The sequence below is a fragment of the Solanum dulcamara genome, chromosome 9, assembly GCF_947179165.1.
Source record: "Solanum dulcamara chromosome 9, daSolDulc1.2, whole genome shotgun sequence".
Lineage (NCBI taxonomy): Eukaryota > Viridiplantae > Streptophyta > Magnoliopsida > Solanales > Solanaceae > Solanum > Solanum dulcamara.
In genome coordinates, this window is record NC_077245.1 from 33,595,043 (window position 1) to 33,667,131 (window position 72,089).

Genomic DNA, 72,089 nt, shown 5'->3' on the forward strand with positions numbered 1-72,089 from the left:
AGATAACTTCACATACTTACTACTCTTCATTATATAGAAGCCTTGAGAGGCAATAACTCAACTAGTATAGGAATTCTACCATCGAGAAGTGAATAAGACTTATGAGTCATACTTGGAGTTCTATGAATGGAATTATCCCCACATTTCATATATCAATCACTTAAAGCTAAGACATGCCAAAAGAAAAGAAGGATAGCTTCACATACCTCTTACGGATTACTCTTACACGTTCGCCTCATTGTCTCTTGAACCTATTTAACATGAAAGTAATACTAAGGTTAATGAACTTTCACTTTCCAATTTCCAACTCTACACCCAAGTATTCATAGGAGTTATTTCCTTATCCATTACCCTCGACTAGTTTGTTACTAGTTCCCAACCTACCAAAAATTGGATAGCATGTCCCTTATAACTTCAACATCCCCGAGATTTCAACTCGGCCACAATGTCAAAACCATACCAACAACAACAACCAACAGCATATTTACAAGTAAATAACTTCAACCTTACACAATACAGGCTCCAAACAACTAGATCCAAACTATGATACAAAAATAGAGTTTTTAATCTTTGTTTCGCAAAATCTTTAACCATACCAAACGGAGGGTCGTGTGGCTGCAACCAGTAGAACCCACACCCTTGTTAAAACACTTTGAATCCCTGCAACATGCAACCCAACAAGATGCACCCACAGCACCACAACGACAACCCACTACTCGACTTCGATTTAACGCTAGCGACATCAATTTAGTTTGTTTCTAACGTCAAGCATCCTTATGTAATTATTACACTTCCAGCCTCATTTAAGACATGTAATATACTCCATAAAAAATCATAAACTTCAATTTAAAAGAGAAAGCCTTACCTTATCCGAAACTCGCCAAAACTTGCCTCGGAAGTTCCTTTAGCGCGCCTAAAACTTCGTGGTTGTTTGATAATGTTTAGGGCTGCTCCAAATCATAAATTTTCATTATTAAAACCTTCATAACATTGTGGTTCACCCTAGGTAATTAATTAGTGGAACAAAATCGGAGAATTACCTTTTTTTCTCCTCCAAAACCGAAGCTCTCTCTTCTCTCTAGCTCAAGTTTCTCTTCTTTTTTTTCTAGATTTTTCTTGAATTTTTTTGGATAAAAAGAAACTTAAAGGATAAGGATGACTTAAAAGTCTTCAAAAACATCTATATCCTTAAGGGGTGACATGTGTTAACCCCTATGTGGTGACACGTGTCAAGCTCTTATAGGGCCAACGCATCACCCTCTCCACTTAGGGGATGCCACATGGCATATGGGGGCCCACCTCCCTTGCTGCAGCTGCTTCCACATGGCACTCTCTCATGTTTCCATGTGGCATTCTCTCATGGGATGCCACGTGTCGCTTTTTTTCCTCTTTGTGCGGTCGTAATCTCGTCTTACTTTACGAACCTATGTAATCCTTACTACGTAACCTTGGTATGTACTCAAGCAGCTTAAGTATGTAAGATTTTCAAATTGGTAGCTTACATAAGTAAGTCGAGTCTTATGACTCATTACTTGGCCTCCAATTCCTTCCTGATTCTCATAACCACATTTCCAATCTTCCTTTCTATGGGGTGCCACATTCTCCCTTCCTTAGAGTTGTTTGATAGCGTCATAGATTATCCAGCTCACATGACAACTTATAAGAAGCTTACGATCCTTTCAAGAAACTTAAGAAGCTTAAGAGGTTCAAGAAACTTAAGAAGCTTGAGAACCTTCCAAGAAACTCAAAAACCTCTCAAGATACAAGTCTTTCAAGGTACAAAAGTATGGGGTGTAACACTTTACGAATAAGAGTTTATACATCCAACTACTATTCAACATATAGAAGGCTCAAGGGAAGTAGCTCAGCTACTTTACGAGTTTTAACATCAAGAGGTGAATAAGAGTCATGAATCATACTCGAAACTTATGAATGGAATTACCCCAAAGCTCATATCATATATCACTTATAGCTAAGACATGCCAAAAGAAAGAAATGATAGTTTTACATACCTTTAGCGCTTATCCGTAACACAATGCATGTACATTGCCCGTAGTGCCTCTACCTATATTAAGACGTCAAGAACTATGGTTAAGCTATGGGGAGATTCAAAATGTATTCTAATGTTAGTAACTCCTTTCTAGAAACTAGACGACGTTTTCCTTATATTCAAACCAACTACACAATGACTAAGCCAACATCAATAACCACACGTTCAAGTACCATATCAAGTCTATTCAAGACAATACTTGAGAACCCTCCGAACAGCCTACACAACATCCCAAATAGTCCACACTTACAACATTCGATAATAATCTACATGTGACTATGACATGTTCAAGTTATTCTTAAGGATCCATAATCATAAATTTTTCATCTAAATAACCTTATAACATCCCAACCCACATACAACACAATGTATAATCTTAATTATCATTAATCTTCCAAGCTCAAAAAGAACAACAACAACATATCAAAACAGCCCCTTACCACAACATAGAGAGATGCATGAAAGTCTTATGAACACCTATGAATATACCAAGCAAACCACATATGCTTCTCATAGTTTATCTCATATCATATTCTCATCCAAATTTGTGACTTATACCAGCCCACATGTGACCACAACATTATTCATTCACGTGTATGAAAACCATGTTAATATCACCACAAGTTCTGAACCAGCCCACAAAAAAAATTCAACCTCAACTTTAACCATTTCATTCCTTCACTCTCATCACATAATTCATGATAACAACAACCAAAATACTACTTAAAATTAATTCATCAATTCCAACTACAACAACCCCCTTATATGGTTCAGCAATACTTTAACATCAACCTTCATAATTTCATGGATTCAATTTAGTTTTACACATTTACAATACGTCTAAACCCTTACTAAAATATGTAAAATGATGATTAGACCTTACCTTAACAATTTGATTCCTCAACTTGGCTAAAACTTGATGACTTCAATTAACTCAATTTTGCTGCTGCTAGGATCACCTCATGTTGTTATAGACTTTCTAAAGGGGGGGATTACCTTGTAAAAATTAGTTTTGGATCACTAATTAGGGCTTCAAGTTCAACTAGTCATGGCTGAAGCTCCAAGTCTCTCTATCTCTCTATTTCTCAAAATATAGAAGATGAAAGAAATGAGATCTTAGTCATTACTAGGCTTATATATGCTGTCCATGTGGGGTTGACATGTGTCCCTATTTTGTCCATATTGTTGACATATGTCCATTGTGGAAATGTGTCCCACTATCCTTCATACACCAATTGGGTTCTGCCACGTGTCTTTGTGGGGCCCACTTAGTGATCTAATTAACTTAATTCATCTCCATTAATTTCTAATTCCCACTTAATAATCTAGACTAATTAAAATTTATAATCAATTCGTGTATTAATTAAAATCGGGAATAAAAGTCTCTATCTCGTATCTCGGAATAATCTTGTCCACTACTTTAAGAAAGTAGGTGCATCACCTCCATAATTCTTGCCACAAGTTCATAAGTAGTTGCATCACCTACTTGCCCTTTTCATTTAAATGCAATCCACACATTCTAAGTTGGTGCATCACCTACTCATCACCTACTTGCCCTTTTCATTTAAATGCAGTCCACACATTCTAAGTAGGTGCGTCACCTACTTGAAGTAGGTGACGCACCAACTTATTCTTTTTAGTAGGTACCTTAAGAAGCTGTGTAATTCTTGTTACTTAAGCTAGAGTTCTCAAGTAGCTTAATTATGTAAGACATCCAAACCAATAGCTTAAGCAAGTAGGTCGATTATTGTGACAAATTATTTGGCCTCGAACCCCTTTCAAATCCTTCCAAAACTATTTCAAGCCATCACTACTCACATAGAACTAGTTTATACAAGATATGGGGTGTTACATCCTCCCTCCCTTAGGATCATTTGATAACTTCATGGATCACATGGCAGCTTTAGAGGCTTAAAAATATTTCAATGTACAAAAGTACGAGATATAACACTATCAATCAATATTAGCCCATACTTTGAAGATTTAATGAAATCGCATATCTCAACTTATCATTAATCACCTCTCTATCGACTTTACTATATCCTTCATCATAAATCCAAACCATACCAGTTACCGAACTCGAAATCACAAAAGAACTTATCACAACGCTCGAGTCAAAAATTTGTAGTCTTCTTTCTTAAATCTACCCAGCATTTTTTAACCCATTTGATGAACACGTGACCTTATTACCATAATATGAACAAGACAAACAAAGCCATGTCACCCCATAAAGCCGATGTCTAGTGAATTCTCCTAATCTTGGCAACTATCCATAACATACAGACAGTTTGTACCTCGACGTGCTTCTGAAGTAGTACCTCTTTTGGGCATTTCTACCTGATGGTGTTGTTGATGAAGATTGGGTCTTATTGCCCCCATTACTCTACTTCGACATCGAACAACCCTTCAAGAAGTGACCCATCTAACCACACTTGTAGCAACCATTAGTGTTAATAAGACACTTTCATAGATGGGGCCTACCACACTTACCACAAAGTGGGTGTCGAGAAGACCTTTATGCCAGCTATCTTGGGACAGAGAACTCTGAGTTCTGAAGATTTTGCTGTTCTAGTACCTCCGAACATTTCTATTATTCGGCATCAGTGCACTTGTTGATGATGATTTATGACTAGAAAACCTCTTCTGGAAGAACGACCTGTTGTCGTTACCATTTTTCTGGTGATTAGGCTCGTGTCCTGTCGATTTTGCCTTCTTGTTCTGATATTCCTCCCTATCCTTCTTTTTATCGTCCTTAACTTGTTGTGCATAAACCATAAGCCTGGAGATATCCATGTTAGTAATCAGCAAAGTGGCTTTGCACTCTTTCTTCATATGTTTGTTATTATGTTGGAAAAAGACGGTTTAAAATTAATTTCAACTTTTTAGAGAAAAAATAAATCTTGTAAAAGAAGAGTCGCCACTTAATTTTTTAAAGAAATTAAGAAAACTTAATTTAAAAGACCCTAACAGATTTAAGTCTTAAAAATTTAGAGAAAAAGGTACGAGGTTCATATTACTATTTTAAGAAGGTTTTAGCACTTAAAATAGCCGCTAACATGCAGTTGTCCGACGATTTAAAAATTATTTGACTAACTTTGGGAAAATATATTTTTTTAACAATAATCGAAGCATTAAATATTTTGAAATAAGTATAAATTTTAAAACATTTAAGATAATTTATAAGAGTGATAGACTTGGTATAAAAATGATGAAATAAAAGAGAGATAAATAATTTAAATGAAACAAACGATCATTACAAAAATGGTTTCTCTTCAAGGGATTTAATTAAGCTAAACTAAACTATTAATGTTAGAATTAGGATAAAATTAACTAATTAAATAATAGTAAAGGCAATAGAAATTAGTGGCGCCTAAAAGGAAACATTTTAGTTTTTAACATTAAACTACCCCTAAATATGTATAAACAAAATACTTTAAAATAGACGGAAAAAAAATATTTATGTATTTATATTTTTCGGATCAGCGTCGGCTTATTAATCGGAAGAAAAAAATATAGTATTTTGTCATTTTTCTGCTCGGGTCGACTTCCATCATTTTCGAAGGGCCTATCTACCCCTACCCCTCCTAAGTTTATTTATTGCTATAATCCTAAAATGATCTAAAAGAAATAATAAAATCTAACGTCCTAAAAGATGTCTAACATCCCAACTTAATATCCAAGAGGCATTGAACGTACTATTAGGGTAGGTTGGATGACTAAAGAAAATATAGTCATCCAAATTAGACACATCGCCAAACAAAACAGATGGGATGAGCAGTTAGCACATAAAATTTCAAGTAAGCCTCTAGATTAATTATTTAGCATGCTTGAAAATACAGATAAATAGTGAAAGTTATAATAATTATATGTGTGTGCATACAATCAGATATACGAGATTTAATGCAAAAAATTCAAACATGATAAAATAAAGACATTCTTGATAATTTTTAATTATTAACTAATAATATTTATACAATCCTATTAACATGATTTTTAGTTAATAGCATGCTGAAAATTTATTAAAATACTATAAATATGATTTCTAAATGTTGTATTGAAAATTTATTAAAATGTCACAAGCATAATCTCTTTATAAAATAATATTATGAAAACTTACTTAAATTTCTATAAGCATGATTTCTAACAATATATTGAAAATTTATGAAAAATAGTAAGCATATTTTTAATACATTATATGTTGAAATATTTATTAAAATGTTATAGACACGATTTCAATATAATATGATAAATAATTATTAAAATCCTATTGGCATGATTTCTAAATAAAATATCAAAAACTCTTTTAATTCTATAGATATGATTTCTATCATGCTAAATAAATTCTTCGGACATGATATCTAAACAATTAATATGTTAGAAAATATTAATTAAAATATATATAGACATGATATATTTAAATTATAAAATTATATGGGCATGATGTCTATACAAAATGGTATGTTAAAAATATTAATTAAAATAAATATAGACATGCTATATTAAAATTATAAAATTCTATGGGCATGATGTCTATATGAAATGACATTCAAATCTAAATACTATTAAACCATCATATTCAAAATTATTTAATAGATCCTACACATATAATGTCTAAATAGTTAATATGGCAAAGTTATTGTTTTGAAACTGTAAGCATGATTTTAAGTGTAAAAGACATGTTATAATGTAGAAATATCATCAAAGTAATTATTCTAATAAGATTTAAAATTTATAAACAAAGGTAAAAATAGATAAATTATTTTGAAACATATATGATGATAAACTATATTTAACAAACTATCCTTGGATCATTTTATTTTATGTTTTTATTTTTTGAGTGAAGCAAACATTTTGTAAAAATAAAATATTTATATCATGAATAAATAAACCTTTGTAAAAATAAAATATTTATATCGTGAATAAATAAACCTAAGCATGTGGATATGAGTATTATAACTAGATCACATGTATCCTTAACACACATAAATTTATGATAAACGGAAAAAAAAAATAAGCAAGTAGCAAGTATATTCCCTCCCCGTGTATTTTCCCCTTTTTATTATATACAGAGTTTATTATTACATGCCAAAATAATTAAGAGAGAATAATATACAAATAAAAATAATAAAACAGGAAACTAAAACTATTTGAATCTTGTTCCAAATGAACTCTTCATGTCTTGAACTTTGAAATTCAAACCCTGCTAAACCATGAAGAAAATACAAGCAATATATAAATAATATAGAGGGATAACATGATCATATGATTTTACTTCAATAATGCAAACAAGCAAGGCAAGAATATTTTTAAAATAATAAGCTAACATATAAAGAAAGGTTGGAACTAACCTGGATACTTTAGTTAGGAGAAATAAGTATATAAAAATCTGAACCGTGAAGACAAGCTAGAAACAGAATATTTTAGTATGCTAGAAACTCTTTTATTTTTATTGGAGGTGTTAAAATATGAAGTAAAAAATATTTTCTTTTCTTTTCTTTCTTTTTTTTCCTCTTTGTTTTTGCTCTTGTGTTTCTGTCTGTTTGTCTCCAAATCTTTTGTCAAATGAGGATGGGTCTTATAGTGGTGAAAGCAATCAAGAAAAATAAAAAGATCTGAAAAAACGGTTAGGCAAAACTTTTGCAACATATTTCAAAGGAGGTGACCAAATTTCAACATTTATCAGCAAAATCTTCTTAATATCTTCTTTTGAAGATTTGGTCCAATTTTTCAAAAAAAAACCTCATGAGTCAAAAAGTTATGACAAGCGGGATTCACTATCAATAATGGTAAATAAATTATTACTTTAATTTACAAATCAGCTTATGCTATAATTAGGCTAAATACACATATTTTTAATAAGACCAAGACTTGTTATGAGAAGATAATACTAATGAAACTTTTTATAATAAAAACCCAACAATTAATCAAAATATATGGTCATACATGGATAATTAAACGTAGATATGTTCGAATCTCTCCAAAATAAGCAAATTATCTTAAAATGACAACGATTTATCTTATACATGAATCAGCGAACAAACAAACTAGAAAATAAAATTAACAGCTTTTGCAAGACTGATCATAAGCTATAATAGAAGATCATAAGCAATTTTATGCATATTGCAAATCTTTAAACTAAGTTAAAAGAGAGAGAAAAAAATGAAAAGTTTAAACAACCGACTTAAAGAAAAGGTGCCAAGATGAACATGGAATCTTGGAGTTACACCCAAAATCAAGCCAAACATTTGAGCATAATACCAATTACTGTAAAATCTCCATAGTTATATATACAAGCAATTTAAACACAATGAATATGGACATAACCACAACATAACCATTCCTAATAACCTTAATCTTAAACAGCGAAGAACAGACAAAATCTATAAATCTGTGAATTTAACAAAGAAAGAACTGAAAATATAAAATAGGAATACCTGAGACGGATCTTACAAATCCGCCTTACCGAAGACAGATCTTCGAATATACTTTAAAAAAATCGATTTTGAAAGAGTATTTGATCGCCGGTCAGAGATGAAGAGAGCATTGATGCTTTTTTTTGTTGTTGCTACATGTTTCGTTTGTCAACGTTGGTTGTTATCGTTGGAGTTGCTGTTGCAGGTATTGCTGGTGGAGAGATGAAGACGAGCTGTTGCATGTGTTGTTAGTGGCGAAGCTGCTGTCAGTGCTGCTGCCACTGCTGCATCGTTGCTGTCGGAGGCTGCCGTTGCTGCAGCTGGTGGTTGCCGTTGTTGGTGGCGCTGCTGCTGTTGTTCATGTTGCTACCGGTTGGTCTCACCAGCAGTGAGAAGAGACAGATGGAGATGATGGTATGCGTGTGTATACCTCTGCGAGACATAGATAGATCTATAGAGAGAGCGAGATGGTGATGATGATCGAAGATCTGAATCGCATAGAGAAATAGAGTGAGAAAAAGAAAGATGGAGGTGGGTGCTAGGAGACGATCTCGCCGGAGTTAGGGGTGTGCGGCGGCGGTTGTGTATTCTCTTCTCTTTGGAGAAGATGAAGAGTAGAGAGAGAGAGTCAAAATGATGAGGGAAAAAGAAAAAAAAATTAGTTTTAGGGTTTTTGGGTTTGGATAGTTTGAGATAGGAAACTAATAAGATCAAATTGTGGCCATTGATTAAAATGTAATGGATGGTTGAGATTAAACTTGGGATTTTAAAATTATACCACTGCTTAGATATATACTATGTATGTATATATATATATGACGTACGTATGTATATAATATGTACTAAAATAGATGCATAATTGACATAGTTAACAAAAATATATAAACTTAATTAAGCAATAACTTTATATGCACATGTATATAAAAACGTATTAAAATAGATATGTAATATGTATATATTAATATGAATAAGTAAATTATAAAATAAACTTAGTTAAGAAATATTTTTTTATATAAAGAAAATATACACACATACATAATATATACTAAATAGATACGTAAGAATATTTGAACGTATTAAGATTATTATCTAAAAAATAAAAATAATAAAGATAATAATCATAATATTAATAAATAGAAACAATATTATAAATTACGAATGTCAAAATATATGATTTATTGGGTAAAATTAAATATAAATTTATTTATTTAATAAAGAGATAATTTTGAAAAATGTTTATTTATTGAGATAGCAATTCAAAAAGTAGTTATGGGTTGGTCAAAATTGGGTGTCAACATTTGCCAGAGACAAACTTTCTCATCTTAAACCTCACATCTGGAACCATCTTTGGAGCATATATGGATAGCTGAATGAACTTGAGACTGTACTCTTTTACTGTTAACCCTTCATGCTTCAAATTTACAAACTTTTCCATCTTCGCCTCCCTTAGTTCTCCGGGGAAAGAAATGGTCTAAGAATGCCTGCTCAAAATCATCCCAAACAACTGGTTCGGCATCATCACCACTACTCTCTTCCTACTGATTATACCAAACTTTAGCTGCATCCTTGAGCTGGTAAGAGATGAGTTCAACTCTCTCGATCTTGGTAGCATGCATAACCTTAAGAATTTTCCATGTCTCATCAATGAAGTTTTGGGGATCCTCCTCTACCTTGAACCTATGAACACTAGTGGATTAATCCTCAAGAAATATCTGATTTACGTAGCAGCTGAAGATTCTTGGGTACTGGAACTAGGGACTGGTGCGCCCTAATGGTCTGAATAAGAAGCCATCAACTGAGTGAGCATCATAATTGCTCCCCTAAATTCTTCCCAGAGGTGGCGGAAGGCTAAGTAGCAGGCGTTTGTAGATCCCCTATAGTGCTAACATGCACCTCCTAATTTCCATTATCATTGCTTTGACCCATTACACGAGCTCCATTTCTAGCTACATCCTTAAAGGTGGAGACGTAGTAGTAGCTGGGACCTCGGTGCTAGCGATGTTCCTCTGAATGGCGGTATGCTTTAGAGGCATGATCTGTAAATGCATAAATGTAGGAGTTAAAAGAAATTTTTATAGAGTTAAACTCTATCTTACGAATTTGGGGTATGAAAGAAGTGAGAAAATTCGGAATGTCATGTAGTCTCCCCATTATAGATGTGGCACGCTTCACATTGATAAGAAGGATTCTACTAGACACGACTTCATAGACATCTTAGGACACTTGAACCTGGCTCTAATATCAAGTTTGTCACACCTTGAATCTACCCTTAGGTATGAACGACACTCGAAAGCCATTGTTAGTCCTATGCGAGCCCTTGGCCTGGCTGACTACTTAGCGAAAGACTAATTTTAATAGAAAAGTGTTAAAAATGGTGAGCATTTAAAATACTTAATTGTAAACTCATGCATTATCTGAAATATTCTCTGAATATAATGAAAACAATGTTTAAAACATAATCTGAAAAGACTGGACAACCTCAACTCAATCGATGAAGCCTCTAATAATAATGAATAGGTGTTGAGACAAGCCTATGACTACCGCAAAAAAAACTACTAATACTGAAAGAAATAACTATAAATGAGTCATGCGAAAGCAAGGAGGCCTCACCAAAAGCCGACAAAGTGTGATCTCAACTAAGAGCTTGTTGATGATTCTGAGTACTTACATTTGCATCATAAAATGATACAATGTCAAAAGACGTCAGTACATGGAATGTACAGTATGTAAAATGGTTGAATAAAACAATAACTGAAATGAAAAGAAACACTGATAATAACTTGACTAAAATGTAAAGCATGAATGTAAAGTAAAACTTCACAAGTGAGTCAATGCAATACATGTATAGAATCTGAAAAATATATGCTTTACTTTATGAGGAGTTTCTCTAACTGACAACCATTACTATAAGCCTCGTGATGATACAATGTTTTGGCCACGTTGCTAGAACCATCATGTACCTTGCAAGAGTATAGGACAACAACTTAACTTATTGATCCATCTAAATAAAAAGTCCTCTTTTTGGACTGAAAGAAGGAGTTGCTCGAACTAACAACACAATCTTATCTACACTTGTGGCGCAATTATGGGGTTCGAGTTATTTAAACTCTTATCCAAATCGGTGCTCAATACTTCTCCCAAAACATGCATTAATACTCATATAAACTGTGAGTAAAATACTCAAAATGTTTCTCAAAAGTCTCATTGAACCTTACTTTGACTGGACCAAACTCTTTCTCAAACTCTTTATACTGTTTTTACAAATAAACATATTTTTATCAAAATATGTAAATGCGTTCATTCAGAATTATTCATGTTCTTCAAACTCGCTTTCATGATAAAAGTAATGCATAATGCTTTTCACTTATCAAACTCTGAAAATCATGCAAACTTCTTAGTAATGCAAAGCTTCACAATTCAAATAATGCACTTGGGACGCTCGAATCCCCTCAAAAATCTTCTTTTACTCATGGCTTTGAAATACTCTTTCCTTAATTGAAATTATGCATAATATGAAGCAATGTAACAACTTAATCAGGGTCATTTGTGAATAAGCATAAACTACAATTCAAGCATCAGAAGTATATAATTAAACACAATCCCAATAAACATACACAAAACTCATTGAAAAGAAGCATGACTCATTCTAAAAACTCAATACAAATTGGGTTAAAATCCTAAATTAACATCTTACTGACTGAATTTAGATGTAAGGCATGAGAATGATCTTAATCCAACACTCTAAAGCCTTATATACCTGGGAGGACAATGTTCTTGAAGAAACTTGAAGAACTTGATGAATGCTCATGAAACCCTAGTTTTTCTCCTCTTGGAACCTTGCTCTGAGTCTTGAGAGTGATTTGAATAGGAAAGGGTTGAATGAAACTGATAATGGACTTAATTAGATCCCAATATGTCGAGGCTTAGACTGGAAAAGGTGAAAAAAAAACCTAAATACCCTTCATTAAAACTGCTAAAGTTATCTACGAGGGGTCATTTATGGTCCGTAGAAGCTTCTATGGGCCGTAGAAACCCTCTCGTGGGAGCTGATTGGAAGTTGTGGTTTATGAGGTTTGGGTCTACGGGTCATACACACTTCTATAGGTTGTCCTTCCAAGTCGTAGAAGAAGTTCTGAGCGTGGGGTTTCAAGACCTTGGGTCTATGAGACCTTCTACGGTCTGTAGACCCTTTTACGGGTCGTAGGAGGCCCTCGTCCTTCACACTTGGATTTTCAAGTCTGAGGATTTGGTATATCGGTCAGGTCTAAGGTCCATAAAAGCTCCTACAGTTCATGACTTGGTCCGTAGACTTCAACCCCTAAGACAGTGACTAAGGTTCAACTCTACGAGCCCACCTATGGTCCGTGGAAGTTTCTATAGGCCATAGATAGCATTTGTAGGAGGTCACCTAAAGCAAAACTTAACTTTTTCTCTAGGTTTTCTGGACTGGTCTAAGTTAGAATGTTTGGAGAGGTACATCAAGTCTTTGTTCATATATCCTTTATCATATAACATTTTCTTTAATAATAATAATAATAATAATAATAATAGAATTAGATACCTTGTTTGCCACGATCCCCACATAATTTACAAGATTCGGCTAGAACCCACATTTATGAACCTCGAAAGGTTCCTAACACATTCCTTTTGAGGTAATTTGAACTCTTACCTGATCTATGGTTTCACAGACCCCTTTAATTAATTTTATTTATTATTTAGTTTAGAATGATGCTGTAACGCGTTTTTAACTCGTTAGGTGGCGACTCTTCTCTCTTTAAAATCCTAAAAAGAGTTGTCACGTCATTAAATTCAATTTTGAGAAAAATGAGGCAGAACAATTATGAATTATTACTAGGAGTTAGGGATTACCATTAGAATATATAGTTTTCATCATTCTTATCTTTCTAGGGTTAGTTTCTACTTTCATAGAAAATTATTGTGGAATAAATAAGATATTCTTGAAATAGTTGCATTAATCAAAGTTTTGTTTATACTCTTTTATATTTATGTTCATTAGTTTTTTAAGTTGCTTTTGTTATTATTTGCATCTAATTATGAGTAGCTAAACTCATAACTAGAGTTATGGAACTTAGAGCTTGTTTGGATTGGCTTATTAATAGTGCTTTTAAGCAAAAATAACTTATAAGCACTTTTAGAGTGTTTGGGTAGATTTAAAGAAATCCTTATAAACACTTAATTTTAAGTTAAATGGTAAAAGTAAACCAAAAGCCACTCCAAACAGGCTCTTAGAGTAGGGATAAGAATAATGAATTATTTACATTAAAATCTTCTCATGAAGGGGTGATCATCGTATATTAGGATTCTTTTGTAAAGATTATTTTTTTAATGGTTGCAAATATTAAGAACTCACATGTATTCTGACTTGCTTGAAAGAAGAAGTTAAGATTAGAAAAACAATCATTAACATGGATTTAGAGCTACCAACCTCCATCTAATATCTTGAGTTAGAGATAGGATACCTAACCTGAGGTATGCAAGAAATGAACAATTAATTCGACACCCAAGTGCCAGCAAGGACTTAGGTTGATATTCTCTTATTTGGGCCAAAAGGCTTTAGAAGACTAATAGATTCGTCAATTTTGCACGATATAAACACACACGAATGAGTTGGTTAGTAAAATATCTATTTGAATTTTGATATCTAAGAACTATAACCCTAGTTCGTCTTTAATTCTTGATTACAAGTACAATAGTATAAATTAGTTAATAATTTCCTATTTAAATTCCCCAACTCCTATAGAAGTAATTAGTTTCAATTTCATTAGCAAATTATAATGTTCTCTCACCATGTTCTTTGTGGAATTCGACCCCTATCTTGTTAGATTATGATATTTTGACATCAACCACTTTAATTCCAATTGAGGGTATAGATTGAACTACACCAGAATATCAAAGAAGTGACTAAATATTCTCAAATTATGCATATGATGATATAGGTTTCAATGACACTGGCCAAGAACCTGCTCAAAGTAACAATGTTATTTCATCTTCTCGATCATTTGATCAGAAAATGTATGCTCCATGTAATGATGAGATTGTCCGTACATGTGTGGCAATTATATTAAAGAGTAAATACATAATAATTTTATTTTTTTTATTAAATTAAAGTTCGATTAATAAGTATTGTATTTATTCTAGATGACCTCTAGTAGCATATTATACTTTGTTATAAACTATGATTTACTCATTTGATAAGACTATAAGTAGGCGTTTAGACATGCGATTTTATCCCGTGTTTTTTAAAATTATGAGATAAAATTAGCGTTTGAACATGCCATTTCATCTCATGATTTCATGATTTTAAATAATGAGATGAAATTCCAAATTCTATAAAAAGTTTGATTTGAAAATTTTATATCATAATTTCACATTTTCATATACAAAAATTGACCACAAGTTTATATTTTATAAAAAGTAACCCACCATTTTATATCTACATATTTTTTTGTGAGAATACCAATGAAGTGATGAAATATTCACGGAATATGGACATAATGATATAGTTAGTAATGATATTGACCATGTTCAATTTTATTAAAGAGCAGTATAGTACAACTCATGTTCAAATTTATTTTTTTATTGAACTAAAATACGATTAATAAATGTTGTAGTTTTTTAGAATAACTTTATGATAGTGTATTATACTTTTATTGTGAATTTTTGCTTATTTGGTAGGATTATAGACAATTTTGATAATTTTCACAACTTATGAGGTTTTTATGTCTATGAGCAAAAACTACAATAAAAATTCAAATATCACATGTCCAAACAAAATTTCAACTTGATCTCATATGATTTAATATCATGATTTCATCTCACTAGGTCAAACGGATTAGAATTGAGAATTTTTTGATAGTTTTTATGAATTGAGGCATTTTTATTTTATGAGAAAAAAATACAAAACTTTTGAGATTCAAATTACATGTCTAAATAAAATTTTAACTTCAAGTCAGACTGATTTCAAATTATACAAGAGGAAATACGAAATTGTAAACATATTTTCTGTTCTATGAATGAGGCGTTCATTCATAGAAACTAAAGAGTCGTTTGGTGTAAAGGATTAACATAAATAGTCGTGGGATAAAAAAATAGTCTAGAGATAAAATTTTGGTGTTTTGTTTGGTTGACAAATTTGTGTTAACTTATCCATCATTTATACCATAGTGATGGAATAAGGTATCCCATATACATAGTAGTGTTAGAGTATGAAACTTTACACTCTGTGGAATCACAAATTCAGGATCACAAACTTACTTAGTATTCTGATAATGCAAATAATAAACAATGAAATTTCAGAAAACATACCTCTTGAAATTTCTGCACAATTCGTTTTCTACAAAGAGATCCAGGTTCATGGCCTTCTACTGCTTTCTGGTTATTCACTCAATTTTTCAACTTGTGTGGGCAATTTTTTAATTTTTTTTATATAAGGATGATCTCTCTTTCAACTTCCCCCTTATTTATTTGTACAAATTTTCAGAAGATGGGGAAGAAGATGAAGGAAAAAATATTTTTTGTCAATTATGACCAATTAATGACTATTAAAATCAGTCAAATCAATAGTCATTAATTCTAATAATAGTCAAACGTTTTTATTCCCTATTTAAGAGATAATATTCCGTTTTTACTCAAATAATATCTTTACTATTAAAACAACTTATATGGAAGGTCAGTATTTTAACTCCTTCCGAAATATTCTTTGTTTTCTCCAAAAATTGATTAATAAATCAGACATAGTATGGATTGTGGACTTATTAATAGAGGCTTCTTATTATGATAATAATTCGTAAATGAATGAATTATCATATCACAATAAATTACAAACTATTCCACTAAAAAATTATAATTGCACTCGTTGATTTAATTTTGAAATCCAACATCACACCTTATTTTAACTTTCCGTGTTAGAATTACCAATACCAATCAATTAATCAATTTTTTTTAATTTATTGACTAAATTAATCCTTTACTATTACTTAAATCATTTCACATGAAGGGTATTAAAATCCACTTGCAGGGTTATCACGTGAAAACTTATAAGTAATCATAAAGGGGTGTCTTCAACTTGGGACCGAGACACGGTTCAATCAACTAATTATTATTTCATTAATGTAATTTGTCATTATCCAATCTACTAGGATTTTATTGGCTCATTGAAAAAGTCTCACCTTTTAATAGATCAAAATAATAAATCAAATCACATAGATCATAATAATTATATCATGATTGAGAGTATAAGTATATATAATGGACTAGAGAATTTATTTAATAAATATTCAGAACATGAATAAATATTTCTAATTGGCCCATTCAATACATACAGAATTTACTATCACAAGAAGTTGAAATTTAATCATTCCCATAATTAAGATCAAATTAAATTTAATCTTGTGCTACGATCAACAAGAGTTTATCCTACTTCATCTTTGATAGTGAACATAAATTTATAACTTATATGAACCGATAATTTTAATCTTTCCTGTCTGAGTTAAAGTACTCCATACACAAAATTGTCTACTATGTAAGTAATGGACACACACATATACATAATGATCTATTTAAATATTTAAATCAAGACTTTATTATAACAACATAAATAGTCTTTACAAGAGATTAAATAAAAATACTACAACACAATTACATGGTTAATAGTATAGATAAGTTGTCCACCTTATCCCAAGATAACTAATCACAAAATAATTAATTCTGAAATAACTTATTCCCAACAAAATGACCTAGAGCCCGTTTGGATGGGCTTTAAGTTGGTCAAAACCAACTTAAAGTCCATTTTTAGCTTTTGAACGTGTTTGCCTAATGCTAACTTTAAGCCATAAAATTCTTAAAGTCAGTCAAAAATAAAAAGTTAGGATTCCTAACTTTTTTTTTCTAAATGCTTAAAGTCATTTTCTTTGATCATGAAAATTACTTTTATATCCCTTATATTTTAACTAAATTCCTAAACTACCCTTTTTATTCTTTTAACCCTAAAATTCACATCATTTTCCTCATTTAAGCATTTTTATCCAAATACTCAACTGCTTATTTATAAAAATAACTTTCAGCACTTCAAAGTTCTAAAAACACTTCATACATAAAAGTTATTTTTTTTAAGCCCATCCAAACGGGCTCCTATCAGTACAACAATGACAATGCATAAGAAATGATGATTGGTCAAGTGGTACAAATTCTTATACGGGGTTTAACCGAATTTCATTGGTCAGGTGGTACAAATTCTTATACGGGGTTTAACCGAATGCAGAAAAGAGTAGAAAGATGAACCGTAATACATAGAGCTCGTTTGGATGAGCTTAAAAAGTATCTTTTATGTATGAAGTGCTTTTAGAACTTTGAAGTGTTGAAAGTTATTTATATAAATAAGTAGTTGAGTGTTTGGATAAAAGTGCTTATGCCGAAGAAATAAGGAAAATAATGTGAATTTTAGGGTTAAAAGAATAAAAATGGTAGTTTGGAAATTTAGTTAAAATATAAGGGATATAAAAGTAATTTCCATAGTCAAAGAAAATGGCTTTAAGCATTTAGAAAAAAAAGGTTAGGAATCGTAACTTTTTATTTTTGGCTGACTTTAAAATTTTATGGCTTAAAATTAGCATTAATCAAACACTATAATAAACTAAAAAGGACTTATAAGTTGACCAACTTATAAACCCATTCAAACGGGCTCATACCGGTAAGTAGTAGCTTATCTAGAGCCCGTTTGGATGGACTTAAAAAAAGTAATTTTTATGTATAAAGTGTTTTTAGAACTTTGAAATGCTGAAAGTTAGTTTTATAAATAAGCAGTTGAGTGTTTGGATAAAAGTGCTTATCATGTGAATTTTAGGGTTAAAAGAATAAAAAAAATAGTTTGAGAATTTAATTAAAATATAAAGGATATAAAAGTAATTTCCATGGTCAAAGAAAATGACTTTAAGCACTTTGGAAAAAAAGTTAGAAATCCTAACTTTTCATTTTTGACTGACTTTAAGAACTTTATGGCTTAAAGTCAGCATTAGACAAATACGTCCAAAAGCTAAAAAGGGGCTTTAAGTTGATTTTGATCAACTTAAAGCCAATCCAAACGGGCTCCTAGATTCTCCGTCACGCAGGTAAAACAATTTGACAAAATTGTATTCTTTTGAACATATTTTTGCTACTATTACTGTTACACAGCACAGCTATTTCAGCAAACCTTTGGCATTTTGAAAATTTCTCACAATATATTATTATTTCTTTCTCATCAGAAAATACTTCAAAACTTTTCAAATCTCTCTTTCTCTCCGGCGTCTTCCCCAGTTCGTCACGCGTCAATCGGAGTAAAAACCCTAGCATTTCAACACATATTCTCACCGTTTTTGCTTCCTTTTGACTTAGATCTTCACTCATTCTTTCCTCGAATCTAGGGCTTTTCTCTTTTCAACTTCGATCTGTGAAGATCGGTGACGATCGCGTTGCGTGTTTTCTGTTGTTCAATCTGAGCCGCCGATTTAGTTTCTGAACTGTCGATTTAGTTTGGGTTGTTCAATTTGAACCGCCGATTTAGTTTGTGAACAAAGAAGATAGTAAAAATGGAGGCAATCGAGGAATTGGAACAGCTGTCAGATTCGATGAAGCAAGCTGCGTCTTTGCTTGCCGATGAAGATGTTGATGAAACTTCTTCGTCGTCTTCGAAACGCCGGTCCACTTTTCTTGATGTGGTTGCTATCGGTGGCACGGTAAGTTGGTTCCCTGATTTTCTTGTAGATACTTTTTTCGTTGATGAACATTTGTAGTCCAAGTGTTTGGATTTGCTAGCTGGTGCGTTCTGATTCGATCTGTGAAACTTGTCGTATTGTGATCCGTATTACTTTCCTACGATCTAGGATTTTAGGCTCCTCCTTGCGATTCTGATATATATGTGCTTAATTAAATAAGAAAAATTAGAATTCAGCTAGAGAAGAAACACTCTTGGATGCCTTTTTTCGTGATTTAACACATCATTTTCTTAGTTGAGATTGCAATTATGTTGTGGGATCTTTTAAGTATTAGTTGACTAGTGGAGGATCTATTTATCAAGTTGATATTCTCTTTCGTTTCTGTTGGTCTTTTTTTATTTGCTTTCAATCTATGTATGAAGTTGATAATCTCTTTCGGTTTGGTTTTGTAGCTGCTTGCTTCAGTTTATTTTCAACTAATGTTGCATCAAAATAGCTTAAATAAGTCGAGGTGAATGAATCCCCCTCCTTTTTTTTCCCTTTGTGAAGGCTGAGTTCTGTTTGGACTTGCCAATTTCTGCGACCTATTTTTAGACCTTTGTTTAATCTTTTATGGAACACAAAAAATAGACTACCTTCGGGGACACTTTCTTTTATGGTTATTGTATCATCAAAGATGTATAGCAGTATAGGTGTGTCCAGATGGCTTTCTAACTATTATGTATGTGAAGCAAAATTCCAAATTTAATTAGCTTGTGTAACTCACACAATTCAATAACAATAACAAATTGAAATAATAGATTCATCTCAGATGACAATGGCATACAATTAGCTTGAGCATAGATTTAGAAATCATTTGCTTGCACTTAATGAAATCTTAATCTTAATCAGATCTCAATCATTAAGTCCATTAGTTTCTTGGTTTGAATCTTTAATGATTCGGATCTTAATCATTAAGTGTTATTTTCTTTAATGTTGCAACCACTTAATGGGTTTGAATAGATCTGAGTGATTAAGATCTATAGCAAAGTCTTAATATCATTAAGATGTTTATCTAAAGATTTCTACAAAAATAGTGATTCACCAATTTTATTAATTCATTAACCGTTACCACCATCGTCCACCATTATCAACTACCACTATTGCCGCCCACAATTATCAACTATGTGCCTTCACCCACCATCCTCAATCGCAACCATCACTAATGTCAATAACTATAATTAGTTGTCACTACCTCGGACCATTATTTACAAAACCACTACCACAACAACCATCAGTCACCACGTTATATATCGCCAACTATCACCATAACTATTGCTATCATCTACCACAACTATCAACCACCATCACCACTAGCTACTACCCACACCCACCAATATTAGCCAACATCATCCCAATCATCCCAATCGGCATCCACAACTACCACCGCTAGCCATCACCACCACGAACCATTATATAATTTTTTTAAAAATATTTTGTTGATATATAGTATTAGATTCATTTTGAATTTTATATTCATTAATTTTTAAATAACGACAAACTTTATACATTGAGTGGTTAAAAAACAATCTTAATTATTACTCCCTCCGCTCCAATTTATATGAGTTAGTTTGACTTTGTGCGGAGTTTAAGAAAAAAAAGAAAGACTTTTGAAACTTGTTGTCTAAAATGAGTCATATATATTTGTGTGAGTAAAAATTATTTCATTAAGGGTAAAATAAGCATTTAAAAGTTAAATTGTTATTAAATATAGAAATATATCATTCTTTTTGGGAGTGATTGAAAAGGAAAGTAAGTCATATAAATTGGGACAGAGGGAGTAGTATTTAGATCATAATACATCATCTTAACAGTTCAAATGTCTTTTTTGATTTAGACATCTAAATCTTAGTGCACATCTTAATTTGCAGATGTGAATGCAGATTTAGACATCTTAATATTAATGAAAACAAATTAGGCCTTAGAGTAATTTTACTTTCTAATGTCTTAATTACCATTGTTGCTAAACAATTATTTTGTTGCATAAAGTGATGCTGTGATGCGAGGTAAGGGGTTATCTTTCTTTATGGGTTAAACGAAGTGAGCATGAAGAAATCCAAGATATGGTTTACTTATTTTAATCTGTCTATAAATGATTTTAAACAAAGAAAGAAAAAGGAGCACTAGGACTTTTTTGCTATCTGAGCTTCACTTCCTCTTCTTTTTTGGTCTGCGATGATTCTTCTTTTACTAATTCTATGTCACAAGATCTTTTGATTTACTTATTTCTTCTCCTTGTGTTTGAGTCCTTTCACTTCAACTATCTTCTGCTGTCATCAATTCCTTTTCTCTTCTTGTCTATTCGCTTATTCTTGAGATATTGATGATTATTTGGAAAGTAAATACTAACATTTTCTACTGGAACTAATTATCACTGCAGTTATCAAAGCAATTAAATATGAAAGATAATATTGCAAATTAATAGTTTTTATGTTTGATTAATTGAAACTAAAACTCAGTGGCTTGAAGTTATCTGGACATGCCAAAATTACAGTCTAATTACTTTTAATTTGATTTGTTGAGATAGTTGTTGTCATTATTAAATTTTGGAAATCTTTATTGCGAACTTTTTACAAGTCATAATTCTCACATTTTTGGTAATTATTGTATTTTTAAATAAATTACAGTATTTGTTGTGAAGAGCAGTTTGCTCCCGGCTTTTTTACAGGAGCCAATTTCTTTTGTACTCCTTGCTTTTAAAACACTCATTTATTGGTACTAAGAAGAATAAGAGAAATGAAAGTTGTCCAATCATTTCCCTTATGCACCCCAAGGGCTTTGGTTCAATGCCAAATGTAGCGTAACATGAAATGTGTAGTGGGCACACATTACTAGTTAGAGACTTAGCTGATGCACTAAGTTTGGTATTTAAGTAGATAAGTAAAAGTCTGCTTGGATGGTTGTTATATTTTGTTTCATAATATATCGTATTATATTGTATTATGTTGTATTGTATCATACTATATCGTTCTGATGAATACATTGTTTGGATAAATAATATCGTTTTTCATCGTTACATAATGTCACGCATTAGCAATTTGAAAGATAATTCTACAAGAAAAGTAGGGTACACGGTAGAGCTACTATAAAAAGGTAGACTAAAAGATTAAATAGGATTATTAATTAATAAGATAAAATGTGAAAAAATGTAGACGCGATCAGACCAAATCAGTTGTTACACGAAATGGGACTTTTCGTCGTTACTTAAAGATGAATTTAACGATACAATAAAATTTAAGTAACAATCAAAATAAACAACAACAACAACATACTCAGTGAAATTCCACAAGTGGGGTCTGGGGAGGGTAGGATGTGCGCAGACCTTAGCACTACCTCATAGAGATAGATAGACTGTTTTCAAAAGACCCTCGACTCAAAAGTCCCAGTTCCAAGTAAGAGAGGAAAAAGAAAATATATATAGCATAATGGCAAAAAAAATGAAGAGCGAAGTAAATTTTACAAGACAAGAGCAATAACGATAGCAAAGTAAAGTGATAATTAAAAGCAATAACAACACAACTATAATGACAAGCTTAGACCTACGACCAATCCTAAACCGACACAAGGCAAAACACCGTTCTATCCCTACTAGTCTTCTACCCTAATCCGCGACCTCCACTCCTTCCTATCTAAGATCATGTCCTCGGTGATATGAAGTAGCGCCATATCATGTCTAATCACCTTTCCCCAATACTTTTTCGGTCTACCCCTACCCGTTCTCATATCCCCCAAATCCAACCGCTCTCACCTCTTAACTGGGGCGTCGACACCCCTCCTTTGCACATGCCCAAACTACATCAATCTCGCTTCTTTCATCTTGTCTACCACAGAGGTCACTCCCACTTTCTCCCGAATGACCCCATTCGTAATCTTATCACTCTTAATGTGACCACACATCCATCTCAACATCCTCATCTCTACAACATGCATCTTTTGAATACAATAGGTAACAACCATCCAAACAAGTTGTAAAGGGGCAAACACACTATTTTCCAAGTTTTGAAACTAAACCATGTTTTCGGTTATAAAAAGAATCATTTCCATGTGATTTGGAAATTTTTGCTAGAAAGCTTTGGAAGATATTGAAATCCATTAGGTTGTCTTTTTTAACATAGGGAAGGAAACCATTCTAGAAAGATAAGGCATATAAATCTTTGGAATTGGATATATCGTATGGGAAAAGATAAGGAAGTATGCCATTATAAAGAAGAAAATGCCAATATGAGATTTTACTTGTGTGTGGTTGGCAAGGGCAGTCTTTAAGGAGAAAGTAGAAGAAGTCTTGTATAAGCATTCTTCTTTGCGTCTTGTACACAATATGGTTGGGAAGAACTCGAAGGTGCTTCAATGGAAGGGAGGAAAATGTTTCGATTGTTGAAAATAGATGTATTCAGAATTAAACATATGGTCTAATGCATTTTCTGATTTTGGAACAGATGTATTTCTGGATTTCATAGATTCTGCTAAGGTTTGATGAATCTATATCTAGCTACTTTATGTAATGCTGCAGTACCAGCTTGATTCTGCCTGATAGTTTATTTTATAATAAAAAATATTTTTATTGGTAAAAAACATGAGATTATACTTGTGCGATATGAGATAGATATTGAATTACTGGCTGGCAGTGGGGGAGCAAGTTGAGAATTTGAGAAATTGACAGATTGTGTATACCAGCTGGTGCTCATATGTAACTTATCAGGTGAAGATGTGTGACCTCCTCCTTGATTGTCAGTGGCAACTCCAACTCGCTTGTGGTGTGCGATTTTGAGATGGTTCGGTCTGTAATGGACGATGTCAGTCGCAATGAAGAGGTCACTCTCCATGTGGAAATTTAGAAGAGAAATTGAAGAGTTTGGGATGTTGAAACTTTAGCATTCACGTGGATGACGTGTAAGGAAAGAAATAAGTGAGCTTTTGATAGGAAATAAAACGACCTTGTATATTTGAGAAACAACTTTTCGTGCCTAGTTTCTCTGTGGTGCTCATGAGGTTCAGTTGTATGGAAGATCGGATGTTGTTCCTAAAGCGTCATATTATGTTGTAGCCTCTCTATATTTTGGTGTGATGTTGCTTGCTTGTATACTAGAGATTTTTCTGTTATTAATAAAGTTACTTATAAATAATTGAGATGTAGATTGAAAACTATTAAGGAAATTTAAGTGACTAGTCATGTTAATCTAAATATGTTCTTGGTAAGGAAACAACAAATCCACAAAAAGATGTTGCTAGAAGGAGAAAAGGTGTACATGTCAGAGGGCCGCCTAGGGTTATATGAAATAAAGGAGATGACATCCTTAAGATGACTGACAGTTCTCTTTATTTTTGCAATGGATAGTCTTTTTTAACTTAGCCCATAGCAATGTATAAATGTAAATGGTGGGTGGCTCAAGAGAATTACTTGAAGCGGTGCTTTTTACTTGATATCCAAAGGTCTCAATGCCAACATTTACTCGTAAGAATTTTGGAGTGATCAAACTTCTAAAGAAAATTGATCTTGGACCTAACGTGAAATCTAGTGTATGAGGTAAGCATTTCTTTTGTTTGTGATAGGGATATTACCGTCTGCATAGCTGCTTGATCTTCTAATATTATCAAGAACAAGTGTGCATGAGATGTCCATACACTAATTGCTCCCCTCAGTTGTTCTGAGGATATTGATAATGCATTTAAGCTGTGTAAAACTTTTTACAGGGTGCAGGTAAATCAGCTGTACTGAACAGTCTAATTGGCCATCCTGCTTTGGTATGGTTTTCTCTCCATGGAACTTAAATGTTATTTTCTACATCTCATTTTACCTTCTTAACTCTCAATCCCAAGTTTGAGAATCAAAGTCCTTTTGATGCCTAATATGATACTTATATTCACAGCCAACAGGTGAAGGCGGTGCTACTCGTGCCCCCATATGCATTGATCTAAAGCGAGATAGTTCGTTGAGCAGTAAATCGATCATTTTGCAGATCGACAGTAAATCACAGCCAGTGTCTGCAAGTAAGCTTCTTAAGTACCTATTGGGTTTATGAGGAATGGTAGTTCTTACACGAGTGAGGAGCTGACCCCTGAAGCAAGTGAAAGAAAATCTACCAGTTCTTATGTCTTTAAAGGGATTAACATTTCTCTGTTTCATCTGCGCAGGTGCTCTTCGACATTCCTTACAGGATAGACTAAGCAAAATTTCAAGCAAGAGTCGTGATGAAATATATTTGAAGCTAAGAACAAGCACGGGTGAGCATGCAAGACTGTTTTCATCTGCAAATGATATAATTACATTTGATTTTGTATGATGTATAAGTCACCTTTTTTATTTTTTTTTTATCTGGAGTCCTCTTTCTTGGATTAGGGATTATCAGAAATTTCAACTCTTCTTTCGCATTGGTGGAAGATTAAAGACAAATAGGAAATAATCTTGAAGCACAAAAACACGCTAATTTATCAAAATCGCATTTAGAACATGCTAATGATACTTGCCCCGATTTTGAGACAACCTCCAAATATGTCGATTCATAGGTGCAATACTACAATGAATGAAGGATTTAAAGAGAACGACGTAAATTTTTAATTGTTTGCAAGGAAGTTATCTTGAAAGGATCTCTTGATCATACTCAAGGGTGGGTGTTGGCATTGGTCCCCATATAAGCTGGAATATTTTAATTATTAGAAAAGGAATAGTGGGAATGTTGTCTTTCCTCTGACCAATATCAAATGTTTAAATGTCTAAATGTCATTACTGACACTGCTTGCAAGTCCCTCTATTTACGGTATGCCATTATATTATTATTGTGTATTCAATCTCTGCCAACATTGTCTCCTCTGCTAGTCCTATTCTTTTGGTACGTAATAGAGAATTTTATCATCCGTAGCACCCAAGGGCTTCCCAGGATGTGCAGTTTACAAAAATAAGCTCAGTTCATTTACTGCAACGTGAAATGGACTGAACAATTATACTCTCAACTTTCTGTACATTTCATTCTTGCACCAAAAAGCTAAAAGTGATGTACATTGATATTTTGAATTACAAATGCTCTTTTTTTTTTTGCTTTCAAAGTATCCATCCACCAAAGAATTCCTGGTACAGTGATTCAAAGTGTCATGGTAGTTATTTGGAGCACTGCCCTTTTCCGAACTCAGCAGTTCTTTCGAACTTTCTGTCATGGACCATTTTACTTCCAAATAAATTCAAAACACGCACCAAGCTGAGCTGTAAATTTGCACTGTATTAACAAGTTACTTGCATGCTCATAACCTTCTTCACGGAGGATACATCTGTACAAGATTATCATACCTCTTCTTTGTAAATTGTGTTAGTTGTCTCTAGTTTTCTTTGGTTAACTTCCTACCTGCAGATGTTTGCTAAATTGGGTCAACTGTCGTTTGCTAGTGTTTCATGTGACTTTTTCTTCTCCCCTGTATTCCTGGCTTTCCTTTGATTTACTTTTTCTTTTTACTGCATACAGCTCCACCATTGAAGCTGGTTGATTTGCCTGGCGTTGACAAGTCAAATCTTGATGATTCAATGGTGAGAATCTATACAAATATCATGCTCAAATTTGTCAGATAGATTAGACTTCATATTTACTGAGATACCTTTCTAAACAGACTCAATATGTTGAGCACAACGATGCCATATTGCTGGTTGTAATTTCTGCTGCTCAGGCACCTGAAGTTGCTTCATGTAAAGCTATCAGAATTGCAAAGGAGTATGATAGTGAATGTAGGTCTATCTCTCCCAGGTTGATTTGTGTCTTCCAGAAATAAGAGACTAAATGGATATTGTCTATTTGTAGATGCTCATCCATTATCTTTGCTCTGTCTGTTTTATATGTGAAACTCTTCACATGTTTGATTTATTTCTGTCCCGTTAGGTACTAGAACTGTCGGTGTTATTAGCAAGATAGATCAAGCAGCTTCCGAGCCGAAAGTGCTCGCAGCTGTTCAAGCACTTTTATCGAATCAAGGACCACGAAGTACAGCTGATATCCCCTGGGTTGCCTTGATTGGTCAATCTGTTTCTATAGCTTCTGCCCAGTCTGGAAGTGTTGGATCTGATAACTCATTGGAGACTGCATGGCGAGCTGAGAGTGAGAGTTTAAAATCAATTTTGACTGGAGCTCCTCAAAGTAAGCTTGGTAGGTTAGCTTTAGTCGAGACCCTTGCTCACCAGATACGCAGTAGAATGAAAATCAGACTTCCAAATCTGCTTTCCGGGTAATCTCACCTGCTTGAATGCTTCTATTGATAGTTTGTACGAAAATCTAACAATCCATTTCACTGTTTTTATTGGTCAGCATAAGCAATTGATTGTGGAAATTGGTGTTAATCTTTGTTTTAGAAGCACCGTAGTTTCGAATCTAACCAATTTTGTTTTAAAGTAGGGTTGTTTAATTTGGAGGTAAAATTATCTTATCATTTCCAGGTTCCCGCAAACCATACTTATATTATTATTTCTAAATTTGGGAAAAACTGTTTGTGCTAATGGAGAATTGCTTGAAAAGTTAATGAGCTTCTTAATTTTTGCACAATCAGGAGATGAGGAGATAGGGATGATCTGATAGTAGCATGGAATTTCGATTGTTCAGACAATAATATAGGTTCTTTTAAGCAAGATCCGGATAATTTACATTGTGAAATGAAATAGAGAATCATTGGTGATCCGGATAATCTAGTTCTTTGTTCTTGCCTTCCTTCCTGCTAGTAGTTGTTATCATTGGTGATGCGATGTTCTTTCTTAACTAATCTAAGACTAATAGTAATTTACAAGAATTTTAAAAATATAATTAGTCATACTATCAAAGTTATTGGATTTCTTTCTTTTGCTATACTTAAAAGAGTCTCTCATGGCTGAATCGGGGGATCAAAGATTGGAAGACTTTCCTAAGATGATGTGCTTTTTCCACAGTTGACTGTAGAGAAAGCCTTCGTTTTTGCTTCTCTCGATTCCTCCATCCATAGAATGTCCTTGTTAATCAAACTTTCTCTCTCAAGTCTGGAAAAATGTTGGTGTTTTTTGATTGTTAGGCTTAATTATTTCATCGATTGTCTCTTTCTTTTTCCTTGATTGATTGGTGTGCCATCTATTGACTCATTGTTGGGATTTTTCTACTATAGGCTTCAAGGGAAGTCTCAAGTTGTACAAGATGAGTTGGTAAGGCTTGGGGAGCAAATGGTTCATAGTGCTGAAGGTACCAAAGCCTTAGCACTTGAGCTTTGCCGTGAATTTGAGGATAAGTTTCTGCTGCATATCACTGGCGGCGAGGTGGGTGAAATATGATAGAACTCTTTATTTTCATATTCACTCTTTGCAATAGCAAATTCCCAATATTTTAATACGACTTTTGGGTTGTAGATTCCCGTTGTTTTCCTATTACTCCTTTGTCTCAATTTATGTGTCTTACTTTCCTTTTGTAGTCCGTTTCTAAAAAGATACCATTTTGTATATTTAATAACTCTTTAACTTCGACATCCCACATAACGTGTTTAAGACTAAAAGATTCAAAGGGCATTTTGGTACGTTACACACATCTCTATCCTTTTTTGATAATTGTGGTGTCCAGGCCTGCTTATGCACACCCCAACTAATTCCACGGGCTACTTGCTTCCTCCCACCGACAATGGTACTTGGTTACTTTGTAATTACACAGAGCAAGCAGTTGGAAAACTAACGACAATCAATTTTAAAAATCGAAGTATAAGATTTCAATCTTCTCCTCAAGATTTTCTTCTTTAAAACCCAAACTCTTTCTGCTGAAAGTCTTCCATTTTTCACGATTCCTGTCATAAATTTTTTTCTTCATGAAAAAGAACCCCAACAGTCAGCAAGGGTTAATGTTGTAGCTTTCCTACTTTCCTCCAATATTGGGCCCAAAGTTATAGTCTTCTTCATTTTTTTCTTTTTGTCCCTAAAATTTCTAAAACACACACAATCATAGCCTTCCTAAAACCGAAAGACAAAAGACCACTTTATTTGAAAGCTTTACAGGTTTGACTGAACAATAACCCAATTAGTGTCTTTAGAGGTTAGAACATGGTAGGGTGTAGTTCTAATGACAACATTTTCTTCATGTTGAGTGTATTCATTTATCTCTCAAAACTATATAACGAAATCAAGATTGTGTTATAAAAATAGAATTGGAAAGGCTTTCTGATCATGAACACACAAATTACAAAAAATTAAGGGTCTGTTTGGAAAGCCACTTGGTTATTGGAATTGGTGTAATTACTAGGTGGTAATTACACAATTCAGTAATTACAACAACCAGTTTGTTTGTCAGAGTGTAATTACAGTGTAATTCCCATTGTCCTGTTTGGTTGGACAAATATAATTACATAGTTAAATTTTAAAAATCAGATTTTAAATAAATAATATTATTACTTAAATTAATTAATGAAACCTAATAAGTCATTGTAGGAAATATGTATAACTGATTGTCAGAATTGATTTTTCTTATTTATTATTATTATAAAAAATTAAAGAAATTTTTTAATTCTCATATTTATTTTAATCTCAGGAACGAATACGAGAAAATACTAAGATCAAATACATAAATAATTTACCAAGGCATCAAAATATGAAAATAAAAAAATAAATCAAGAAAGAAATCTTACTTGAAAGAAGAAGTATAGGGTTTGTTGTTAGAAGTGAAAATGTCCAGACAAAAAAAAAGAAGAAAGAATGTCTTTTGGTATGCCAGATAAAAATATATTTAAAAAGGTAGTATTAAAGAAATATCATGTAATTATATGGTGTGATTGCATCAATTCCTTACCCTTCCCAAGGAATTGAGGAGTATAATTGCTCTCCCTCAATTACACCCAATTCCTCTCATGCCAAATAATTACTTGGCCTACCAAACATGTCAAAAGAGTGTAATTACACCAATTACACAAAATCCCAATTTCATTGTGGCTTTCCAAACAAGCCCTAAATGGAGAAGCAGCGGCTATCATTAATAAGCACACAAATTCAACCTGGTGCATATACACTGTTGAAACAAAAGCAAGATTGAGTTTCTGAAACAAAATTAAAAAGCCTTTGTGATCCTAAGAACAAAATACAAAAATTTAAATGAAACAGCAGCAACAGCTAACATAGAACCAAGATAAGCACACAAAAATTCAACTTAGTTCATTTACAAAATATTGGGAAAAAAAATCAAGATTGAGATTTTAAAACAGAAACTAAAGGCCTTTCTGATCTCTAAACACAGAAGACAGATCCACAAAATAGATAGGAGAGAGTACAACAAAAGTAAGCACACTACAGGCAACACAATATACAGATAATTGAATTTTTAAAACAGAATTAAAAGGCCTTTCAGATCCTAATACAGAGCAGAAATATATCAAACCATAAATCGAAAAAGATTTCTAGAAAATTCTTAAATCTGCAACTAAGTTTGAAAAAGAATCAAACTTCGTCAAGCAGAATTACCAAATCGGAATGAAAATTATAGTTCCACAGCAAATAAAAAGAGAAAATAAGCCAATTGATCTCAGTTCTTAACTTGAGAAGATAATCAATGGAAGGATGAATCCCAAATAAAATCAACTTTTCATCATCGTTCAGTTCTGGGCCTGGTACTACCTGCAGATGAAAGGTCTTCAGTTCTTTGTGATGTATTATGTTCAAACTTCTCTCTGCAAAAATCAAAAAAGGGAGAGAATCCTCCACAATGGTTACTGCAACAGAGTTGGAGAGGGTGGGCAAAAATAAGCTAAACTCTAATGAATTATGAAGCCGGACAGCTCTATTAACAATGAACTGATTCTCCCAAGATACCAACAAACCCTGAAATCTTTATTTTGTTGTGAATATACATACATACATACATACATACATACATAGAGTGTGTAGTAGGGTTTCAAAAGATTTACTTACATGGGTTTTGGTGACAACCTTGGAGACAAGGAAAAAAACCCCATTGTTGAAGAAGAGGAGCTTCTATTTTTCCAATTTCTTTTGTGAACTATTTCTCTATGGCGATTTGCTTACTTTAGAGAAACTATTATGTGGAACTGTTTGTTGTGGGCTTCTGACACTATAAGGTTATTTTCTTAAGATATGGTTAATTTTTCACAGTAAATTTTAAGTTCAAAATCTTAAATTTAAATTTAGTTGGGAAGGTAGTTTTTTTTGTCTTAACACAATTATGTGGCATTTTTCTAAGCTGCCACTTGGCTAAAGGGGAGGGCTTTTCCTCTCCTTTTAATTATATACAGAATACAGATAAGCACTTAGAGGAATGCGAGATTATCCATATAGATTTACCTTTTAGATAGAGGAAAGCTTTCTTAGTAGAAATGGTATCGATGCTCATGCTCCAGTTATAATTCTTTACATGTATGGTTTGAGTACTGTTTTCTTGTTCATCCTTTTGTTCAGTTATTTTCGTAATTCTTAAATGCCTAAATCAATCTGCTTCCTACACTGTAGCTCATCCTATGTTTTCTATGTTAGCATTATGTTTCATATATGGACATCGTTTGCTATATTATCTTGTCCGATGTTAACCCATACACAACATGAATTGAACTGTAAGGTGTCTTCTTTGACTAGTCAAAACCCAAAGAAAAGAAAATAGTTGGGGTTCTTAAAATTTTTACCATGCATTCAGATTTTAGAGCTCTTTCATTTCTTTCAGGGTGACGGATGGAAAGTGGTTGCAAGTTTCGAGGGGAACTTCCCAAATAGGATAAAGCAGCTCCCCTTAGATAGACATTTTGACATAAATAATGTCAAGCGGGTATTTGTTTTCCACCAATAGTTTCCAATAATGTGCAGTTTCACCTGTACTACTGACTGCACATTTGTTCTTTGTTTGTTTCATAATTGTTTTTGCTTGCTGCCAGATTGTGTTAGAAGCCGATGGTTATCAACCCTACCTAATTTCTCCTGAGAAAGGGTTGAGGTCGTTGATAAAAGGTGTTCTGGAGCAGGCAAAAGAACCTTCACGTCTTTGTGTTGATGAGGTAAATTGGCTTGTCTGCCCTTCTGATTGTTTCAGCTCTTGGTTTTAGTTGGTCTTTTCTTTCTGTTCATTGTTCTTCATGTGCATCATATCTTTCTATTAATCTAAGCTTCAATGCATTGGCATAGTGTTCAATACATTAACTGCGAGTGGATTCATTTCGCCTTCATAATTGAACTTGATCAAGTGTTTAAAATACAAATATTGGTGTCAATTTGAGGTACTGTTTCAGCTCAAATTATTAGACTTAAGATCAGTTTACAATTCTCAATATAGTATCTCATTCTCTTCAGTATAACCACATGCATTTGGTCTCTCCCAGTTTGTTGTAGTTAATCCCTTAATCTATGTAGCGCCAACACAGGTGGCATGTACTGTTTAGGAATGGGTACAAAAATGGAATTTTCAAAAGTTAGCAGATGATGACACCATTAGGATGTGATTTAATTACGACTGTTATATATATGATGTATAGTGTAAACTTTAACATGCTGAAACTTTATATAAATTATCTCATTAGTCATAAAAACAATCGGCAAAAAGTGCAAAAAATACAAGAGGGACCATGGTTGCACAACATAAAAGAGTCTCTTTCTTTTCCTTTTGGAGTTGGCCCTTTGTTTTACGATTTACTTGTGAGCTTGGGATGTTAATTGTGTAATTATTGTTATTAGATGAAAGCACCCAAGGGTGTAACCTATCAATGAATGAATTAAGAACCATGAGGTCTCAGATTTAAATGTCAGCAGAGACAAAAAAGCACTAGGTGATTTCTTTCTATCTGTCCTAGCCTTGGATGACATTTTTCTGGTACCTATTGCTGGTGGTAGGTGTCAGACATCCCATTGAATTAGTTGAGGTGTACGAAAGCTGGCTCGAAAACCACGGTTATAAAAAAAGTTATTAGATGAAATATACAATCTTTACCCTTTAGAACTATGTCGTGCTTCCAAGCTATGCATCTTCTTGATGCCATTTAATGAAATACCCTTCATCAGGAAAAAAAACAAAAAAACTATGTTGTGCTTCCAAAATTATTGAAGAAAAACACCATATAGTTTTTACAATCTAAAACAATAGTGAACTACTAACTAATGCCTCAATCTCAAACTTGTGATTGACTTTTTCAAAACTATATTATTGCTTCTAAAATATTGGGAGTGGGTACACACATGACGCTCTTTTTTCAAATTGGAGGATTGTCTATCCAGTGTCCCGGATGCAAATGTTGAATATTTTTGACACAATGCTAGATTATTAATATTATTAAAAAAAGAATTGGGACACAGGTTGTTGGTGTCAGACTAGTGATCAAACAACTATCACCTGACGGTCAGTGTTGGTGTAACAAATGTGTATGATAACTTTGGTCACTTATGTCTCTAGAACATCGAAAAGCAACGGCAACCGAGAACCATCTACAATTATGGTAAAAATTTCATCTATATTATATATTATATATATATCTATATTATATTAAGTATATTGTAGATTTTGATGTACATCTGTCAAGTCGTGGCTTTATGTACCAATTATAGGGGAGACTTTGAAGCTGTAAAAAGAACACTTTGTATATCTGAGGGTTAGCCTCTTGATCCTGGTGCACCATGAGGTCTCTGTTTGAATAGATGTTTGAGCGTCTTTCATATAGAACCAAAACTCTCTGTGGGTTCTCTACATTTTGGTATACTGCTTGTATGTGGGAACATTTTTCCAAATCAATAAAACTATTTGTCGAAAAGCTATTTTGAGAATGGTTGCTCTCCTTTTGAGTGGCATTTCCATTAACTTTATCTATTTAGCTATCTCAAACGGAAAAAGAAAAAAAAAGAAAATTAAAGAAGCAAGAGTAACCACTAGGTTCTTATATTGGATATTTTTCTTGTCTATCAGCAGCTGCTTCTATTTTTTCAAGCTCTGCAATTTTGTTCTAATCCTTACCTCTCTGTCTTTAAATAGGTGCATCGTGTACTTGTTGATATTGTCTCCTCTGCTGCAAATGCCACACCTGGACTTGGACGATATCCTCCTTTCAAGAGAGAGGTAATGATGTCTAGCTGCTCAGATTCACCGTTGTCGCAAATATGGACGCCTACACACAAATGTTTGTAGTTTGACTTTTCATGGAAATATTTGCTCGGTATACTAGGTTGTAGCAATTGCTTCTGATGCATTGGATGGATTTAAAACTGATGCCAAGAAAATGGTAGTTGCCCTTGTTGACATGGAGCGAGCTTTTGTCCCCCCTCAACATTTTATCCGCTTGGTGCAGAGGAGGTATGTTTGATGATTGCCCATTCGTTTTTTGGAACTTATCCCTATCAAATACTTTTATAGCACGTCCACAAGTTATCTGTTTGATTTTTTATCATCTTGATCCCTGTTTGATGTTTGATCCCTGTAATCTTAAGCTTCTTGGTGTGCAGTGCAATGTTGACATACGATGTTGTAATATCAGGAAAATTGATTGCAATAACCAGGAAATATAATATTTTATGCTAAAAATGCACTTTTGGTTTGTCACAATATTTTTACTTAGTATAGCAAATAGAGTTGGAATGCTGAAATAATTTGAAATTTGAATATTTTGGGTTCAATGGTGGGAACATGTTATCTCTGTTCTTGTTTTTCTTCAGTTTCATCACCTTTTTGGTGCTCAGTTATTTGATATTATTCACACTGCACTTCACTTGCTCTCTTTTTTAGATGTTATTGTTTCATGCGAATCAAAGCTTTGAATCTCATGGCTGAGATAAGTGTATGTACTGATCTGTGATGACAAATGTAAAGAGGAGACATTAGGATGCATATCCTTCATTTGTCATAGCCAAATGTGAACCCCCTTCAATCACAAGCACCACTATATCTTTTTCTTCTGGCAAAAAGAAAATCATTTTTTTGCTTTTACTCCCTCTTGCTCTCTGTATATGTCAGCTCAATCAGTCACATATGCACATAAGCCAATCTCAAGATGTGCAAAACATGTTGGTGTTAGTTCTTTGTAGCTACTAACGGCTTTTATATGTCCTCCAATTAAAATAACTGGTTTATATATGGCCCAATCCTGTTGCACAAATTATAATGCATGCGCTAAATGTGTGCAGAAAAACTGAAGAGAATTGATCATTATTTGATTTGTTTGTTTGCATCTTGACCAATTATTTGAGGTCTATCTTTTCATGCCACTGCGTTTCTTCGCAGGGACCAGTTGCTTTGCTTTTCTTTGGTTCTTTTAGTTAGCCAGTGTATAGAGAGATAACGTTGGAAAAAGAAAGATGGTTGCTTCCAGTATTCTTTCCTAAAACTATCTTTTTCTTTTCATGAATTGCTGGTTTTGGTGGTATTTGCTAGTGATAACTGTAGCAGGTAAAAACATATGCATGTTTAACAAAGTTCACATTCTCACAAAGTCCATGTGTGACTGGCTCTTTTCCAGAATGGACAGACAAAGACGTGAGGATGAGCTAAAAAATCGGGGTTCTAAGAAGGCACATGAAGCAGAGCAATCAATATTGAATAGGGTAAGTATGATTCTTTTTTCTCAAATTATCTTTTTGAGACTATTATCTCATTGAACTCATGTCTTGCAACAAATTGCCTTAGGAACTTACCTATTTATTTTTTATATTAGTTTGTGTTCTCCCTATGCTTTTCTGTGTTCAGTTATCATTCACTTAAGCTTATTGGTTAGCTTCTCTGTACTGTCTTTAATTATTAACTTAGGCAACTAGTCCTCAAACTGGAAGCCAGCCAGGTGGAGGAAACTTGAAATCTATGAAAGAGAAACCCAGTCAGCAGGACAAGGATGCATCAGAAGGCTCAGCTTTGAAGACTGCAGGGCCTGAGGGAGAGATAACAGCAGGTATCCATCTATCTCTTGTTTTAGGAATATTTTTTGTTCCCTTTTTAGATATAGTCGTCATTAGTATTTAGTATGAATTGCCTAATTTGGGGTAGAAGGCTAAAGATAATGTGTTGTAGTTTGTCGAAATTTCTTTTGGTGTGACTTCTCCATGTCAGCATGTGCGGAGCTAACAAGTATATTCAGCAATTGAAGGTTAATGTTTGTACATTCTGTTCTTTCTGAAATTGTTGTTTGACTAGCTAGATGCCAAGATCAAAGGTGGATCAATTCTTTGTTCTCCCAATTGATCTTCTGAAAGTGTGACATTTGTTTCTTTGATAGGTTCAAAGTGGTTTTGATGCCATTAGAAGCAGTAATATTTAGTAATCATGAAAAGATGGTGGTTAATTGATCCTGACTTGTCTTATCATTACCTCTAGTTTAAAACTGTTATTTATTATAGTTTTTATAACTGCCAGGATTCTTATTGAAGAGAAGTGCCAAAACAAATGGGTGGAGCAAGCGATGGTTTGTTTTGAACGAGAAAACTGGAAAGGTCAGTAGGTGACATGCTCATCACTTTTTACACGAGAGAGATAAATTGGCCTTCTACTACCAACTTGATTTAATCTACCGACCTTCAAAATGATGTGATCCCCTGAAGACTTTATAAAATTTACATCTTTATTCACAAAGACAAATGTATGGTAAATGTTGGATTTTTTCTTCGTTTACCATAAGGAATGTATCCTAAAAATCAGGAACATTTTACTGACGAATTAAGTTTGTCACTTTAGTGTTTCCTTTTTGAATGTTTCAGTCATTGATTTTCCGCTTGAAGAAAAATTAAACCAGGAGTTAATTTCTATGGGAACTATACACAACCCTTTGGTGAAGTTCCTCTAATCAGATGTCCTTTTTCAGCTTGGATACACGAAGAAACAAGAAGAACGTCATTTTCGTGGTGTCATAACATTGGAGGTATTTTATGTCTTTCAGTCTTTCTTTAATGCAAATTATATTAATGAACATCAGGATGGGCAGAACCATACAAAATGACCAGAAATACATGCACAAAATTATAGAGAGTTAAGCTCGTAATGGATACTGGCTGAATACGTATGAAGCCCCTTAAAACTTGTTAAGATTTTTCATTTAACACCTAGGCTAATGGTAGTACCCATACCTTAGGTTTACTGAAAATATGTCTACTGAACACTTAAATGATAATCTCTAGCACAATAATAAAGTGCGTGAATCTCAAACTGTCAGTCTCTGATATGATAATTAGAACCACTAATACGTGACATGTGGAAACTTAAAAAAGGTCCTCTTCTACATATTTTTTTTATCAGAATCCCCCCAACCCCCACCCTACCTGAGATCACTGGAAACCTCGCTGGTGATGATCTCTTTCTCATCTCCCAATATCTGCTTCCTTCCTTTCCTTTCTCTTTCTTTAAATGTTTTCTCCAATGGCTCCATAAAGAAATTGTGACCTTGGAAATATCAGTCTTGATTCTTCCCATAGAAAAGGACTTGATGCTTACTGGGACTCAGTAAAAGACCACGAGGATGAACTCCAAGGGTGAGAATCGTGAGATAAATGGAGATCATTTGAAGGTTAAAACTCTCAAATTTTACCGTAACAGCTGATGGCGAGGTACATATGTCATGATCCAGAAATTTAAGTCAGGATACAGAGCAAACAAAAAGCTTATGGTATACTCTTAGATCCAATCGTTTCTACCTATTCAAAGAAAAAGAAATTGAAGGAGCTTGCAGCATCCTTAAACATCCCTAAAAAATTGTGGGCTTGCACGAGTCAGTTGGCACTGTGAATCTATATAGCTGTTGACTTTAGTTGTTGACACTTTTCTCTTTCATATTTCAAAATCTTTGAGACAACTATATATATTTGGGTGGCTTGCATGGTGGTGTGGGAGGTGGTGAAGCAGTAGCTATTGTGGTGAGGAGAGGAGAGGAGAGGAGAGGAGGAAGGAGATTGAAAAAATGGAGTGGAAAAAAATAATTAAAAAAAGTTCTTCTCAAGCGCTTATGAGCAGTGTATAACACACACTGCCATATCAGCAATGTGTGTCTAATTGACACAATTAGTCTTCACAGGTGTTCAATAGGTACTACCCTTGGTTTAAGTGCTTAAATGGAAAATCTTGACAAGTTTTAGGGCCCGCATATGTATTCAATCATGGATACTTGAGCAAAGTAGTGAATAAACTAGAACAATTTGGAGTTCCATCAGGATTCTTCACTCCTTGCCCCCGGCTATGGTTCGCATTCAACGGTTTGATTTTCTTTCCAGACGGTGAAGCAGAATATCCTCAAACCTTGGACCTTAGAACCTACCTTAGCCCTTTTCCTTAAGATAACCTTTTTTAAAAAATCTTCCCTATTCCGTCTAATTGCTTCCTTTTTGTTTGAACTCTTGAAAAAAGTACCTCATACTTGGCTTCTTTTTCATTTAAGCTCATCAAAGTTTCTCACAGTGCTATGTTGAGCATCCTAAATTGGCTCTTCTCTCTTAGGTTTGCTTGTCGTTGACTCTTTCTAGACTGCCTCCATTTTCATGACCTAAATGTATTGAAGTTGGTATGCGCACTGGAGTCTTTGTTCACTTGCAATTTGATGGGACCACACGCTATAATTTGCCATCATACGCAATGATTTGGCAGGATCTGCTGAGTGCTGACAGCTGTATTATCATTCCTATAACTGTTTTGGGTTATATAGTCATGTGATCTTAACACTTCATGATGCTTCTGCAAAAGGCAAAACATATCGAATCCCTAATTACAATTACATGGTCATGTGATTCACAGGAATGTATTCTTGAAGAAGTTCCTGATGAAGAAGAAGCTCCGGCACCTACCAAAAGTTCCAAGGACAAAAAGGCAAATGGGCCAGATGTTGCAAAAGCACCCAATCTTGTATTTAAGATAACTAGTCGGGTTCCATATAAAACTGTTTTAAAGGGTACACTATACACATCCGGAATCGTTTGCTTCTCTGTGGTTTGTTTTTCTATTTTGAAATGCTCAGAAGAAAATATATAATTGGTTGCAGCACACAGCGCTGTTGTCTTGAAGGCTGAGAGTGTGGCAGATAAGGCAGAGTGGTTAAATAAATTGCGAATTGTCATCAGCTCTAAAGGCGGTCAAGTAAAGGGTGAATCTGCCCCACCTATCCGGCAAAGTCTTTCAGATGGATCTCTTGTAAGCAACTAATTATTGATTTCAACTGTTCTGCAAATACAGATTTTCCCGATAAGTGCTTGTTCAGCAAATAATTAGCCCTCATATAACTTTTTGTTTGTAATCTTCATTTTTGTATTTGTTCTCTTTCTGATACTTGTATTGACATTTGCCTGTTATGGTTTTATTAAGCCTGTGAACTAATTCCCTGACCACTTGTTCTAAGTTTATTAATTCTGTTGCATGTTTTAGGAAACAATGGCTAGAAGACCGGTGGATCCTGAAGAAGAACTTCGATGGATGGCTCAGGAAGTGCGTGGTTATGTTGAAGCTGTTCTTAACAGCCTTGCAGCCAATGTGCCAAAAGTAGGTCTTAATTTTGGATGTCCTGTGCACACTTCTTCTTTTTGTGTAAAGCCATCTCACATGGCGCATTGTTTATTTGGTTTCAGGCAGTTGTTCTCTGCCAAGTAGAGAAGGCAAAAGAAGACATGCTTACTAAATTGTATAGTTCTATCAGGTAAGCATTTCAACTTTTCCTTGCGGATTCTATGTCTCAACATCTTTTATTTGCAGTAGCATGTTGTATATGCTTGTGTTGACAGAAAGGTGCAGTTGCAAATGTGACCCCAAGGGTTATGACCTGTCTATGCTTGTCAAAACAGAGTTTTGGCCATTTTCCAAAGGACCACTTGCAACTCTATTTTTTCTTCCACTATTTGAGCAGCCATCTTTCTAGAATAGTTAACTATCTTAGAAATTAAAGTATATATGCTTTCATGACACAGGAGTCACGTAGAACGTATTTCTTACTTCACTACTAATCTCTCTTTTGTATTTGTTGGAGACAGTTTAGAATTCTCTTTAATAAATTGATAGAATGTAATATAGACATTCAATTTGGGCCGAAAGAGGAGTAATTGTGTAATGGAAACCTGCAGTTACTGCAAGAAACTGTGTTAAACCATCAATCCTTAGAGAGAGTTTTTTCTGGGTTTAGTAAATTGGATATTTCATTTTTGTTGTTATTCTTCCGTGTTTATTGTGTTGATATTGTTTGACTTATTGAATTTTAGCGCTCAAAGTACTGCAAAGATAGAAGAGCTGCTCCAGGAAGACCAAAATGTGAAACGCAGGAGAGAGCGCATTCAAAAACAATCTTCTCTTCTTTCTAAGCTTACTAGACAACTCAGTATCCATGACAATAGAGCAGCGGCTGCTGCCAGCTACGCAAATGGTGAAGCAGGTAATCATCATTCCTTTATAGGTGGTTCATTTGGTTTCCTTGTCCGAAGACAATTGTAGTCCCACCAAGTTTATTTGCTTAATTACTTGGTATTTTATCGAAGATGTTAGTTATCTGTTATTTAGATGCAACAGACTTCCCGTGGACCCTTGCCAGCACTATGCTTGAAGTTTTTCCACGATTGCTGATAGTCCTTATCTAATAATTCACATCCAGCTAAATTTTCCATTTAGTGTCCTGGCGATAGCCTTGTGTCTCCCTAGTCTGGATTCTGTTACACTCACAATTAAAGACTTTTTGGAGCCATGATTTGGTGTAAATTGATGCAATGGTTAATAATACTGCCTCTTTTTAAAAAAAAGGTCACAAAGCTTTTGATTTGTGAAAAGACCATATTGTTGTCTTTTTGATGCCTTTTAGATTTTGTTTACGCATTCCAAATTCATGCTCTGCACTTTGCTTCTGCAGAAAGTAGCCCAACAGCATCTGGTCCGTCATCTGGTGATGATTGGAGGTCGGCATTTGATGCTGCTGCAAATGGCCCTTCCAGTCTCTCTAGGTATGGATCCAGTGGTAGTAGTCGCCGCTACAATGAGCCTGCTGAAAATGGCGATACAAATTCACGCTCTAGCTCTGCTAGCCGTCGCACCCCTAACAGGTTGCCACCTGGCCCACCACAGTCTGGATCCGGTTATAGATCTTAAAATTAGGTAATTTTGAGACGATTGAACCATATATTCTTGTTTGGGGTGGTTTCTTCTTGCTTTTCCCAGTGAGCTCTTTGCAATATTGAGTATGTTGTGTTAGTATTGTAGAATTGGTATACCGCATCTTTGTAGATAGATATTTTAATTAAATGTCATCCTCCCCGCATTTTTGTCTCGGTTGCTGAACTTTGAATTGTTCCAACAATGATTCCATTGATAATTTCCTTTCATCAGAGACAATTCTCCTGTGATTCAAATGATAGGTTGCTGCAGTATGTATTCTTATAGCTATATAGAAAGTATTTTGCTTTCGTTTTGTGCGATCTGATGACATAAAATCTTTTGATTCCCATGCCAATATTTTACATTTACTCGACGAAATTTCATTAGTCCCGATCATTTCAAATACCTTTTCAAACCACAATCGAGACTCAAAATCAAATAGTCGAAGGTGGTATTCAGTGTGTTCAAGATAAAACTACGAGGTTACATGCAAACCTAGATAAAACTTTGAAATAGGGATTGTTGAGACTACCAGTTACATCACTATTCACTAAGAATTGGATAATTGTAGAGTGTGATTATTAATAGTGTCTTTGGTAGGATTTTACGCTTAGTAAAATCTAATTATGGAAGAATAACATATTTAGTTTAATTTCACAAGTATGGTATGGAAGGTTAGTTTGTATGCAAACCTATGCTACATTAGAGGATTAGCATTGCGATTCTGTTATCTATTAGTCTGAGCACTTGAAAAACGTTTGTTGTACAAATTAGTGTTCTCAAAGGCAGGGGTGTGAGGTAATATATCTTACTAGCACGTGGTGGAAGTCTCTTAGATTTTTAAATTTATAATATAGTAAAATAGTATAATAATACAAGAATAATAAAAATATGCAAAATAAAAATTATGATTAAAAGAAACTCATATAAAATAAAATGCATCCCGTAATACTTGTACATTTATGATTAAGTTAACATTGGTAAGGTTTTTTTAAACTTTAAAGATGTGGAACATATTTGATTTTTAAGGACCAAGTTCACAAGTAAAGGAAAGGCAAACGCGGAAGTGTCATTAATTGGGCACAATATCAAGTGACCATTAAAGGTTTCTGAGCCTAGTTTCCAACAAAACAAACTACTCGTCGATTTAAGTTCTAGATTAAATTATGTAAGTTTCAAGGAGCACAATATCAAGTGACCATTAAAGGTCTTTGAGCCTAGTTTCCAACAAAACAAACTACTCGTCAATTTAAGTTCTAGATTAAATTATGTAAGTTTCAAGGAGACACTGTCATTAGGATTCTCACTTATGATTAAGTCATGTATATACGATTAAGTTGTGTCGACAAGTAATCAGGCTTGAGAAAAATGAGATCATATTTGAGCCTAAATTATGTAAGTTTCAAGTGTGCAAAAGTGAAGATAATAGCTTAAAAGAATACGATTTGGAAAAATTAAATGAATGCGGGGACAAAGTGGCTTACTAGCTGAAATGTCCTACTTGTTTAGACGTCCTACTAGGTTGAGCTGCTTTCTTGGACGGCCTACTTGTTTGGGTTACTTGTATATATATTAAATGAAAAGATAAGAAAAGATAAACTATACAAGGCTAAAGTTAAAGAACGCAAGTAGGTGCATTACCTACTAATCAAATTTAAGGCCCAAATTGATTGAGCCCAAGGGAGATGCGGTGGGTCAATGGTGTTAGAATAAACATAACGGAAGCATGATTTTTCAGATCACAAATCTCACATATCACTAGACAACACAAACATAAGGTGATTCAAAATTACTTACCTCTTGAGGACACTGCGAAATTTGTCCAACTCCAAGCGATCCAGGGCTGCAACCAAAACTTGTGTGGACAAGTGTTTTTATTTTATCTTTTCTAGGGCACCACAACCCCTTTTATTCCCAATTTTCTACTGAATAAGGGTAGGGAAAGGTGGGCCGAGCGTGTCTTCACCTATCAAGAGCAATAAGAGTACTTAAGGGCAAAAACGATTTTCCCTTTAAGAGCTAAACATTTTTGGTTTTAAACCAACGTTCATAAATGAAATAATTTATTCCTTATAGAAGACCGGTAAAATATTACTTCTTCTAAAATACTTTTTTTTTCTTTTAAATTTGAGATATAATAAATTTGTGGTCCACAGTATGCCTGATTAATTATTCCTTATAGAAGACCGGTAAAATATTATTTCTTCTAGAATACTTTTTTTCTTTTAAATTTGATTAATTAATCAGGCATAATGTGGACCACAAATTTATCACATATGAGGGTTCCAATTAAGATATTAATTCACAAATGAATAAATTAATTATATCATAATAAATTACAATTATTCCACTAAAAAATTGTAATTGCACTCCTTGATTTAATTTCGAGATCTACCATTACATCTTATTTCACTCTCCCCGTTGAAATTACCGACATCAATCAATTAAATTAAATTTCTGAAAAAATATAATGCATTGATCCATTTAATCCTTTATTTTTATGCTTAACGTATTTCACGTGATAGACATAAAATCGACATGCAGGGTTTTCACATGAAAACTTAGCAACCATAAAGGGGTGCCATCTATCTCAAGTCCAAGACATGGTTGTATCAACTAATTATTAGTTCACTGATTTGTTACTATTCGATATATTAGGAATGTGTTGACCCATAATAAGGTCTCACCTTTTGATAAATCAAAATAATAAAATCAATCACATAGATTATAACAATTATATCAAGATATAATAATTATATCAAGATAAGAGTATAAGTAAATGCATTTGTCTAGAGAAGTTTCATTAACATTCAGAAACTAACACATGCATCTCTAATTGATCTGTCCAATACATACGAAATGTACAAGCACAAGAAGTTGGAATATGACCACTTCCATAATCAAGATCAAATTATATTTAATCTTGCTCTACAATCATCAATGTTTTTGTCCTATTTCATCTTTGATTGTGTACATTTGTAACACCCCAAAAGTCCTATCTCAATTTCTGAGATTTATGAGCAGCATCTATGGATTGTAGATGAAACCATGGCTGCAGATGAGGCTCGTAGATAAGTCCCTGACTTGGTGAAAATTATCGTTGACTTTCCATGGATGGTGTTTAGAGCTCGTGGTACTAACCACAGACCGTGTCCGTAGAAAAAGTTCAGAGATCAGTGAAGAGCCTTGAGTTTTTACGAACTGACAGTATGAATTGTACAAACTACTATGGATCATAGATCAACTCATAGTTCCAAAGTCCAGAAATAGTGATTATCCTTACAGAAAGATTTTACAGATCGTAAAGACTTCTACGGATCGTAAAAGTGACTTGTAGACCAAGTCCTGAAACTCTATTCTAGTTTGAGTTCTACGATTGAACATGATGACTCGTAGTAGGTTTTACGACCCATAAAAAAGGCCTGTAAACCCAAACTTCAGAAAATCCAGAATTTCTCATGCTTTCTATGAGTGGTGATCTACGACCCATAAAAGTAACTACGGATCGTAGATGGCTTCGACATTTTTAAAGAAGGATAGTTTCGTCTTTTCCACCCTTTCTAAGCCTAAACTTGAATTTTTTGGGATATAATTAAGTCCCTTATTAATATTGTTCTTACCTAATTATTTTCATAATCATTCCCAAGACATAGAGCAAGATTCAAGAGGAGAAAACTAGGGTTTCAAGCGTTTCTTCGATTTTCTTCAAGAACTTTGTTCTTCTAGGTAAGTAAGGCTATTCATAGTGAGTAACTAAGTTCGTCCTCACGCCCTACATCTAAATTCAGTCAGTAAAAGTTAAATCTAGGGTTTTACCCCAAGTCTTCATGAATTTCAAATTGGCCTTTATTCCTTATCGCTGAATTCTGATTCTTATCATTTATATTATAGTTCTTCATATATTTCTGATTCTTAAATCGTGCTCATGCCTATTTCATCACATGAACTCTATTTAGCAAAGGATTTTTTAAAACTTTTACATAACTATTTTCATGCATTGATTTATGAAAAGGGTAAAGTCCAAGTTTTTTAAGTTATTAGTTGAAGAAGAGTTATTAGGGAACTTGAGTGATTCCAAATGTATTACTTCCATAGAAAAAGCATGACTAGTTTTAAAGAAAGCCTTATCAGTTTGAGAAAAAAGTTTCAGTCAGATAAAGAAAAGTTTTAGCATACCTATAAAAGAATATTTTTGAGTATTAAATCAACACATTTATATTATTATGAGCGTTAATGCATATTTTTAAAATAGTATTGAGCACCGATTTGACACAAGTTCAAATAACTCAAACTCTAAAATCTGCGCTGCCAGTATATATACGATCGTGTCGTTGGTTCAGGCGATTCCTCACCCAGCCCCTGGTAAGGGCTTTTTAGATGGATCCATAAGTTCAGTTTTATTGTCTCTTACCATGGAAAATTATTGGATGGCTCTGAAAACGTGAACTATATATTGTATCACCATAAATGTCATAGTGGTGGTTGTCAATTAGAGAAACTCTCCAAGAAAAGTAAAGTTACTATTTTTAGAATTTCTATATTGCATTACCTTAGTTGTAAAGATTTGCATGTCCCTATTGTATTGCATTGCTTTTCCAATAAAGTTATTTCAGTAAGTGTATTCAGTTAAGGTATTATTTCATTTAGCCTTATTGCATACCGTATGATGTACTGTCGTCATTCGCCGTTGCATCATTTTATGATGAAGATACAGGTGCTCATGATCATTAACATGCGCTCCGTTGAGACCATTACTTCATTAGCCTTTGATGAGACCTCCTTGCTTTCGGTAGACTCTAATTAATTTATATTTTCATTATTAGTAGTTTATTTTGAGGTAGCCGTGGATATTGCGCCGACATCTATCTTTAGTTAGTAGAGGCTTCATAGATAGAGTAGCGAGTCAGTCCAAGTATTAGAATTTTCAGATGTTTTCTTAAAAACCTTATTATTATATTAAGTTTATTTCAGACAACTTTATGACTTTTATTTAAAGTATTTCAAATGTTCACTTATTTAAGCTTCCACATGTATGGTTAGTTCTCCGCTCAGTAGTTAGCCAACCTAAGGGTTCTCTTAGACCACCAATAATTTTTGAGTACCGACCACTAGGATGTAGATTCAGGATGTGACAAACTTGGTATCAAAGCACAAGGTTTACGAGTCCTAAGATGTCTATGAAGCCGTGTCTAGTAGAATCCTTTTTATCAATGTGAAGTTTGCCACATCTATAATAGTGAGGCTAGAGAATATTAGGAAATATCACCCTTCTTTCATACTCTAAATTTGTGCAATAAAGTTTAACTCTATAAAAGTTCTTCTAACTCATGTGCGTATTTTAGATCCTGCCTCCAAAGCATATCGCCATCTAGAGAAACATCGCTAGCACTGAGGTTCCCGCTGGAACCAATGCGAATGCTATAACTCCACCTACCAAGATACAAACTAGGAGTGACTCTCACCCAATAGACCAGGGCACTAGTTTTGGGACCCAAGGAGTGCTCTCTAACACTACGAGGGTGCTGTAGACACCTACTCCTCAACTAAGTTTGTTGGACATGAGCACAGTCAGCAGAAGAGTGGTAATGGCAATACGTCTTTCTTCCATAAGAGGTCATCTGGACCTGCACCATCATCAGCGAGTGCACCTGCACAAATAAACAAAAATGATCAAAAGTTTTAGGCCAGTCAAAATTTCAAAGCTCAGGGTTCATAGTTATATGGTAGTGTGACACAAAGATCTTCTCAAACCCACCTTGTGGTAAGTATGGTAGGTTCCATCTGGAAGAGTATCGTAATGGAACTAGTGGTTGCTATATGTGTGGACAGATGGGTTACTTTTTGAGAGATTGCCCAATATGGAAATAGGCTAATGGGGGCAACAACACCCAATCTTCTTTAGCAGCTACATCAAGAAGGGTTGCCCAAAGGGGTGCTACTTCAAGGACAGGTGGAGGATCAAACTGTCTGTATGCTATGTCTAGTCACCAAGATCAGGAGAACTCGCTAGATGTTGTCACTAGTATGATAAAAGTCTTTTCCCTTGATGTTTATGAATTACTTGATCCATGTGCAAATTTGTCTTTTGTGACTCCTTATATAGATATGTGGGATTAATCCCCAACGTCTTCTAGAGCCTTTAATGTTTCTACACTTGTTGGTGAGTCTATTCTTGCTAAGTGAGTGTAAATAAATTGTACCATCTCAATCTATCATAAAGAAACCATGACTGACTTAGTTGAGTTAGATATGGTAGATTTTTATGTCATTCTAGGCATGGATTGGCTACATGCTTACTATGCCTTAGTCTATTATAGAACTCGAGGAGTCAAGTTTTAGTTTCCAAATGAGCTAGTCTTAGAGTGAAAGGTAGTCCAGTAGTTCCTAAGGGCCGTTTCAATACATACCTTAAGGTTAGAAAGTTAATTTCCAAGAGTTTATCTATCACATAGTTAGAGTTAAAAACACTAGTTTTGAGGCACGACCCCTTAAGTCAGTTCTAGTCCTTAATGAGTTTCCATAAGTCTTTATCGATGATCTTCCTAGAGTACCTCCTGAAAGAGAGATGGAATTTAGGATAAATTTCCTTCTTAATACTTAACCCATCTATATTCCACCATATATAATGGATTTTGCTGAGTTGAAAGAGTTAAAAATGCAGTTGAAAGATCTCTTTGATAAGGGTTTCATCTGACCGAGTGTGTCACCTTGGGGTCCTCCTGTCTTATTCGTGCGAAATAAAAATTGTTCCCTTAGAATGTGTATCAACTACTACCAGAACAAGGTCACCATAGAGAATAGGTATCCCCTTCCTAGAATCGATGATCTGTTCGACCAACTTTGGGGTGCCACTTGTTTCTTAAAGATACACCTTAGATTCCACTATCATTAATTGAAAGTGAGACAAAGTGACATCCTAAACATTAGAACCTATTATGGTCATTTTGAGTTCATTGTTATGTTATTTGGTTTGACTAATGCTCCTTCCACATTTATAGATCTCATAAACAAAGTATTTAAGCAATATCTAGATATGTTTGTTATTGTGTTCATTGATGACATCTTGATCTTCTCTAGAAGTGAAGAGTATCATGCCAGTTATTTGAGAATAGTTCTCCAGACCCTTAAGGATAAGAAGTTGCTCGCCAAGTGTTCAAAGTGTGAATTTTGGCTAGAATCCGTGGCATTCCTAGGCCATATAGTATCTAAAGAAGGTATCTGAGTTGATTAGTAGAAGATTAAGGCAGTAAAGAACTGGCCTAGATCTACATCCCCAACCAACATAGGAGTTTCTTGGGTTTGACTGGTTTCTACATAAGGTTTGTAGAAAAGTTTTCATCCATTTCATCTCCATTTACTAAGTTGACCCAGAAGAAGACTAGGTTTCAATGGTCTGAAGCTTGTGATAAAAGCTTTAAGGAATTGAAAACTTATTTGACTACTGCTCCAGTCTTGACCTTACTAGAGGGTACAAAAGGCTTTATTGTATATTGTGATGCATCCTGAGTGGGACTTGGTTGTGTATTGATGTAAAATGGTAAGGTTATATCATATGTCTTGAGACAACTTAAAATCCACGAGAGGAATTATCTGACTCATGATCTTGAGTTGGCAGAAATGGTATTTGCTTTGAAGATATGGTGTGATTATCTTATTGACGTGTATGTGGATGTGTTCACTGACCACAAGAGCCTTCAGTATGTTTTAAGTCAAAATGAGCTAAACCTTAGGCAAAAAACATGGCTTGAACTGCTTAAGAATTATGATATGAGTATTCTCTATCACCCAGGTAAGGCTATTGTGGTTGTTGATGCTCTTAACAGGTTATCCATGGGGAGTACCACTCATATTGAGGAAGGAAGGAAAAAGTTTGCCAAGGAAGTACATAGGCTTGCATGTTTGGGAGTTTTCCTTGTGGATTGTGATGAATATGGTGTTCTTCTAAAGAATAGAGCCGAATCATCTTTAGTGGTGGAAGTGAAGGAAAATCAAGACAAATATCCTATCCTACTTCAGTTAAAGAGAGATATCATAAGCAGAAGGTGATGACTTTTAAACAATGTAGAGATGGTGTGTTGAGGTATTAAGGTAGGGTATGTGTTCCAAATGTGGATGATCTCCAAGATACGGTGATGGCAGAGGCTCATAGTTCTAGTTATTTGATTCATCTGGGTTCCATCAAGATGTATCATGACTTGAGAGTAGTCTACTGGTGGAATGACATGAAGAGAGATATTGCAGACTTTATTTCTAATTGCCCAAATTGTTAACAAGTCAAGGTTAAGCACCAAAGGCCATGTGGCATGGCTTAGAACATAACTCTTTAAGAGTGGAAATGAGAGATAATCTATATGTAATTTATTACTGTCTTACCATAATCTCACCTACAACATGATTCTATTTGGGTGATTGTAGATTGGATGAATTAATTATCCCATTCCTTACCAGTAAAGACTACCAATTTAGTAGAGGAATACACCAGATTGTACATCCATGAGCTAGTCAGACTTTATGGAGTTCCATTGTTTATTATTTCAGATGGGGGTGCTGAATTAACCACCCAATTTTTGAAGTTATTTTAGAAAGGTTTGGGTTTAAAGGTGAATCTTAGTACCACTTTTCATCTCAGGTAGATGGTCGGGCAAAGAATATTATTCAGACTCTAGAGGATATGTTGAGAGCTTGCGTTATTGATTTAAAGGTAATAGGGATGATCTCTTGCCTCTCATAGAGTTAGTGTACAATAACAGTTATCACTCGAGCATTCAGATGGCTTCTTATGAGGCTCTTTATGGGAGAAGGTGTATATCTCTGATTGGTTGGTTTGAAGTTGGTGAAGATGAGTTGATAGGGCCAGACTTTGTTCTTCAGGCTATGGAGAAGGTTAAGATCATCCAAGAAAGATTGAAAATTGCTCAAAGTCGTCTAAAGTCCTATACTGATGTTAGGTGAAAAGATTTAGAGTTTGAAGTGGATGATTGAGTTTACTTAAAGGTGTCACCTATGAAGGGTGTCATGTGATTTGGGAAGAAAAACTAAGGCGAACAAGAAGAAATGGCTAACTAGGATTACTACAAAGAATCTAACCAGGTAGGCTAACAGAGAAAACCTTAACCCACATCCTAGAACCGAATCAAACAATACTTCACAATGAAGATAGTCGTCTAAGCGAATAAACTAGAATGGTTGAAGAAAAATACTAGTAAAGGCAACTCTAGCTATGCACAAGGATATGAGAAAACATTGAACCACTAACCGAATGGGACAACACAAAACTAAGGCGACCCTCAAAGCTAACTAAATCATCTAGTATCAAAACTCCCAAAACTAACACAACTGGTTTAGCCACCTATATAATAAGGGTCGACACTATAGTGAAATCAATGGTGAGGGAGGAAAAAGGGAATGCTTAACTAGACCAGCCACAAAATCAAAAAAAAACACCAAGAAAAGGCACCAGGAGTTTCTCAACCACTACTACTAAACACAGAACCTCAGCGTAGTTGATCTACTACTAAAATAAATCAGCTACAACAACGAAACATATACACATAAGTCCAAGTAAAGGTACTACCACAGTCATGACATACATAACAAGTCAAATAGACACTTATGTTATACCCCGTACTTTTGTACCTTGAAAGGTTCTTAAGCTTCTTAGAAGTCACCATGTGAGCCGAATAATCTATAACGCTACCAACAATTCTAAGGAAGGGAGAATGTGACACCCTATAGTAGGGAAGATTAGAAATATGGTTATAAGAATCCGGAGGAAGTTGGAGGCCAAGTAATGAGTCATAGGACTTGACTTACGTACGTAAGCTACCAACTTGAAAATTTTACATTCGTAAGCTACTTGAGTTCATACCAAGCTTATGTAGCAAGGATTACATAAGTTCGTAAAGTAAGACGAAATTACAAACCTACGAGGAGAAAAAGAAGGTGACACATGGAAACAAGAGAGAGTGCCACGTGGCAGCAACTGAAGCAAGGGGGTGGGCCCCACATGCCACATGGCAGCCCCTAAGTGGAGGAGGTGATGCGTTGTCCCACTAAGGGCTTGACACATGTCACTACTTAGGGGGTGACATGTGTCACCCCCTAAGGTAGACTCTCTCTCTATATATTTTATGAGTTATTCTTATCTACAACCAAATTCATTCTTATCTACAAACTTTTAGAGAAAAAAAGAAGAGAAGAGAAACCTTGAGCAGAGAAGAGAGAGCCATGGGTTGGAGAAAAAAAAGGGTAAGTCCTCTGATTTCGTTCTTTGAATTAATTATCTAGGGTATACCACTATGATATGAAGGTGTTATTAATGTAAATTTATAATTTTGGGCAGAACCAAAAGGACAACAAGCAGCCACAAAGTTTTAGTCGCGCTAAAGGAACTTCCGAGGCGAGTTTTGGCGAGTTTCGGACAAGGTAAGGTTTTTGCTTTAAAATTGGAGTTTATGATGATGTTATGAGGTATATTAAATGTCTTAAATAAGGTTGGAAGTGGAAAAATTGCATAAGGATGCTTGACGTTAGAAATGAACTAAATTGAAGTCGTTATAGTTAAATCAAAGTCGGGTAGTATGGTGTGATTGTGGTGCTGCGGTTGCAGCTGGTTTGGTTGCATGGTTAAGGTCTTGAAGGTGTTTTAAAAAGGTTGTGGGTTCTTCTGGTTTCATCCACACGACCCTCCATTTTATATTGTTAAAGGTTTTACAAAATAAAGATTAAAAACTTTATTTTGGTATCGTAGTTAAGCGATTTGTTTGGAGTTTGTATTCTGTAAAGTTGAAGTGATTTACTTGTAAATATGCTGCTGGTTGTTGTTGTTGGTATGATTGTTGATATTTTGGCTGGGTTGAAATCTCGGGGATGTTGAAGTTATAGGGGAGATGCTGCCCAATTTTTGATAACTTCGGAGCTAGTAATAAGCTAGTTAAGGGAAATAGATTAGGAAATGATTCCTATGGATACGTGGTTGTAGAGTTGGAAATTGGAAAGTAAAAGGTTATTAATCTTAGTATTACTCTAATGTTAAATAGGTTCAAAAGATGACGAGGTGAACGTGGTTAAGAGTAATCCATAAGAGGTATGTGAAGCTATCTTCTTTCTCTTGGCATGTTTTTGGCATAGGTATGTAAAGCTACCCCTTCCTTCTCTTGGCATGTTTTGAGATAAGTATTAACTGATGTAAGTTTTAGGGGTTATCCCATCCATAAAGCTCCGAGCATGATTTATGACTCTTATCTACTTCCTAATGTTAGAACTTCCATAATAATAGAGCTATGGCTCTCAAGCATTCTATATGATGGAGAGTATTAAAAAAAATGTGAAGCTATCTTCCTTTCTTTGGCATGCTTTTTATGAAATAAATATATGATTTTTATATGCTTCCAAGTAAGTTCCTATTCTTAGAGCCACTTGGATGGCCAATGTTTTAGATTTCCAGAGGTTCTATTTTGATGCAATCCATAGTAACATTCAAAAGGTACTTGATATAGCGCTTGTCTTGATTTTTGAATGATAGCTTATTTTGATCATTCCATCGAGTCTCAAATATGATTTAAATTGCATTTAGTTTCTCATACTCTACTCGTGGATGACTCAATGCTTCCTTCACTGAGCCCAGGCCAAAAGATACATGATCGTGCGTACTTCTCTGCCTTGTTTGCCGTGCCCCAACATGAGGGGGAAGGTATGACATGTACATGGGTTGTGGTGTATGTTGTGCCATGTACACATATTGTTACACCCCACACTCTCGAGCTCGGAATGTCTCTTAAGTTCCTTAGACATTATCATGTGAGCCGGATAAGCTACGACACTATCAAATGACTCTAAGGAAGGGAGAATGTGTTACCCCATAGTAGAGAAGGTTGGAAATAGAGTCATAAGAATCCGAAAGGAATTGGAGGCCAAATAATGAGTCGTAGGACTCGATTTACCTACGTAAGCTAACAACTTAGAGGTCTTACATACTTGAGCTACTTGAGGACATACTAAGCTTACGTAGCATGGATTACATAGGCTCCTAAAATAAGATGAGATTACGAACCCATGAGGAAGGGGAAAAGACGACACGTGGAAGCCAATGGAGGAGTGACACGTGGAAGCACCTCAAGCAAGAAGGCGACTCACCTTCTTAGGATAAAGTAGGTGACCCATCTGCTTGGGGGAGGTGGGCCCCACTGCCATGTGGCAGCCCCTCCTTCAATGCATGGATACGGTGGCCCAATAGGGGATAGACATGTGTCCCCCTTAGGGGATGACACGTGTCACCTATTGGGACCACATATATGTATGTATATGTAACATATACTTCAGTTCCTGCACCTAAATCTGCAGCAAAACAAAGAAAACAAACCCTAAACTTGGAGAGAAAAGTGTGGCGGCTAGGAGGAAAAAATACGTAAGTCCCAATTTCATTCTATAAATTAATTATCCAGTGTATACCACAATTATATGGAGGTATTAGAAGTATAAAATCATGACTTGGTGCAGCCAAACGGACAACAAATAGTCCACACAGTTTCAGCGCGACTAGAGAAGTTCCGAGGCGAGTTTTGGCTAATTTCGGATAAGGTAAGACTTATCTTTTAAATTTGAACTTTATGGGGTTTTTATGTAGGGTATTATATCCTTTTATACTGCTGGAAGTATAAAAAAGGTCGTGGAAATGCTCGACAATAGAAATAATCGAAAGTGAAGTCATCGTAGTTAAATTATAGTCGAAATGGGGTATTGTGCGTGTGGGGTGATGCGGCAGGTGTGTGGTGATGTGTTGCAGGGCCTAAATGTATTTTAAAAGTTGTGTGGGTGATGCTGGTTTCAGCCACACGACCCCTCGTTTCGTATAATTAAAGGTTTTGCGAAACAAAGACTAGAAACCCTATTTTGGTATTACAATTTTCAGCAAGTTGGGTGGAGTTTATATTGTGTAATGTTGTCATGTTTTACTTGTATATGAGCTGAAGTTTGTTGTTGTTGGTTGGATTTAGTAATTAGGTATGTAATTAGAAATTCGGATAGGGCATATTATAGGAGAGATGCTGCCCAATTTCCGGTAACTCTTTAAATGAGTTAAGGAACTATTCGAAGAGGCGAGTGAGGAAATGAGTTATGTGAATACTAAGGTGCAACCAAAGGCGCTGAAAAGTTTAAGTTTGTTTATACTCTCCTTTATTCCATGTTAAATAGGTTTGGAGGACGACCGTATTCTTTTATCTAAGCTTCTTCCCTGTGCATTATCGTGGACGTGATTAAGAGAAGTCCATACGAGGTATGTGAAGCTTTCTTTTGGCGTGTTTTTGGAATAAGTATGTAGAGCTATCTTTCTTTTCTTTTGGCATGTCTTAGATGTAAGTTATGAATGATATGTATGTGATATTTGGGATTCAATCCATTCATAAAGCCCTGAATATAAGTCGAAACTCTCGTTTACTTTTTGATGTTAAAACTCCTGCAATAGCTGAGTTGTTGCCTTTAAGTCTTCTATGTGATGAAAAGTAGTACAAGTAAAGCCTATCTCTTCTTTTCTTTAGAATGACTTAATTTTAAGTAAAATGATATATGATATGGGTTTAGAGGTAATTCCATTTATGAGCTCTGGGTGTAACTCGTGACTTGTAGTCACTTCTGAACATTAAGAGTCTAAAAGTAGTCAAACTACTATTCTCGAGCCTGCTATATAATGAATAGTAAGTGGAGGTACCAACTCCTTTTTTAAAGTCTCTGAAATGATAAATGCGTCTGATTGCATAAGTTGAGTCTTTGACTAGATAAATTGTGTTTCTGATTGCATAGACTATATTTCTAATTGCATAAATTGTGTGGCATTATCTTGATGCATGTCTGTGATCCCTGAATCCCCAATTGATGTAAGCCTTAATGAAATCTAAAGGGGTACCTCGGATAATTACTCCCGTAGTCTTCAGGTGATGGTTTACTTGACTGTTTCATCGAGTCTCAAATAATGACTTAGTTGCATATGGTTTCTCACTACTTTACTCGCGCATACTGTAACCCATCCTTTCTTAAGTCCCACGATGGGCCAGAAACGTTATCGTGCATAGTTTTACTACTTCTTTCACCGCATCCCGGGCTGTATGTGTACAGTTCCACGCACGAGGAGACAATTCCATACGTGAGGTATGATATATGTTATATGTTATGACGATATAATTATTCACCGAGTCCCGAATCAGCTGTAATATGATGATATATGTGGCAAAATAAGGAAGGAACACCGAGTTCCTCCTTAGAGGTCCGGATATAGTATGTATATTATGATGGTACGCTATAGACGTACACCACTCCATTCACCGAGTCCCTCACTAAAGGGCCGGATAATTTATGTAGGCATGCATATGAGATTAGAGTGATACATTTGTGACCCCAAGCCCCGTAGTGAACCGGATGTAATACAATGACATACATGATAAGATTATACCGTATACGATGATATGATGCCGTATACGATGATATGATGAAATAAAATGCATGATGATACGATGACATGTGAATATGAGGAAATGATTATGACACCGAGTTTACTAGAGGACTGGGCACAACATATGATGATGTATATGATTACGTGTCCTAAGGTACAGGTACAGTAAATCGTTAAATTATTATACTTATCCCCTGCATCCCTATTTTAATTATGGTCTCAGTTATGATGTGTTATGCTTTACATACTCAGTATATATATCATACTGACCCCCCTTTTCTTAGGGGGCTGCGTTTCATGCCCACAGGTACATGTGTTAATTTTAGAGATTCATCAGCTTAGGATTTCCTCTCAGCTATGTTGGAAGTGCTCCACTGTTCTGGAGCCTAATTTTTGATACTGTTCATGTAATATGTATATATTTGTATATTCAGGGGTACGGCGGGGGCCCTGTCCCACCATATGATGCAGTTATTACTTTTAGAGGTCTGTAGACATGTGTATGTAGGTTATTTGTAAGTTCGTTTCAATTGTGCTCATACGACTTATTGCAAATGTTTTCGTGGTATGGCAACCTCGTCAGCTCGCATGCTCTTTCCTGTTATAATACATGTGAATGAGGCTACAGGTTTATGGAATTTTTTTTGACCCATTGGAGTTGTGTATAGTATCACATCACACACGATTCAACTTAAGTGTAGATGATAGGTACGTATACAACGGTCCAGGTCGGACCCCAGTCGTGGCCTATAGGGTTGGGTCATGACACATATGCTGTTGTCTGATGATATGATATAATATGGCCATCTGATATGATATGATCTATTATGAAGATATTCCCTACTTTGGAATATGTTATGCTGTGGCGCCAGTGATGGGAGGGCGACCACATTTTATTCACCGAGTCCCCTAATGGGGACGGATATGACATATGTTTTCCGTATGTATTATCTGTGTATGTGATAGTATTTTGACATTCTGGATATTTCGCTCATTTTCTGCACATTCTGTTCTGGTTATGACTTTATTTATTACAGTCCATGCTTTACATATTCAGTACATTTTCCATACTGACCCTCTTTCCTTGGGGGATGCATTATATGCCCGCAGGTACAGACGTTTGAGTTGCCAATCCACTTGCTTAGGACATCCACTCTGTTGTTTGAAGGTGCTTCTTTGTACGGAGCCCATATTTTGGTACTGACCTTTTTATAGCCTATATGTATACGTTGGTCAGGGGTACGATGGGGCGCTGTCCCATCATATGATTATGCTATCATTCTATAGAGGTCTGTAGATATGTATTTGTGGGTTCTGTATATGTTTTGGGCTTTTGGGTTCTGTGATGGCCTTATCGGCTTTCGTGAGCTGCATTTATTTTTGTGCACTATCTAGTGATCTTAATTAATTTTTAAATATGTTTATTCTGCTAATATGCTAATTTGGGCTAAGGGTACGTATGGGTGTTCAACTCGGGCATGAGTTGCGGCCTACGAGATTAGGATGTGACAACTTATGGGTATGAAAACCCCAAAACCATATGATACAGGCAATGAATGACTATACAATGAATTCACACCAAAAAAAATCCATACCTATAGCCTTAGCCTCTGACTGACAGGTAAAAACATGGAATGAATCGTGATCGACTTGGTCTGAACACCTGAAGCATCACCAGCAACACTCTGAGAACTACCCCTAACTGGGGGTGGCATAAAACCATGTACTGACCTGGTTGAGCAAAGTACTCAAAGGTCCCATGCCGGAGATAATCTCTAGATCAATGACCAAGCTTTCCACAAGTATGACAAGGCCCAACAACTCCGTTCTTGTGAGTATGAAGAGTTTGAAATGTCTAAAATATCGAATCTCGCTTGGGGAACTCCCAAGAATAGTGGTCAAGTGAACCACAATCATAACATCCTGACGCTAAAATCCCTATAATAATCCAACCACGATAGAAAGAGAGTGAATCTGATCCCCTCGAACACTAGTCGGCACTAGAACCATCCTGATGGGGCTGGTTGCCATATCTATCCCTCTCCCTAGAAGACTGTACTGGGTTCCTGCAACGCTCTCTAACAAAGTGGACTTCCTCTCCACCCTCATAGCAACCATCACTAATAACATCCCAATGAAAGGGCCAAAATGGGCCAAAATAAGCTTCAATGCCTAAAGGTCCAATATGCTCACCCTGAGAAGTTTGACCTGAGCTATGTCCACTATAAGTTCCATGATCTTTCTTGAAACTTCTTGGAACCTGAGGTGCTACCGTCGTAGGCCTGATAGGTCGAGAAAGAACATGACCCTTGCTAAAATGATATTCACCCTGAAGTGATATGCTGTCACCACTGTGCTGATAGTAAGGCCTCTTACCATTATCTTTGTATGCCTCAAAGCATACATGCTCTACTACCCTCACATGGCTGACAATCTTGGGAAAGGTAGACCCAACTGCTATCCAATGCTCCAATGCCAAAGGAGCAGAAAAGACAAACCCCTAACAAACCCCTGACCCATATCTTGATCCGTAGGAGATGATGTGGGTTTATTCCCAACCCAATCTAGAAGTTCCATGACATACTCCAATATTGATGATAAACCTTGTTGGGGAACCACCAACCCATCTTTAGCCTAGGAACCATCTGTCGAAGCTCTGATAGAATCTACTGACGCACCATCCAGATCTACTAGAAACCTCATGCTATCAATCTAAGAGAGAATAGATTCCAAAGGATCAGTTTTGAAAGTTATTCAAAACAAGGACACATTATAAGGAGTCAAGAATATAATTTCCGAAATATTCCCCATAGCCTCCCAAAGATAGGACATGGACGTCTCTATAGGATCTACTAGGTATTTCCCTCATACAAATGATGTCGGTCAATCAAGAGCTCTAATAACAACTTTTCACAACCCAATTTCTAAGGTCGTGATGGCACCTGCTAACACCCACCCATAAGTAAGTCTAACCCATAATTCTTAGCCTGGAACCCGAGGCAATGGGCTATCAAGCGGTAGATGAGAAAATAAAATGAAAGGTAATAGCAATGCAAAGTAAAAGAACAACTAAAATAAAACACAGGGAACCACCCCAAGACCTGACATTAGTCGGTAATCGAGCATCTAAATCCAAATACTAGTACAAGGCTTTTATAGATAAAAATATAAGTACAGACAGTCTTCAAAAGCAAGTAAAGACTAGTCCTAATCTAACATAGATGGAAACTTGCAACCCAGATGCTAGGAGCTCACCAAATATCAGAATCAAGCTGCTCCATACCAATCCAAATCAATGGAAATAACCGGTACTATGATCTGCAGGGTGCAGAAGTATAGTATGAGTACTAAATGAATGGTACTCAGTAGGCATAGTTCGACTAAGCTCCATAGATAAAGAAAGTATAAATCACAAGTAATCAGGTAAATATAGAACAAGTAAACAAATAAGATCTAATACAAGGTAAAGTAGGAAATGAGAGTAAAGAGGCAGGACATATATAAATATAAGAGACAGAGTCAAAGAACGTACCTGCACTCATAAGACACAACCTATTTACAGTAAAAAGGCACGAAAAGAGCCAACTAATCAAGGACAAAAGCACTGTTTACCACAACTAATCACATACCACCTAAGGACCAAACCAATTGAGTCTAACAGGAAACACCAACAACAAGAACCCAGACTAAGACACCCTATAAACTAACTACAAGTATGATAAGAGATAAGAACAAGTATAATCAGATAATAACCGACCGGACGCCCACACCCCCAAAAGGTACGAATAATGACAAACATCCCCCTAGCCCCCATAAATCGGGGAGCACACTAAACAAGTATACTAGTTATACGCGATGCTAATGAATACAAATTTGTAGTAAAACCCAGTAACATCAGCAATGGGTCTTAGTAATCAACAACAAATGTATATACCCACCTTGACCCTTGGCCTGCCAGGTGGGGCCATGCGACTCCCTCATCTAGTTCTGTAGTGCACTTACTAGAGGGGCCCATAGGGAACGCAGGAAGTTCGTATACACTGCCTGGGCCTGAACCAGATCTTACATAGATATGTAGTATCCTTATAGTTGTATTGGAGACTAAGTGTCCAAGATGATTTAGAAAAGGATGACACCACATCAGATAATTAAGTACAGGCTAAAGACATCCCAGATACAGCCAAAGTATAAAAGGGAGACACCGTGTCGGATATCAATAAAAGCTAAGCACATCCTCGATACCTCTGAAACTGTCAGTATAAAAGGAGCATGTACTCAATGCCTTATAGATCTCAAAACTAGTATCTAATATTCTAGGTGGTACGACTCTCTTTAAAACCAGTTTAAAAGTAGTAAAACTGTGAGAAATCCTTCTAAAAAATAGTAGTTAAAATCCATTAAAATACCAGGATCGTCCCACAAAATAGGTGAATATGATCAATCAATACAATCATGCCATCACCAGTATCCAAACAAGAAACACACAAGACAAATAGTAACATCGAGCTAAACCACACTATAAGGGAAAAATGGGACTAACCTGGGATCCAATTGCTCCTCGAGTATGGACTCAAGCCCAATCAATAGATAATAGATAAAGAAGCATCCTAAGCCTACCTCTAAAAAAAGAAATAATCGAGACATGGCTGAGAATAAGATAAGGGGAGAAATATCTCCATGATCGACACCTTACCCCAAAATATGCCATCTCATCTCCCAACAAGCAAAGCTAAGCCAAACCTATGGCTGCGATGAGCCTCAAAAGTCTCTGGTACTAGCACTAAGTAACACCAACCATCACAAGTCCTACCAGAAGCTACGCCTAATTAGAAGGGCACTGGAGGAAAAACTAAAGCATCTAAGGTCTAGCCTAGCCTAAGGCCATCAATACTGATCCTAAGAAGGATAATCTCACCTAATCATGATGCAAACAAAACCACAAACCTAAAATAAGGATTTCAAAAGGCTACGCTAGTATAAGGCCCAAATGGAGTCAAGGAAATGAAATAAAAGGGGGAAATCCCTAAACCCGACCAATACCCACCTAAATCATATGCAATATATACTAAACAACATCTAATAGAACTCAGTCAATGGGGGAGACTGTAGCCTACCTCAAAACCAAATGCGCGTGGTCCAACTCATAAAACCGAAGCTTTTACCTTGTGAACGACCTCAAAATACAGCCATGCTAGCAACAATAGAATCACTATGTGTATACGGTCATTTAGGAACTAAATTTGTAATTTTTGTAGATGAACCTATGTTGAGGTCCAAAATTAGAATTGTGGGACCCGCATTTGGAATTCCAAAATTGACCCCAAAAGTTAGTCCTATGCAGCATTCCAAGTTCATGTAATGATTTACAACATAATACGGGGTCGGGAGACATCAAGAAATGATCATGCAATAAGAATTTTCGAATTTTAAGCTAAAAATAAAAAGGGGATAGCTACTTTGAACAAATATTTACTAGAAACGAAGCCTTGTCGGACAAAATTAATCACATCAAGATTATTTGGATGCTTGAATCACAGAAAACAGACCTAAAATGATCAAAAAACAATTTCCCAAAATTTACCCCAATTCCATTTCAAAAATGACAAGAGATAGCAGCTAAAGTCATAAATTTAACTCACACAAAGATTTTAATTAGGATTCCAAACTCACCAATGGACTCCTCATGAAATTCTCTTGAAGATAGTCTCTTGAATCACCAAATTTGGATTTAAAATGATGAAGAAATCATGTTTTTAAGTTGAGAGAATAAACTGAAAATTAGGTCTTTAAGTTGCTCGGATAACCCTCCGCGAACACGGAGCTTCCAAGCCTGCGAATGTGGAGAACAACCCCATTTAACCCTTGTAAATGCAGAGCTTCATGCCTATGAATGAGGAGAATAGATTACTGCACCAGAAAACCAGAAAAAAGGTCCAATAGTCCCAAAACTTCAAACAAGCCTTCAGAAATCATTTAGTGTCCAAACAATGCAAAACAAAAGTGCAAACCACTTGTAAACGACATTTCAGACTCAACAGCAGAGTCAAAATTTCCATACACTGTCATTATAACTGAATGTGGGTCCCACTCCTAATGCCAATTTTACCCAAATTTCACCACGGGCCTCGAGATTGTATCAGAAGGCTCAAGAAGTGTGCGAAGGGTCGTTATAGAACAAACTCAATATTTTGGAATTAAATGGACTAACGAAATTCTCATTTGAGCAAGTTTTCTAAGAATGTTGACCGAAGTCAACCATATACCAAATTTCAAAGGTAGAAGCGCCAAATGGCCCCAAACTCATACCGATTGCCTTGATACTTATGCCGACTATGCTACTAGTCTAGTTTGGCCATTATAGAGCTGATGAAAGAATTTGAATTCCATTATGAGGTTATTTACCTAAACTTATGATCAAAGTAATTTTTTAAGTTATAAAAGCTCTAAAATTGGGAAACGTGCCTAAAACCCAAACGAATGACTAGGAGACCAAAAAATTAGTTCTAGCAAGTCATAAATGACTTGAGGTCACTACAAGAAAGATCTAAAAGCTGATAAGGTTGGAAGATGAAAGAAATAACCTAGAGGGTTATTATAATAATATTTTCTTTAGAGGCATCTTAGACCTCGATTGAAACATTTTTCTATATTATTCTTGGGTGATAACAAGAAATTCGAGTCATCTGAACTAATGGAGGAGTGTTTAGATGAGGAACAAGGACCTTACATACCAAATCTTTTTAGCTAAAAAATGACATTTCTCATATAAGGGCCAAAAAGTACAAGATGCGAGATATATTGCTTAGTCCCTTTATCTTTAGACCATCGCCCCTGGAGCGAAAAAGAAAAATGGATGCGAACTTAGGGGTGCAATTCATATCTTCAAAGTGGAGTAAAAAATGGGTGGTGACATGAGTTGTGCCGTGATGTTAAATTAGGCCCTTTTGGAAGGCAATCCAATTAGTAGTGTAACTTTCTATTTTTATTTTTCTTTCAGTATCACTTTTTTGTGTGGATTTTATCTTCACAAGTTTTGAGGAAGTCTGAGTAACCAAAATCTAGAGCTAAGGATCATGATGAAGAATAAGTATGGGGTCACACACCCCTCTAATATTAATTGAATATTCCATGTTGCTACGCTAGGCCTAGAGGCCTCAGAGAGTCTTCCTAACCCTTGTTTTTAACATTTAAATTGATGCTATGGGGATATAGCATCCTTTCAAGTGTGGGGTGGGGTGTGAAGGCTTTCCTAGATAAATATGTTTTTGATGTGTATTTTGTTTTTTTGGGTTCCTTTAAGTTTGTTTTTGGTTCTTTGACCAAGGATAGTCCCTTTGAATCATACAAAAAAAAGATTTTCTTTATAGGATTGAGTTGTAGTCTTAGACAAGTGACGTGGCCCTATGATCGATGGATGACGGCCTTCTTAAGGGTATTTTTGTCAATGCATCTATTGTGTCAAGGTGACTTGCTAGGCTACATGACTATATGAGGCAAATGTTAAAATGTGAAAAGCATGCCACAAAATAGGATGACTATGTTTAAGATGCCTAAGCTCATTTATTTGACTCAGGTTGACTTATGCTTAAATTTGAATTCTTGTTATTGCTTGGTTTAAAGTCTATAGAAGTCTGTCCTAATTTGAATATCTACCATAGGTGATGAGGTTTTATGCATTCCATGATTACCTATTGATATGTAGAACTTGCCTGGTGTGTTTATAAAGTGAAATGAAGAATTTTGAGTTTAGGAAGTATTTCTTTGATAGAGCTGTTTTAGACTTTATTTTATCTACCATAATGGATGATCCTAGTAAACCCCATCAAGCCTTTAACTTGTTCTTTGGCAGCCTCACATGAAGCTTATTCCCATTCTTTCAATAGACCATGAATTTGATCTAAAACTCCTAAGCGCTTTAGGTGAAAAACAAATTTGATAAGGAGAGAAGAATGTAGAAAGGAACAAGTAAGTGTGAAGTATCCAAAGTAATCACTATTGGTGTTTCAAAAAAGCTTATGCCTTGTTGATAGGGAGCACAAAAAGAGAACAAAAGTGTTTGAAAAAAAATCAATCAAGAACTCCCTACGAAAGATATGTAAGTAGATTAAAGAGAAGGGATAAAAAAAGCAAATTGGGGAAGATAAAAGGGATGAGAATTAGGTTGTTTGGATAAGTTCGTAAATGAGAATTGTAATGTATTAAAGCGCTTGGGAATATTAGTCACTATTCATATCCAAAAATAGTACCTACCCATCCCTTAGCCTACGTTAAAACCCGCAAAGTCCTAGTTGATCCTGAACTTTCATATTCTTATATTAGTGGAGAAGTACACTAAGGGAAAGCCTATTATTCATCTTGAGGTGCATGAGAATTTCTTTTTGGAGAGTGAGTGAAAATTCTATTATTACACCCATTCTTGTGAAAACTTGGATACTTGTGAATGATCATGGGTGACTCTCTTGTGGTGAGGGAACATGTTTAATAAAGTATAGGTGATTTATATTATTTCTTAAATAATTAATATTCATGACTTTGCTAAGATATAGAGTCAATTCTTAAGGTTAGGAGGTTTTGAGATAGTCATTTGAGTCATTTTGATAATGTAACATGCTTGTTGTGACAGATGCCATCTATGCTAGTCGTTGTAGTCTAAGCTTGAAGGCCTTATGTTGAGTGATGTGTTGAGTCTTCTATGTATATATGTGGATTGATTCAAGGACGAACAAAATTTTAAGTGTGGGGTGGTGATCTTAGGTGTATTTATACGCCTAATAGCCAAGTTTAGCCCATGTTTTTAGATAATTTTGAGAGAAAATCCCATATTATTGATAGTATTTTAGTTTTATTTGTGTGGTTTTACTAAACAACATGATTAGGTGCTTGTAGGTTGAAAAGCGTGCAAAATAAAGATGAAAAATATCAAAAATAGAAGTTGCGATGAAATGGGAGCTAAAAGCTTAAGGATGGAGCATTGATTTTACTAAGAACATTGTCCTGAAGCAGCTCTTGTTCATATTGCTGGGCATTGGATTTTGGCACAAGAAGAAATCTCCAACTAGTGGAGTCCATATTTCAAGTGCATCAAGGACCTAAATATTTGTTTGTGGTGGCATGTTTCCAACTCTATAAATAGACACGTTTTATTATATTTTAGGGTCGTTCTTTTTCTATTTCTTTGGAGAGACTGATGGAGGAAATGGAATTCCCTTTTTAGAGTTCTTTCTTGTATCCTTTATTACTTTAATTTGGGTATGAATTCTTTAATCCATACAAGTATTATTGGAATCATTAATGGCTAAATCCTTATTCTAGGGCTGTAGCTACGAGTGATTGTTTAATGTTAATTTCTTTGGATGAAGATTGGTTATCATTTAAGATTATTCTTATATTCTTGCTTTTACTATTTTAATGCTTATCTATCATTAGAATATATTTATTATCTGTGCTTGAACTCGAGAGAGGAATAAAGGTATAGAACTTGGGATGCAAAGAGCATGTTCATTCTAGGTTAGAACTTAGGGTGAATCCTATCTAGGATAGAGATAGACCTAGTATACCTGTAAATCCCCTTTGGGAGGATGCCACTTACGAAGAAAAAGATAGTTTTTATTTTATAATCTCAAATAGTCAACAGATTTAGAAAACTTGTTTTGAAATTCTATTTCCAATTCAACACAATTGTGGGTCCATAAAATACATAAAACTCAAACTAGTAGTTATCACAAAACTATTATCTTCCTTTGTGCATAATGACAAGTCAAAGTATAAACCCAGTACATGGCATGACTTGAGTTAAAAGAACACTCCCAAAATAGCAAAACTAGTCACCCAGTTCAAGTTACAAGCATATGGTTTTGTTGTCACAATCCTTCAAAATTTCATACATGAGTGCCACATGTATCTTGTACAAGTATCCAAACTATTTATAAGCTAGATGCATATGCAGATGTGAACTTCACAAGGGCTCCAAAAAGTCTACTCCAAACGGCCGTCTTCATATCTAGTCCCGCACATTACCTATCATAGAAAACAACTATCGCTAAGTATAAAGATTAGTGGTGTATAACTTTGGGCTTGGAGACATTAAATTCTTCGATTCCCTTGTTCATCGCGGGTGGCTCAATAAGGTAAAAGTAAGCCCAAGTGAACAAGTATATAAAAGTATCGAATACAAACCTTGAAGAGCTTCAAAATAAAAATAATAATATTCGAAGGCTCAAGTATCAAGAAAGCTTACAATTCAATTCACAAGAGTTGTCCAATAATCAATTTCGCCCAATATATACATCATGCCTTCACACTAAGCACAATCAGTACCAAGACCGACCAAATACCCAAAATCAAGAAGGACCAAAGCCCATATCAAGAAGGGTCGTCACCCAATATCAAGAGAATCAAGAACCATGTTGAAAGTGGCTTTCCACTCGTACTCGAAAATGAACAAAAATCCATCATCAAGCCAAAATTTAAATCCAAAGTCAAGATGTGGAAGATCCAAATTGAGAGGCATGCCAATATCGAGGACAAGTCACCATAACAAGAAGGACAAAGTCCCAACAAGAATGCAAAATGATCAAGCAATTCGTACAAGTGGGTGGTTTAGCGAAAGTTTTACAATATTTGAGATAATAGTCACACCATAATACAAGACAAGGAGTAAGGAAACAACCCATCAAAATACTTCAAATTTCATTAAATAAAATATTCCAAGTTTAAGTTTATACACAAACCTTGGCCTTTTAGCACATAACAAGTTCTACCACAACTCGAGGAGTTCAATTTATCTACGCCATAAACCAACTAAAATCCACTTCATCAAACAGTTCCTCTTAGATTGTATAAGAGCATATACACCTTAAATATAAAATCAAATATCTACTTAAGTTTAAAAGTCTCAGCATATCGAAACTCAACATGAAATCAATAAAAATCAATCCAAACTATCAAAATAAGAATTCTGGACAGCCTACTGTCTTGTATTGTTGTTCAATTTTGAAGGGGTAAATGGGGGAAATAGGCTTTGTGGCCTCAATGAACGGGTTTGCAAAACAAAGTTTATTCCCCCAAAAATGGGTTTGCAAAACAAAGTTTATTCCCCCAATTTCTACCACAATAACTGATCAACAACATCACCAACAATATCAACAATAATTCTATATCATAAATTAACTAATTCAACCCATTTAATCCAACAAAAACAACCCCTAATCCATAAGTCTCAACAAAGAAACAACCAAGTTTACAACGCTACTTCCTCCGTTTTAATCCGTTAAATCTCTAAACAAGCTTGTTAACAAGAAAAAGAACCTACATATTACCTTCGGTGTGCATAAAACACGACAAAACACTCCTTCTTAGCTGATTTGTAGCTCAAACTGAAGGCAACGCAATGTGCAACACCTTTCTCTTCACGAGCTTCGGAATTCAGGACTCGAATTTGGGTCAAAATGGCTTTTTTTAGCCTAGGAGTTCTCTCTCACCCTCTAAAATGTTCTGGAAAGTTATGGTTTGAAAATGAAGAGATAAGGCTGAACTTATCCTTTAAATGTTAGGGGAAATAGGACCCGACTTGGAATTGGGTTGGGCCCAAAATCGCTACCCAGCTTGACCTTTCTGCCTTAAAATGTCCAGAACTTTTTATCCCAATGTAACATATGAGCCCAAGACCTATGGTTGGAAAGGTATTTCAATTCTCTACAACTTTCAGTGTATGAGTTTTCCCAAATTTCCAAATGCAAATGGGTTTATGGCCTCTCGAAGTCAGATCACCCAAAAACGTAGCTAAAAAACATTTGTTTTCTTCTTAAAAGAAAATTGAGGTGTTACAACTCTCCCCCCCTTAAGAAATTTCATCTCGAAATTTACCTTATACTATCCTCAAAACAAATGTGGATATTGTATTTGCATATCCTCTTCTCGCTCGCAGGTTGCTTCATTGCCAGAATGATTCCTCCAAAGGACTTTTCTCACGGGCCAAGATTTGGATAGGTTCCTCATTATTTGTCAAGACATGACTTATCTCAATGGATTCGATAGGAAGAACATGAGATGGATCTGAGCGATATCTTCTAAGCATAGAAACATGGAAGACATTGTGGATCTTATCTAATTCTGGTGGAAGAGCTAATTTATATGCAACTGGACCAACTCTCTCAAGTACTTCATATGGTCCAATAAATCAAGGACTAAGTTTTCCTTTTTGGCCAAATCTCATAATCTTCTTCCATGGACAAACATTTAAAAAGACCTTCTCTCCTATTTGATACTCAATTTCACACCTCTTAAGATCAGCATAAGACTTTTGTCTATCTAAAGCAATTTTTAGACGATCCTTGATGACTTTTACCTTATCTTCAGTTTGTTGCACAATCTCAGGACCAACCAGTTTTCATTCAACAACTTCACACTAGCAAAAAGGAGTTCTACACTTTCTCCCATATAAGTCTTCATAGGGAGGCATACCTATACTTGATTGGTATCTATTATTATAAGAAAATTCTATCAAGGCTCGGTGTCGTTCCCAACTACCCTCAAATTCCATAATACAAGCTCGAAGCCTATCTTCTAAGATTTGAATCATCCTCTCGGATTAGCCGTCTATTTGAGGATGGAAAAATGTACTAAAGTTCAACCTAGTGCCCAAAGCTTCTTGCAATCTAGTCCAGAATCTAGATGTAAACCTTGGGTTTCGGTCAAATACAATAGAAACAGGGACTCCATGTAACCTCACAATCTCCTCAACATACAATTCTGCTAGACGTTTAAGTGGGTAGTCCATCTTGATGCCCAAGAAATGAGAACTTTTGGTTAACCTATCAACTATAACCCAAATTGCATCAAGATTTCTTTGAGTGCGTGGAATCCTAGAAACAAAGTCCATAGTTATTCTTTCCTATTTCCACTCAGGTATCGACAAGGGTTGTAACAAACAAGTTAGGACTTGATGCTCGACCTTTACCTATTGACACACTAAGCATCTAGAGGTAAACTTTAAAATATCCTTCTTCATACCATTCCACCAGTAGTGTTCTTTAATGGTTTGGTACATTTTAGTACCTCCAGGATGCATTGCATATGGTGAAGTATGTGCTTCATTCAAAATTTCTTTTCTGAAATTGTCATTTTTAGGGACACATAACCTGTTTTGATAAAGTAGAACACCATCCTCCCTTAATTTAAAATAAACCTTTTCTCCAATTTGAGCTTCTTTGATCAATTTCATCAGCTTCTCGTCTAACTTCTGTGCTTCTTTCACCGTTCAAGTAGAACTAGTTTGACTTGCAAACCGGCTGCAATAGAGCCATCAGAGTAAAATGCAAGACAAGTATTCATGGCTCTTAATTTAAGAAACAAAGGCAAGTGGCTTAACAATAAACTTGCAAGGGCTTTACGACATAGAGCATCTGCTACTACATTGGCTTTACCCAGATAGTAATCGATCGTGCAGTCATAATCTTTAATGAGTTCAAGCTATCTACGTTGCCTCAAATTCAACTCTTTCTGTGTACCCAAGTACTTCAAACTCTTGTGATTAGTAAATATGTGACGTTTTTGCCATATAAGTAATGCCTCAAAATTTTCAAGGCAAACACTATGGCAGCGAGCTCAAGCTCATGAGTAGGATAGTTCAATTCATATGGTTTCAATTTTCAGGAAGCATACGCAACCACTTTCCCTTCTTACATCAAGACACAACCCAAATCACGATGAGATGCATCACTATATATCACATATTCCTTCCCTTCAATTGGTGGAGTAAATATAGGAGCTTGTGTTAATAAGGATTTGAGCTTTTCAAAACTCTCCTGGCATTTGTCATCCCATACAAACTTGACCTCCTTCCTCAAGAGTTTAGTCAAAGAAGAGGGTCTAATTGAGAAGCCTTTGACAAACCTTCTATAGTATCTCACTAAACCCAAGAAACTCTTTACTTTAGTTGGACTTTTAGGTGGTTTCCATTGAACAATAGCTTGAATTTTACTAGGATCCACTTTCACACCTGTTGTCGACACAATATGTCCTAGAAAGGCCACTTCACCGAGCCAAAATTCATATTTAGAAAGCTTGGCATAAAGCTTCTTCTCTTGCAGAATTTGCAAAATAATTCAAAGATGCTTTCCATGGTCTTCACTATTCTTGGAGTATATTAAAATATAGTCTATAAAAACCACTACAAATTGATCAAGATAAGGCTTAAAAACGTAATTCATCAAATCCATAAATGCCATAGGAGCATTTATCAATACAAATGGCATCCCCAAAAATTCATAATGGCCATATCAACTCCTAAAGGCTGTTTTAGGGACATCATGTTCCCTTACCCGCAGTTGGTAATACCCAGAACTTAAGTCAATTTTTGAGAACAGACTAGCACCTTTTAACTGGTTAAATAAATCATCAATCCTAGGCAGTGGGTATTTATTATTAATTGTTACCTTGTTCAGTTGCCGGTAATCAATACAAAGCCTAAAAGTCCCATCTTTATTTTTCACAAATAGTACAGGAGCTCCCTAAGGAGAAATACTTGGGCGAATAAAAACTTTCTCAAAAAGCTCTTGTAATTGATTTTTCAACTCTTTCAGTTCTGCTGGAGCCATTTGATAAGGCATCATAGAGATAAGAGTAGTTCCAGGAACAACCTCTATAGGAAATTCAACTTCCCTTTCCAGGGGTAGTCCGAAAAGATTTTTAGGGAAGACATCAGGAAATTCACATACCACGGGTATGTCCTCAAGGCTTAGACTTTTCAGGCGTGTATCAAATATATGAGCAAGATAAGCTTCACAACCTTGTCTAACCATCTTCTTTGCCATAACTGCGGAGATGATATTAGATGTCAATGATCTTTCACATTAAACAATGATGTGTGAAGGTGAAGGAGCTCTAAAGGTCATATGCTTTGACCTACAATCAACTACCACATGGTATCTATAAATCCAATCCATATCGATAATGACATCATTGTCTTGGAAAGACATTTTAATTAAATCAACAGGGAAGACTAGATTTTGAATTACCAAGGGACAACCTCGATAGATTTGATTGCAAATAACTTGTTGACCCAAAGGACTTTGGAAAAGCACACCACAATCGAGTCTCGCAGATTTTACATTTTCAAGAAAAGCCAATGATGAGCAAACATACGAATGTGTAGAACCAGGATCAAATAATGTAACAACATATAAGTCGAATAAGTGAAATTTACCAACAACCACATCTTCTCCATCTTGGTCATCCCTCTGTCTCATCGCATAAGCTCGTGCTTTAGCTCTTGACCCACTAGTTGGATTGGATGTACCTATACTTGTTGCTTGTGTGTTTCTAGATCTTGCACCTCTATTCCCTTGAGAGGAAGTGGTAGCAGGTTTTTGAACCGAGCCTTCCGTGTGCGGAGAAAAAGTGGGGTTAGGATTAGGACTATCCCTCACTTTATGATCGAAGCACCCATAATTGAAACAAGTTCCAGAAGCTCTTCTACAAGTACCAAAGTGATTCTTTCCACATTGTGCACAAGTGGGTATACGAGTCTTTCCTTGGCAATAGCTTGGAGTGCTGGAACTTGATCTATTCTAATTATGTTGGGCTAACTTGCAAAAAGTATTAGCTTTGGAACTGTCAAATCTCTCTCTTTTTGATAGACCTCCTGAATCTGCATAAGCTTTCCTGAACTTGTGTTCATTTCTACCAGCTTGTTCCTTGTCGATCCTTTCCCAAGTAAGACTAGGTGAAATTAATTTATAAAAGTTTTTACGTTGTAGGACCGCTATAGATTTTCTGATAGAATCATTTAAACTGTCTTTGAATCGCTTGCACTTATCTTTTTCGTTATTAATAATACCCTCAGCATAGTAGGAAAGCCTGAGAAACTTCAACTGATATTCAGCGATAGACATACTCCCTTACTCTAAATTTAAGAACTCCTTTTTCTTTACATCATGATAAGTAGGTGGGAGATACTTCTTATAAAATTCTTTCACAAAATCATTCCAAATAAGAACAAAAGGTTTTTCCTTGGCATTCGGTATACTTACCCATCAATCATAGGCATCTTTTTGTAAATGTGAGACAACATACTTAAATTTGGCAGTGTCTGAACACTCTAACTCTTTGAACACTCTTTCAATCCGTTCCAACCACTGCTCGGTATCTGTAGGGTCAACAGTGCCTTCAAACTCAACTCCACCCATTTTTCTCATTTTCTCAAAGTTCAGTTCATTAGGGTCAGTCACTCTTCTAGCCATGTGATAAAAGAAATCAGCCATTTGTTGAAAAGGGGGATCAATAGTAGAAGCACTATAACTCATTTGAGGGTGTGGCCCAACTCTTGTACCCTGATTACTTCCTGCTTCATATCCACTTGTACTAGGAGGATTAGAATTAGAAAAATGTTCTCCAAACCTTTCTTGTAGGTGAAGTTGGGCATTAGAGGCATTTAAACCCTCACGAGCGGCTTCC

The 72,089-nt window shown here is 35.2% G+C and overlaps 1 protein-coding gene across 1 annotated transcript; it reads left to right on the top strand.

Annotated features, from left to right (window-relative positions):
• The first annotated feature begins 18,679 nt into the window (after positions 1–18,679).
• LOC129904068 (dynamin-2A-like) lies at positions 18,680–41,419 on the top strand. Its single transcript, XM_055979598.1, has 22 exons — positions 18,680–19,196; positions 24,906–24,956; positions 25,082–25,202; positions 25,347–25,436; positions 26,666–26,727; positions 26,808–26,922; positions 27,074–27,416; positions 28,317–28,464; positions 31,850–31,951; positions 32,058–32,177; positions 34,136–34,219; positions 34,326–34,453; positions 35,613–35,697; positions 35,900–36,038; positions 36,500–36,576; positions 36,945–37,001; positions 38,861–39,014; positions 39,105–39,253; positions 39,485–39,598; positions 39,685–39,752; positions 40,309–40,478; positions 40,947–41,419. The coding sequence occupies exons 1-22, from the start codon at positions 19,050–19,052 to the stop codon at positions 41,180–41,182; spliced, it is 2,760 nt and encodes a 919-aa protein (XP_055835573.1). The 5' UTR covers positions 18,680–19,049; the 3' UTR covers positions 41,183–41,419.
• Positions 41,420–72,089: the final 30,670 nt, after the last annotated feature.

Bases quoted from the DNA above. Each gene is read 5' to 3' on its own strand.
- LOC129904068 (XM_055979598.1), top strand. From the start codon at position 19,050: ATGGAGGCAATCGAGGAATTGGAACAGCTGTCAGATTCGATGAAGCAA. The intron at 24,957-25,081 runs GTATGGTTTTCT...TTATATTCACAG, and splicing joins TAATTGGCCATCCTGCTTTG to CCAACAGGTGAAGGCGGTGC. The intron at 39,753-40,308 runs GTAAGCATTTCA...ATTGAATTTTAG, and splicing joins AAATTGTATAGTTCTATCAG to CGCTCAAAGTACTGCAAAGA.